The sequence below is a fragment of the Primulina eburnea genome, chromosome 14 (assembly GCF_022965805.1).
Source record: "Primulina eburnea isolate SZY01 chromosome 14, ASM2296580v1, whole genome shotgun sequence".
Classification (NCBI taxonomy): Eukaryota; Viridiplantae; Streptophyta; class Magnoliopsida; order Lamiales; family Gesneriaceae; genus Primulina; species Primulina eburnea.
Genome location: NC_133114.1, coordinates 6610391 through 6682479, shown reverse-complemented (window position 1 = coordinate 6682479; position 72089 = coordinate 6610391). Strand labels below are relative to the sequence as shown.

The window sequence follows — 72089 nt, the reverse complement described above, 5'->3', positions numbered from 1 at the left end:
ATTATTTTCTTCATTTAGTTAGATCAAAGCTTTAGTTGACCTGATTTAAAAAATGCTTGCTTCGAATAAGCTGGGTTCTAGTTTTCGTTATCTGTCGACCCAGAATCAATTTAGTCGACCCAAAATCTACTCTTGAGAAAAAGCAAGATCCACTTAGAAGAATTAGTCAACCAAAATTAAGTTAGTCTACTAAGTATTATGGATCGACCAAGAAGACCAAATTTTTTTGGTCGACCCATATGGTGTGACCACGCTTATTTATGTTTTTTCCTTATTAATTTTGTCTGATTCTAATTATCTTATTCTCTTAGTTGTTGGTGAATTTTGTAGGATATGCTTTTAGTTATCTTTGTTCATTTCGATGGTAAATGAGAAGTGAGTGAAGCGATGATATATAAATGAAATACAGGGTCCAATGCAAAATTTGTTGCTATTCCAGTAGATGATGATATTTTTTATTTTGAAAATTTAAAAAATGAACTATATAGAGCTATGAAAGTAGACGATACTGCCAACTTGAGGTTGAGTTATCTTCTAGAGTTGTCGTGCAATATTCAACCGATTTATATAGAGCATGACTACGATTTGAAAGCATATTTGTATTTTGGTTGTTCGAAAAGTAGGCCAGTGCTTCAAGTTGAAATTGAACATGTTGTTGATGCTTCTTTTGATGTTTCCAATCATGTGCATGGAGTTGGTATTGATGAATACAATATTAATTTTAACGAATAGAGAGATCTTTTGATGATTATTTTGACTTGAATATTGTTTATTTGGATCGTAATAATACCAGTGAGTTTTTCGACGAAGCACATAATGTGGATGTCATCCATGTGGATCGTAATAACACAGTTGAGTTATATGATGAAGCACGTGATGTGAATGTTATCCATGACATTAAGGTTGAGGCAAATGTGATTGAAAGTAATGAGGCAAATGTGGTTGCAGGTGTGAATATTAATAATGACATCTTTTCATTCACAGATAGTTCAAACTTGCTTGTTAGTCAAGAATTTCCAAACAAATAAGCGGTAAAAAAGTAGTTAAGTAGAATTAGTTTGGAAGCTTACTTTGAATTTGAGACTGTAAAAAGTAGCCAAAAAGTGTACGCCATAAAATGTATAGTATCTGATTGTAAGTGGAGAATCTAGACCTCAATGATTAAGAATGATTCACTGAATTATCCGTTCGTACATATTGCAATACACACACTTGTAGTTTGATACGGAGACGCAAGAGAATCCGCGGAGCTAGTTCAGTTGTTGTTCGTGATATATTGGTGGATAATTTCCAAGGACATCCAATGTCAATTGTACCGAAAGTGGTGACGACGATGATGCACAATAGTATGTATGCTGATAAACCATATTTCAAGGTTTGGAGAGAGAAAGAACTAGCAGGTAATATTTTGAAATGTGATCCTACAAAGAGTTTTACTCTATTGCCTTGTTGTTTAGGCATGGTTGAGAAGATGAATCGAGGAAGCATAACAGACACATGTGTCGACGAGGAAAATCGATTCAAGTATATGTTTCTTGCCTTTGGTGCATGCGTAAGGAGATATCGAAGTATGCGAAAAGTTGTATCAATTGATGGTACATGGTTGAAGGGCAAATATAGTGGTGTTTTACTCGTGACATCGACACAAGATGAAAATTATCACCAATATCCTTTGGCGTGGGGAATCGTCAGTGTCGAGTGTACTTCTTCGTGGAGTTGGTTTTTAACGAAGTTGTTAGAAGTAGTACCAGGCGAGGATCAACTGATGATAATTTCAGATAGACATCAGGGAATCATTAATGTGGCTTCTAATGTCTATAAAAATGTGCACTATGGTCATTGCATGTGACATTTATCCCAAAAATTGAAAACTAGGTGCAAAAAGAAGGGTGCAACCGAAATGTTTCTACACATTGCAAAATTTATAAGCATGCCGAGTTTAATATTGCATATAACGATTTTATAAAGAGATATCTTGAGGCCACACAGTTTTTGGACGATAGAGATTCACTTTATCAATGGACTCGAGCATATTATCCAAAGACATGTTACAACATTATGACGATAAACGGGGTTTATTCGCTCAATTTTAGACTACTTGAAGAGAGGAAGCTTCCAATCATTTTATTTTTAGATTCTTTGCATAATCTAACCTCATATTGTTTGCTCGATATCGCCACACATCAATTGCAGCTAACACTATTATGACCCCTACCATCGAGAGGATTCTTCATAGCAGGTTCACTCATGCCCATGGAATGCAAGTTTTTGAATTAGTACGTCTTGAGTTTGATGTTAGGAGCCGTCGACATTCGGCCATAGTGGACTTGGAATCAAAAAGATGCAAATGCCGAGTTTTTGATATTGATAGAATCTCATGCGCTCATGCCATTGCAGCCAGTTGGTTAGCCAAGATTGATTTATATGATTTGTGTTCAGAGTACTATTCTACGATGACATTGTGCATGGCTTACTCAGATATTGTGTATCTCGTTCCCAAAGAAAGTGAATGGCCACGTAACATTAATTTTCTGGTGGTCTTGCCTCTTTTTTTAGAGAAGAGACTTGGTAGAAAAAAATAGAACAGAATTCCTTTGATTGGTGAATTCAGCAGAAGATATAAGCAGATTCAGCATTTGGGTCGACCCAAAGTTACAGCCTTTGTGTCGACCTAAAAGCAAGCAACAAGGGTCGACTCAAAGTTCCAGCCTTTGGGTCCACCCAAAATCAACAAGGTCGACCCAAAGGCGGGAACCTTGGTCGACCCTTGTTTGCTACATAAATGTTGTTTTTGGGTCGACCCAAAAGGTTGGAACTTTGGATCGACCCAAGTTGCTACATAAATGATATTTTGTCTCGACCCAAGCTACATATCTGATTCATATGTTAAAACATATAATATTATATAACATACTTGTGAAATTGCGATTCATATGTTGAAACATGCAATATAGTTGTGAAATTTTGATTCATGTGTTAAAACATGTAATTGTGATTTATATGTTAAAACATGTAGCATGGTTGTGAAATAATGATTTATATGTTAAAACATGTAAAATAGTTATGAAATTGTGATTCATATGTCAAAACATGTAACATAGTTGTGAAATTATGTTATTCATATGTTAAAACATATAACATTATAGAACATACTTATGAAATTATGTGATTCATATGTTAAAAACATGTAACATTATAGAACATATGTGATTCATGTGTTAAAACATGTGACATTATAGAACATACTTGCGTGATTCATACTTTGCAAAATTATGTGAACCAATTAATGGATTAAAACATCTATGATTGTCGAGCAACATTGGTCAAAATTGTGTAATTATCCATTAAAATTAAGTAATTATCAGTCATATTTGTGAAATCTATGGATTCATGCGTTAGAAAAAGGTTCGACCCAAAATCAACATGGGTCGACCCAAAGATCAACATGGATCGACCCAGAGGTCGTCTCACAAATAACAGGGTCGACCCAGAAGCAACATTGTCGACCAAAAATCACCATGGTCGATTCAGAAATCACAAGGGTCGACCAAAAATCAACAGTGTCGACCCAAAAGACAAGCAGTGTCGACCAAGAAATCAGCAGGGTCGATCCAAAAACTGACCAAAAACAAAATTCGAACCATGTACCTTAAATTGAAATTAAAATATCAATACAATGTCCAATAATTAAAATATCAATACAATGTCCCATGATTATCAAATATATTACAGGCTAAAACATATCTGAACTCAGATACAAGTCTATCATCTAAATTTAATAATATGTGCTCATTGTCCCTTGATAAGGCATATCCAGCAGCAACTAAGACAAATGCTCCTGAATCCTCACTGTACAAGTAAAAAAAGTACTGAAGTTATTATTATTTTTGATAGAAAGAGTAATAAAATTATTAGTCATCTGTTAATGTTAAACATATTACACATTAGAGATACGAGAACATACTGTTTAATATTGGCTCTGAATTCATCATATAGATTTATATACCACGACCTTTAGGGTGTGAGTTGTTCCCAACAAGGAATAGCAAACGAGCAGCGTTGATAAGTATATGCGCTATATCCTCATTCAGAGCTTTGTAGTTAGGGTCATGCCTTCATTGAAAGTCAATGCACTTATTGACCCCTGTCACGAGTTTTAGCAAAAACCAGTGCCCATCTGTGTGGACATGGATGAGAATTCTTAATGCCTTTTTTTCCACAAAGGCAGGGCCGTTCTGGATCAATCCCTTTAACTTTACCCACCAGATTTGTGTTGAGAACTTTTTTTTTTATCTTCACCCACTACTGACATCGAATTGTAGAATTTTCTATCCATCAATGACACGTTTGGTGACATCACTTCAGGATGTTGAAGATGCATCTCAAGCAATCCCCAGAGAGCTTCACCCATGTGCTGAATTCGACATAATAATAGGTTTTCAAAGTTTTAAAATAGGTACTCTACAAATATACACAAGTTGTAAATATTTACACAGATAGTGATAGGAGAGTTCGTGATTTCCATGGGCTCGTAGAACGACTTGACATTTTCGTCATAAAACCCTTTAATCCTACTTGGCGATCGGACGAGGATCGATACCCTAACTCGCGCCAACGAGTTGTTTACCTTGAAAGTCATGCTCTCTGCAAATAGCCTCACACTGTCATCTATAATTGCCCCAAACTGTCGATTCTCTACGTAAAATGATAAATTATTAAAAAAATTTAATGCAAATAAGAATATATAAAACGTGGTGTACTAACCTCTCCACGTGATAAACTCGCCACCTGACATAACTGCATCAGGAGTCACTTGAATATCTAAAAACATAAAGTTTATCATTTATTATATTATACATAAATATATAATCAAAACTGCATTAACTCACCTTCGGAGGATTCCTCTATTATGGTAGGAAGGCTAGGCTCAAATTTGGTTGTGGGTGTGATTGGCTACTACTGGGAAACAATTCCCTGGCCATATTATCATCCACACCTAACAACATACATCAAACAAATTAAAATTATAATGACAATTCTAATAAATCAATCAATTACGTAAACATAAATATAATTAATAAAATTAACTCGCCAACATCTGCCTCAAGTACGGATGATTTCCTCTTCCGCCCTCTGCTATAGGATATGCTATAATCTCTCTGCTCATGCACTGGCGTCGGAGTCCTTGATCTCAAAAAAATCTGGCATATGAGACCTGATCTCAGCAAAACCCGCTCTAATCTATTCGGCCAAACTCGATCTCAGCTCATCGAAACCCAAATTCATATACCTGATACACGCTCTGGTCTCAATAAATCTTGCTCTCATCTCAAGACGCAATGATCTAACGGTATCCTCCAATGCAGTCAACCACCTCTCGAAACGATGATCCATGGGTGATGGGCGGCGGGAAAGATTGTGTCCAAAGTGGACTCTAGGACCCGTACGTAGGGGAGAACGGTTCTGGAGCTGGATCTAGTGCCATCAGCAGAATGAGTGCTGGAACCATCCGAAGATGAATGTGTAGAAGGGGTGCTGGAACCATCCGGAGATAAGGGCGTGTGCTGGACTGGGGGAGACTCCATGTAATGCCCGAGATTTAATTACTTTAATCAGATGTTGATTAATTGACAAGATTGTGATGAATTGAGGTTATAGGAACTCAAATGACGAAGCCGGGCGTTGGTTTATTTTAAGCCAAGATGTTGAACCGAACATCTCAAAAGAAGTGACCGGTGCACATGCGCGAAGAAACACGCGCATATGCGCGAGGGGTCCAGAAGCCCTCGCGCATATGCGCGAGAAAAGGCGCGCATATGCGCGACATCTCCAGAATCTTTGGCGCATATGCGCGAGATGAAGCGCGCATATGCGCGAGTGGGTTTTTGGCAATTTCTGGAGAAGCCACGTGTGATTTACATGCAAAGTATATATATAGGTATATACAAGCGTTAATCAGCAAGGAAAAAGAAAGAAACGAAGGAACTTTGGAAAAATGTGTCCGTGAAGCTTAGGATCGTGATTGTGCAAAATCCGTCCATCTGTTTTTGAATCCGGGTACAGTACTATGTTCATATCAACGCAGGCTACAACTGGACGTAAGTTTTGCTACGTTTAGACATGTTTTGAATTTATGATATTGTCAGAATTGAATATGATTCTGATATGGCGTTTCTGCTACCGTAGACATTATAGAATGGAAGTCAGATTAAAGAACAGACCGTTTCTGTAATTGTTATGATTTTTGAAGTCGATTTGACTGAGATTTCATATCAGAATTGTATTGTTATTGAGATTATGACCGGTATTGTTATGGATTACGAAGTCTGATATTATATTTGTGATATTCAGATTAACGGGGTTATTCAGATTGTATTGTTATGCCGTCGAAACATCACTTGATTTAGATTAATCAGATTCAGATATGATTCAGATTGTATTGTGATATCGATGACATGAATTGAATTGTATCTTGTTCAGATATTGATCAGATTATGTACTGAGTTGAGTATTGATCAGAAAAGATTGTGCATTGAGTTATTTACTGATACAGTGTATTCACTATTGTCATTTCAGATTGATATGGACAGATTTGAATACAAGACTTCGTTTTCGTCAGACAGGGACGACAAAGGTATAATTCATGTGATATTCGGGAAGCATAACTCAAATTAGATTATTTTGAGTTTCCCAATAAAATCACATACTAGATTATTGTTTATATTGTTACCTGATTATGCTTTGATTATAGAATTGTATTCAAGCATGTAAGATAATTGTGATATTCAGTTATGAATATGATTATGCTTTGTTTACAGATTGTTATTCATTGCATTTAAGATAGGAAAGTCTTGACAGCCATTGTCAGACTTCTAGACGTTCGGTGTATCTCAACTTGGGAGTAGCCATTACTCCTATTGCCAGCCATCAATACAGCTCGGACCGAAGTCTAGGAATAAGACGTACAGTCGCCCCGAGTGGTTGGGTAGGTGACAGCCAGTGACGTCTTATTCACCCCGGGATCCCTAGAGTTATAGTTGAGTCAAGTCTAGACATTATTTGATTAGAACTACATGCGTATATGAACTGGTTTCATAGACTATGGAACCGATTGTTATTGCTTTTAGTCATGACAGCATGTTTCATGATTTAGATTGTATATGCATGCTTATCTGATTTGAGTTGCATGCTCAGTTAGATTAGATTTCATAGATGATGAACTCTATTACTATTGTTATTGCTTTTATTCATGACAGCATGTCTCATGAATTATTATGTGTATATGCATGTTTACCATGTTTTATACTGGGATTTATTCTCACCGGAGTTATCCGGCTGTTGTCTTGTATTGTATGTGTGCATGACAACAGATGGGGCAGGATCAGGGTCGAGAAGACGACGAGAGAAGACGAGTTTAGCGTGGTGATTCCGGACTTGGATAGATTGGGTTTTATTACTTGAACTTTAGTAGTTAACCTTAGATTAATTGAAAAGACTGTTGTACATTGTTGTACCTTTATACTGAAATGTAGTATTATACAGAGATGTATAATATGTAGATGCCATTACCTTCCGCACTTACATTTTAAAAAAAAAAATTTAGACCCTGTTTATCAGAACTGATAATTAAATCCCAACGATGATTAAGAAGATGATTAGCGTCCGGGTCCCCACAACAGGTGGTATCAGAGCTGATAGTTCCTTTAGCGATAGATCTTTTAGAGATAGATCCTTTAGATTGAGATAGTAAGAACTGATAAATCTTTTAGACTGACCTAGATTGAGATAGAAGAGATGAGCGGGGTAGATTGAATTTTCTTTCCTTGCATGTGTGTGCTAGCATGAGATTGATTATAATGTTGATGTACATTGTGTGTGCTAGCATGATTTATTGCTTTCCCTATTACATGTTGTTTGTATCTGAGTTGATTGCAGCATGTAATTACTAAGCCTGAATCAGAACCGAGTCTGGATCAGAGGTATATGATCAGAGGAGGGCTGAGGCAGAATATATAGATTGTATATTAATTTGTTTGATATTCAGATATACCGCCTCGGAGAATTCCAGAAAAGGATAGTACTTCGTCTGAACAGATAGATGCATCAGAAACTCCGATGGAAGTAAAGTTGGCAGAATTGCAGTTATTCCAGCCGCCGATTCTGAGTGGTACCGAGACATCTGAAGATTGTCAGAACTGGGTTGATGATATAGAAGTACTATTTGATTTACTTGAGTGTACAGATGAACAGAGAGTTAAATTGGTATCCCACCAGTTACGAGAGGCTGCCAGAAGTTGGTGGATTACAATCAAAGGAGTATTATCACAACGTGGTATTGTGATCACGTGGGAAGTCTTCAGAACTGAATTCTATCGAAGATTTTTCTCAGTTTCTTACCGGGAGGACAAAACAGCAGAATTTGAGAATTTGAGACAAGGTCAATTGAATATTGACGATTATGCTGCTAAATTCTCTACTTCATTGTGTTTCGCTCCTCATTTAGCTGGAAATGATGAAGCTGTAGTGAATCAGTTCATCAAAGGGTTGAACTCGGAGGTAGTTGCATTAATGAATCTGCAGCGACCTTACCATTTTGCTGATATCTTGAGTAGAGCAAAGAGTGCTGAGGCGAGTCTGATTAGACAATTGACAAGGTTGTGTGTGAAGCAACCCCAGACACAGCAATCCCCTCTTCGATATGATCACGGCAGTACGAGTGGGAAGCAAGATTTGCTGAAAGCTCGAAAGAAGCCATTCAAGAAGTTGGAAAGTGGTTCCTCTAGCTCCAGTGGTTCTAGCCCGAGTTATACTGGAGTGTATTGCAGGAGTTGCGGAGGGAGACATCCCACCGAGCAATGCCAGGGAGTGACTGGTAGATGCAATATTTGTGGACAGCCGGGACACTTTGCTAAAGTTTGTCCCCAGAAGCGTTCCCGAAGATTGTAGGGAACAGAGTTCAATTGAAAACACAGATCCAGAATTCACAACAGGTACTATTTCTATATGATTCTATTGCATATGTATTGATATATACTAATGCATTTGTTAAGAATATCTTTAACTGAGTTACATGGAAATATGCTGTATCTGTTGGGTTTGTATGTACTGTAGTATTGATGTCCTTACTTGTTGAGAAAATGTGGATATCAGAGATTTCTGTATATATCGTATACTACAGTAAGATGAGAATGAAATATAAATAGATTATGATGTACTTGTGTTTTCTGATTTGATCACATCACTGAGATGTATATGCTGAACAAGTACAGACATATTATAGAAATTTTCCAGAAATGGTAAGAGTCAGACCAGAGATAACTGATCAGTGGAGATACCACAATAAGGATTCTAGATATAGAATTCCTTTGATACTGATTTATATGACTCGATTAATACAGAAAGGAACAGATGGTATCCTTATGTATTCAGTAGATGTACTGAAATCGAGCCTAGCATTGGCAGATCTGCCAATGATGTATGAGTTGGCTGATGTTTGCCTAGATAAGATTTCAGATTTGTTTTATATCAAACAGATAGATTTCAGAATTGAATTCAGGTCAGATATTGATTGTTATTTTAGAATTCAGTACAGAATGACATTGAATGTACAGAATGATACAGAATGAATTGAAAGATCAGTAGAAGAGTATCGACCATGAGTACATCTGATTTAGTGATACTCTTTGGCATGTGTCAGTATATTCAGAGATGTTCTGATGATTCTATACTTGTTATATCTATGAGATTCTGATATAATTGCAGCATTTGATTGATTGAATAGAATATCTACAGATTGTATTGAATATTTTAAGAACGGTAATGAATGTATACAGAAGTTATTCAGATAAGAATTCTGCTTGAAACGGATTGTATTCGGAGTATGCGTTATCTGAAGTTAGTATACAGATTGATTTTGATACCGTTGAGATTTCGATCAGTGACTGATAAGATACCGATATCAGAAAGACCAGAAAGTTCAGAAATGTCAGAATTGTCAGAGATATATTTTGTCTGATTTGGTAGATTATTTTATGCGACTGTTGCTTTATATCTGCTGAGTATTGTTATTGCTCTAAATCAGTATTTGAGACATCTTATATTGTTTTGGGGAGCATATTTTATTTGCAGATAAGATATACCAGTTGATCAGAATGACATGAAGATATTTATCAGAAATCCTTGTTTTATAAGTTCACTGAACTCACTAGATCTGTATAGGTTACTGATATTTCGTATCTGATTGGATATTACTGTTGTTCTGAATCCGTTTGTGATACAGATTGTTATGAACCGTTGAGATTATATACAGTTCAATTGTATCAGAATTAATTTCGAGAGTTACAGCAGTTCAGAGATGAAATCAGAATGTGTCAGAATGTTTCAGAATTGTATAACAGAATTGATATTGAGAATCAGAGCCGAATACCAGGTAGGTATTTATTCCTTAATTTCTTGTATTAACTGATTGGTTGGTACCGAATAGTTCGAATCAGATATCACTGATAGTGTCAGAAGTGCACAGTAGTGGATTCAGTTTTCATTCGGATAACAGATGGTTTTGGTATAGACAGATTAGATCAGTTATGGCAGAGTTTGTGCTGAAATGTTGGCAGAAATCATACTGATAGGTCTGAATCGCTAACAGAATAAGCAGAAAGATAGAAATCAGAAGATTTATTACAGAATTGTATATTTCTGAATAGAAATGGGAGTGCATTTCTATGGCTTTCGTAATGACATTACTGCCATTTTCTCCAGATTGGGATATGATATGATATGATTAAGATTGACAGATTGTTCAATCTATATCTATTAGTTTGTACCAGATAACGTACAAACAGAACCAGATGACACAGATTGATGTCAGAGGAATGATCAGAATCAACAGAATGTTGAGATAGAATATATCAGAATGTGATTTTCTGGTTGACTTTGTACTTGTGACAGAGTATATCATGAGTTGCTCCTTAGATTTATCGCAGATTGACAGACAGTCAGGGTATATGTTATCCAGATGTTGGAAGATCTTGGTAGAATTATAGAGTGATGGATGTTAGCACTAATGGATATGAATTATTATCACTGCATGATAATACCTATCAGCCTATCAGATTGGTAATGAGATAGTTTCAGTCAGGACAGTATACAGTGATTCTAGTTCTTGTGAAGAGAAATCGAAAGAAAATGAAGATAGTTCAGAATGAACAGATGTTATAACCCAACATCGGATGATGATGATTGGTATTTGAAGTCGAGGATTGAATATGTCCTAGATCGAGAGCAACAGATTTGATGATAGTTGGCTGTATTGAAGTATTATAGATTATGGAGTGGTTTATACGGATGTTGTATAACCAACATGGCCAGATTGACTTTGTCAGATTTAATTTGAGAAGTATTATGATAATATACTTCATGAAGTCTTATTCCAGATTTGAAATCAGAAGTTGAAACAAGAACGAGATTTCAGAATGGATTCAGTGAGACGAGAGTTGACCTAAACTCTGTTATACATTTCTTCTAAATAGCTGAATTGATTGTTTGCGAGTTCGAGGACGAACTCAGATCTAAGAGGGGGAGAAATGTAATGCCCGAGATTTAATTACTTTAATCAGATGTTGATTAATTGACAAGATTGTGATGAATTGAGGTTATAGGAACTCAAATGACGAAGCCGGGCGTTGGTTTATTTTAAGCCAAGATGTTGAACCGAACATCTCAAAAGAAGTGACCGGCGCACATGCGCGAAGAAACACGCGCATATGCGCGAGGGGTCCAGAAGCCCTCGCGCATATGCGCGAGAAAAGGCGCGCATATGCGCGACATCCAGAATCTTTGGCGCATATGCGCGAGATGAAGCGCGCATATGCGCGAGTGGGTTTTTGGCAAATTCTGGAGAAGCCACGTGTGATTTACATGCAAAGTATATATATAGGTATATACAAGCATTAATCAGCAAGGAAAAAGAAAGAAACGAAGGAACTTTGGAAAAATGTGTCCGTGAAGCTTAGGATCGTGATTGTGCAAAATCCGTCCATCTGTTTTTGAATCCGGGTACAGTACTGTGTTCATATCAATGCAGGCTACAACTGGACGTAAGTTTTGTTACGTTTAGACATGTTTTGAATTTATGATATTGTCAGAATTGAATATGATTCAGATATGGCGTTTCTGCTACCGTAGACATTATAGAATGGAAGTCAGATTAAAGAACAGACCGTTTCTGTAATTGTTATGATTTTTGAAGTCGATTTGACTGAGATTTCATATCAGAATTGTATTGTTATTGAGATTATGACCGGTATTGTTATGGATTACGAAGTCTGATATTATATTTGTGATATTCAGATTAACGGGGTTATTCAGATTGTATTCTTATGCCGTCGAAACATCACTTGATTTAGATTAATCAGATTCAGATATGATTCAGATTGTATTGTGATATCGATGACATGAATTGAATTGTATCTTGTTCAGATATTGATCAGATTATGTACTGAGTTGAGTATTGATCAGAACAGATTGTGCATTGAGTTATTTACTGATACAGTGTATTCACTATTGTCATTTCAGATTGATATGGACAGATTTGAATACAAGACTTCGTTTTCGTCAGACAGGGACGACAAAGGTATAATTCATGTGATATTCGGGAAGCATAACTCAAATTAGATTATTTTGAATTTCCCAATAAAATCACATACTAGATTATTGTTTATATTGTTACCTGATTATGCTTTGATTATAGAATTGTATTCAAGCATGTAAGATAATTGTGATATTCAGTTATGAATATGATTATGCTTTGTTTACAGATTGTTATTCATTGCATTTAAGATAGGAAAGTCTTGACAGCCATTGTCAGACTTCTAGACGTTCGGTGTATCTCAACTTGGGAGTAGCCATTACTCCTATTGCCAGCCGTCGATACAGCTCGGACCGAAGTCTAGGAATAAGACGTACAGTCGCCCCGAGTGGTTGGGTAGGTGACAGCCAGTGGCGTCTTATTCACCCCGGGATCCCTAGAGTTATAGTTGAGTCAAGTCTAGACATGATTTGATTAGAACTACATGCGTATATGAACTGGTTTCATAGACTATGGAACCGATTGTTATTGCTTTTAGTCATGACAGCATGTTTCATGATTTAGATTGTATATGCATGCTTATCTGATTTGAGTTGCATGTTCAGTTAGATTAGATTTCATAGATGATGAACTCTATTACTATTGTTATTGCTTTTATTCATGACAGCATGTCTCATGAATTATTATGTGTATATGCATGTTTACCATGTTTTATACTGGGATTTATTCTCACCGGAGTTATCCGGCTGTTGTCTTGTTTTGTATGTGTGCATGACAACAGGTGGGGCAGGATCAGGGTCGAGAAGACGACGAGAGAAGACGAGTTTAGCGTGGTGATTCCGGACTTGGATAGATTGGGTTTTATTACTTGAACTTTAGTAGTTAACCTTAGATTAATTGAAAAGACTGTTGTACATTGTTGTACCTTTATACTGAAATGTAGTATTATACAGAGATGTATAATATGTAGATGTCATTACCTTCCGCACTTACATTTAAAAAAAAAAAAAATTTAGACCCTGTTTATCAGAACTGATAATTAAATCCCAACGATGATTAAGAAGATGATTAGCGTCCGGGTCCCCACACTCCAGAGGGTGCTGGCTACATATGATAGTTTGCCCTGCCTCCACAGCTCGAGTACCTGAGTGATGACTGCATGGGTCGCAGAATCAACAAAAACACCGGTCATATAATACGATGAAACGAGCTCCTCGGGAGTAGGAGTCAAACATCCAAGACAATCCTACATTTATTTAATAACATATTAGATAAATTGAAAATTTATGTCCACAATTATTATATCAAATCAATTCATATTACTCACAGCTATATCACAATCACCAAAGGCTGCATTGACATCAACAACAGATGGGGCATGGTTTGAGGGCCACGTGTTAGTCACCCACTGAAATATCATAGGCAACATCAAACCGTCCACCACATCCTTTTTCTTTGCAAACTTTTGTGCCACATTCGCATAATATTCATAAGAGAGGATCTGTAACATAAATTCCAAACAATGTTATTAGTAGAAATAAAGATAATAAATCCACTTTAACATTCAAAAAATGATATATCTGCAGCGGCAGCACAAAACCATCGAGAAGAAAGTTGCCATCAACTTCTTTTAGACCTTGTGCCTCGGTGATGTAAGTATATCTCCCTAAAAGGTCATTTTTCAAAGCTTAGACTGCATCACGATAGGCTACTCTACCCTAGGGATAAGTGTTAAATCTATCCAAATCATCTACAAGCCTTAGATATTTAGGATCGATCTTCACGATCTTTTTCCTAGTCCCCTCACCGAAGACGGCACAACAGAAGTAAAGACTAGCCATCTTTAACTTCTCCACATCTATCCCAGTGTCATTATGCCATTGGACAGTGATCTTGACCTCCAAATCACTCGAAAGAATCTCAGACTTACCAACGAAGTGTCTGGAGCCAAAGAAACCTCCATCTGGTAGATCTGCAGGCTCTATAGCGCAATCGAGACTGGTTATTAAACAATACTCTAACAAAGACAATCTAACCGGCCTGTTGTGCACAACCATCCACAACTCATCACCATCGTTATCAACTATCTGATTAGTCAATAAATACCAGATAATTTGACTAGAAACGTTAAAATATCCGTGATACCTAACAAAATTACCAAAAGGAGACTGCTCAAAAAACATTTCTCTTTCCTCGTTATTCAGGCAGTGATGAATATTCTTGCCAATATCTTTATATCTCGATTCATGTGTCAATTTGTAGCGAAAATTGCATCACTGCCTAGTTTTCTTGGCAAATAGACATGTTAAAAATACAAATAAATGCATTAGAAAAATCACAGAAGCAAGCATTCTTACTTAACATTTGGGTCGACCCAATGTTGGGTCAACAAGCAGCTTGGATGGGTCGACCCAATGTTCACGCTTGGGTGACGCAAGCGTGGGTCGACCTTTTTCTTCTTCAAGCCAGTCGATCGATGAAAAGAAGCAATAAGTTGAAATAAACATTAATATTACCAGATTTTTGTTACTCATTTATTCGATTGAGTTTGCGTCGATGCTTAGATTGAAAGTAATCTACATCAAGAATTGCCGAGAAGGAAAATACGATTTGCGTTGAGAATCATCGCAGGAAAGGAAATGAAAGGGGGTCGACGAAAGAGAGATTTAGGTTTGAAGTCGATTGAAATGAGAATGGATGAATTTAATGTTAATAGTTCAAGTAAGTGTATATATTTAATCAAACTTAATGGTTTATTTACACTTAAACAAAAAGACATTTAATCATTTATCCCTACTATTTTATTAAACGTGAGAGGCTCATAAAAACTGCTCCTGCAGACGCCAATTTTTTTTGACTCTTTTGCCCTTTTGTTTCACCTCAATAATATTTTTCTCTCTCAAAATTACTCCACATATCCCCCAAAACCGTTACACACCTATTCTGCAGGATTATCTCTGATATGGTTGGTTTACCTTCATAAATTTTACTTCCCTCTTTCAAATTGCGTTTCTTCTATATAAGTTGTTCCAGTGAATGAAGACACTGGGAGTATTTGAAGAAGATGATCGAGTATGCTTTCTCTGTAAATAAGGCTTGACCATTTTTTTCTATTTACTCTTAAATAGAGGATCTAATTTTAGTGAAAACCAAGACGAATTTAGTATGCTTTTCTTTCATATTTTTAATTTTTGGAGGAGAGTTGACTGTCTTTATTGTGTTCTAGGGATTAGTCTTATTTTGATATCGTGTATTTGATTGAATCTATACACAACAGTGTGCCTTCTCAATAATTACTTATTCAAAATGTGTTTTTATTTTTATTGGACAACTGAAGCCGATCTCTTGATTATTTGTGTACAAATATTCTGATTATTGCTACGTTAAATTCTACCTTCAACGAGGATAGGCTTATAAATCAACTTCTTCCCAAAACAGATTCCGTCCTCGAGGATCGCAATATTTGGCTAGATGGGCATTGCCTCACCTTTATGATATAGATGCATTGTCAAGGATAGTCGAGCCTTCTCTAAAGGGTTCTTATTCATCTAAATCTCTCTCTCTTCTCGCTGATATAATCACGTTATGTATTCAGGTACATCTCCCATTTCCTTTTCTTATATTCCATGGATTGTTTTTGAGTGGTATTACTTTATAATGGGGACTCAAGAAAGAAAATTATTGGTCAAAATATACTTCTTCTCGTGTCATCGAATTCATTATTAGGACCTGATGTAAATTAAGCAGCCTTTTAAAATCGTAGATGCCAGGATCCTCATCCAAATGACCTAGCAAACTCGAGATTGTATTGATTGACGTTTGATAATCACTGAAAATTTAGGGTTAGATTCCAGCATGTGATACCAGTCCAAATGCAAACCTCAAATTACTCCAGGCCTGAATTAACAAAAGATACATCGAATTTACTCTAGACCTGAAGTAACGAATTTGCACACTGGGCTCTAGATTCCAAATCTTTCACAAAAGATAAGGACTCAAAATTTTTACTCTCAAAATATTTGTTTTTTATTTACATCGTTATTAATATTTGCTTTGGTTTTTCTAATATCTATATATTAATTTTTTTTTGAGACTATGAAGGAAACATACCCTTTCTCTACGAAAGAGAGATGGGAAAAACCACTGTTATTGTTTAATTTTAACAAAGTTGTACTACATGTATTCATTGTGTTTGTTGGTATACATTTTCTGTATGCTTACTTGCTATAGTGGAGAAAATGTGAAAATGCATATGGGATATGTATTTATATTCATATTTATTTGTCCAATTATTTAGCAAAATGAAATTTCAGAAAAGTTTGAATTTCTTCTATTGAGGAAGCTACTTTTATGTTTTTTTTGTTTTTTTTTAAATAAAGAATTGTTATCTATTTGTCGTATTTATCCCCAGGAAAGTACTAAGGGGTTGATACAATTTGTTTCTCTATTATAGCTGGAGTTTGATCGTATATCGTACGATTGTTTATTCAATATTTGTTCAAAAAAATCTTTTCACTCAACTCTATATCAAAAGGCAAGGCTTCGATATATGTTTCCTTTATTGAGCCCTCGAATCGGAATCGTCACATTATAGATCTAAATTACTTTGTGGTCCAATTTTTTCAATTGAGGAAGCTGCTTTTGTGGTGTTTTTTTATTAATAATTATTCTCATTTTCAATTAAATACTGAATTGGTTTATTGCATTAATATATTAATCACAAAAAAATGTTATTGTAAATATTTTGGGAAAACAAAAAAAAATGTGAAGAACCACGAGGATGCCTAACTTTTTGCATACGAACATAATGATTATGCTGTAAGTTTTTATTAAATCACGGATCTAAAACTCATATTAACATGATAACATAGAATTGATGTGGTAAACGTAGAATGTTGAACTTCATTTAGTTCATCTTCCATCTTCGAACATCAGCTTTTATTCAATGACAAAACAAAGTCAATTTTATTTTGAAGCATCTAAGAATTTTATTCATTACAGTAATGTGTGCTAAGAACCAAGAAGAATATAGTTGCATCAACTCCCAGAAGAATATTTAGCTACAATATTTTTTTAAAATTGATGGAATATGTTATTATCCTTATTTTTAAATTCAGACAAATTCATGTACAAAAAAATTTAGATCGAGTCTTTTAAAATTCATTATACAAAATACTTACATATAGGTGCATTTTGATGATTTCAAATACATTTTTTTTACTATTTCAAATAATTAACATAAAATCAATGCATGTGATATACAATACATAAAATCATGTTGAATTTGATTGAGGTACTGTTACATATGCATGCATGTTATTAATTGTATTTTTTTTTCCAGTTTTTTTTCTGAGATTTTCTATGAATAGCTTGATGTATGTTATTTTAAAAAAATTAGATGTGAGAAAAATTTATGGTTAAATCCTGGAAATGTGCTTAAGCAGCAGCGGATGTCCAAGAGACAGTAGAAAAAAGAGAGCTTTTTATCCAAACTTTCACTGCATCTTTCCATTTGTTCCTTCGACAGTACATGCAAGTCACATTTAGTGTAAATAAAAATTCTTACATAATATATATCGTACATTATTGTGCATTTCCTCATAATATCTTAAGCACATTTTCAGGAGTACTCGCCATTTCTCTTGTGCATAGGTGATGGATTGCAACATATTGTGCATTTATGGTTATTAATAACTTTTCGGTGTTTTAAATTTTATTTTGTGTGCAAAGCTTTAGATCATGGAGTTTAGCATATAATTCGTGTAATTTTCTGTCCTTTTACTTTTTCGGTTTTTTTATGGCTTGAAATCTTTGGATGTGATTCGGGGTGGTTTTGCGAATAAGTTTCAATAAATTTATTACTATGATTTTAGCATGGTTTCATGAGTTCACCGTATAATTCGTACAATTTTATATCCTTTTATTTTTATGGGTCTTTTATGGCTTGAAGGCTTTCGATGTAACATGTTTTTGGTAATCTTGATGACATTGATTTGCTAATGCATATTTCAAATGTACTAATTTTTTTATTTAGACTAATCATTTAAAATTTTGAAATATATGTGACGTAAAAGTATAATATTATGTTCAACAATATAATGTGTTGGAACTTTTCAAATTCGCAATCTTGATTTTGATGTTAACAAAACTTGTTATTGTGTTTCTAATATATTTACTCAAGTGTGAAGTTGTTAACACAAGAAGCAAACTGAAACCGAATTCTGCACAAACTGAATTTCAGGCGAGCTTTGGTGTTTTGATGATATCTCCCTGCTGGATGATTCAAATGACAATCTGCTAATTGAACTGATCAGAAAACCCAATTTGGAACAAGTCGTACCTCACGTCAGTTGGGCAAAATCGGATGTTATCATGGTCTAACTGATCGCTCAATCACCAAACTGATCACACAAAAACAGCAATCAGTTGGGTTTGAGCAGCTGCGGTATTTTGGTCATATCTCTCAGCTCGGTTATCGAAATGAAGAGATTCAGTATGCGTTGAAAAGATAAGACAAAGATCTACAAATCATCTTCAGAAGTCAAAGTCTGAATCGAAGCTTACGATGCTGATAAATGACGATGAAGCTACTAGTTCTGCACAAACTGAAATCAGCTAGGCTGATTTCAGCACACCAGCTGAAACTGAACCAACTTAACCAGCTGCTGACCAGCTGACCAACCAACTGAACTGAACCAGTTGCTGACCAACCGAACTGAACTGAACCAACTGCTGACCAGTTGAACTGAACGACCATTTGAGTTGACCAGAGTTGAACAGTTAACCAGAGTTGACCAGTCGGGAAAATGCCCAGCAAGCTGAATTTGACCGTTGCAATTTCAGAAACAGTACAGAAACTTCCCAAACGGTCATATTCTTGTGTCTAATGTATATATCATTGTTGGTGCTTATAAACAAAACATATTGAAGATCAAACAAGAGCTTTTGAAGATGATTCAAAGCATGTGCAGTTAGCATGAAGAAATCAGCTAGTTGAGAGCACAAGCCCTTGTGTGACGATACATTTGAGATGTACACTATAACTGATAAATTCCTCACACACGATCACTCACACATATACAAGAGAGTTGAAGTTCAAAGATTAGTTGAGTGAGTCTTGCACAAAGATGTAAAACTTGTGTATGTAGTCTTTGTTAGAGTAGATGCACGTCGAGCCAAATGTTGGCCGACTGTTCACAATGAAACTCTTTGTATAAACGATCTTTATTTTAATAATATTTAAATTTATTAATTTGGCGCATCTTTATCTTTATACCCATGCTAGCTGCATAGATAAAGCCCTTGAATATACAAATAGTAGAAAGAATATGAGATGCTCATATGATGAGTATCATGAAACTCATATTTGGAATACTGTATATTCTAAACCGTTCCTAGTCGATTCAGCCGCCACTAAGAAGGATAAAGGCCGCTCGAGTTAGAGACTAGTATCTGCGATGTGAGTACCATGTTTCATTGGTAGGGGACATTGTGATGTCCGAGCATGCAGATAGGTGCTCCTGGTAGAGTGCACTGAACAACCCTCTATAAAGGACTTTCCAAGTGGTTCTCACTTATCGAGTGGAAACGTCCTAGTTTATGGTTGTACACCATTAGTCCTTATGACCCGGGACAACATTGAGACTCTATGTGCTAGCGTTTCACTTTGACTTGTTTACCGACTCTTTTGGGGTCATTAGGTGGCAAGATTGGGTGTTACGGCGAAACATATAGGAGTCGATGCATTGTAGTCGGGGATTCACCGCTTACCTACGGGTATGGATATCCTATGTGTTTTTCATGTATGTGTGGGTTGAAATCTCTGATCAGAGTATGGTGGTAATTATGAAAGGGGTTTCATAGATTACACCATCGATGCAACCACGACATGACACATAGTATCGATTCATTGACAACTCTCGATATACCAATAGTTGTCGAATCGGTCGGGATATATGAGCTGAAGGGACCGTACTGTACGCTAACCATAATTGAATGGTTCTTGCAGGCACTATCATGTGATACCTAGGGAATCACGTAAGCGATGCTGCTAGGCGTTTAACGTGATTGGTTGGGTACTATCAGACTTGAGTTCTGACGTTCTTACTATCAAGGAGTTGATAAGTAAGAATGGAGCAATTGGGGTATGCTCGTATAAGGACATGTTTAGTCCGAATCACATTGAGATGTGAACCCACGGCTAGTTGTATCAATGAACCATTGAGGGCCACACAAGTACTTGCTTAGTAAATCCCGAAGAGAAGTAAAATAGTTCAATGTGTTGAACGGCTTATAAATGTGTTTATAAGCGTAAAGAAAATTAGAAGTATGACTTCTATGAGAGAAATATAAATTTTAATTTATGGAAGTGTTCCTAAGATTAAAATTTGGCCAAGTAAATAATGTAGTTGAAAATTGTGATTTTCATAAACATTGTTGTGGACTAAATTAAATTAATTCAAGTGTTGAATTAATTAAACACTAGTAGACCTAGTAGAGTCTAAATAATTAAATTAATTCAAGTGTTGAATTAATTAAATAATATTGAGTCTTGTAGAGCTCAATTTAAATAATTATTTAACTAGTGAGACTTGAGTAAAATCAAGTAATATTTAATTTATCTCAAATGTGTTTGAGATAATAAAATTTAGTCTATGGTTTTTTAATGTGTTAAAAACCATATAATATACAAGTGAGACATGTAGGGATTGCATGCTTGGGAGGTGAAGAGCCTTGATTACTTTTTAATAAAATATTCAAAAGGCATGCAACTTTTGAGAGACAACTTTTCACAATACCTAGGCTATTCTCCCACACTCCCATATATCATCACTTGGCCGAAATTTCTTGGAAGATTTTCTCTCCATTTTTCTTTCTCTTTTGTTCTTCATTTTCTTGGAAGAAAATCATTCTCTTTGAAAAATCCTCAAGTTTTTCTAGTGCAAAACTTGAGGGGATTTACCTTGTTGAGTGGTGGGCCTAATTCTTTGGGAGAAGAAGGTGAGCTTGTAGATTTGTCCACCAAACAAGAGCTTTGTTATTTAAAACAAAGTTGGAGCCATTTCATCAACTCTAAGGAGTTGATAGGTATATTTCTTAAAACATCCTATGCATGTTTTTAGTTTTTGTAAATGTTGCACAAAAAAATATATGGGGGCCGAAATTTATGCTCAAAATTTTTGTTTTTCGCTTCCGTTGCGTTTCCGGCCTCCGTAACCGGTCCGCTTTCAGTCTTTGCATATGAGACATTAAACAATATGCTGATTGTGAGGTGCTGCCTACAATCTTGAGTGCTAGGAGTTCGGTTTAGGCAGTGGATAAGTCCTAGCTAAATGAGTTTGTACAAAATGTTGTATAAATCAAAGTCTTCTAGTGAATCCTTCCCAAGGGGAAAAAGGGGTGACGTAGGAGTATTTAAATCTCCGAACATCCATAAACAAATTCATGTCTATTTGTTTATTGCATTTACTTATCATTTTTCATAGTTTTAAAGATGCATTGTTGAAGCACTTTTTGTGTTCTTCAAATACCAAAATATTACATACCAAGTGTTTGATAAAATGCTTCAACTAAAATATTTTTTCTCATTCAACTTGTATATATTTTAAATGGTTTACAAAATATTTAATCGGTTTCTACGAAGGATTATTTCGAGTATCTTCCGCTTGGTTTTTAACCAAACTCGATTTAATTCATATGTGTTCAATATTTCAAGAAGTGAACTATTGTAGATCAACGGTGATCCCCGTAACCGATCTCATCATAATGTATAGTATTATGATCATATAATATTTGAGAATTATTGTATTTTGGAATGTAAAATCACGAAATTATATTTTCAATGAAAAAAAATATGTTTTCATTTTTTTTGTTATGTTGTAATTATTCTATTCATTTTTAAATTTCGTTTTCATGTTTATAAATTGTTTATGTTTTTAATATTTTCATATATTTTAAAATTTCAATATATGATGTATGGATTATTATGGTTAGCTAATTTATTACTGCGGAAATTCTTATGATCCTTTAACACTCAAATATATTTACGTGTTTTATACTATTGTTTTGCACATATCCAATTTGTGGTTGTTGATCATGTGATATATAACAGGCTTCTGAATAGAGAGTTAATCAAAGAGTTGTGAAGTTCAAGTTTAAAGTTTGAAATGTAACTGGTTAGCATTTATACGTAATTCTAATTTAGATTTTGGAATATGTTTATACAATGATTTATTTTTTACTCTTTGCTCAGTGGTATATCGATGTAAGGATGACATATATGTTTTTGGTGAATTTATTATTTTATTTCTATAATTATTGAAACTTATACATGTCGAGATCTATATTTAATAGTTGCATGTCTTCTCCTCCTACATGGGTTACTACTCATACCAATCGCAATGACAATGAAATGCGTCAATTAAACATAGCGCGACGACGAGCACAAAGACAATTAATCACACAAGATCAACGACAAGCAAACTAGGCCAACGTCGGTCAAACTACCAAAGACATATATTAGAAGTGCACATGCTACATATTCTAATGAATCCAACTTTGAAATGTCAGATGTTACTACACATTTGAATGATATGTTATATAAAATATGCACTACTTCCTTTTTATCATTCAATATTTTCCATTTTTTTAACATTTATATTATTATTTCTGATTTTTATTTATTTATTCTACTACACACGTATAAGCTCTTATACATTTTTTTGTTGTTGCCGGAATCCGGCGACGGAGCTCCGGCGACGGCGATGACGGCTAGGGTTTCCAAAAGTGTTTTGGACAATCTTAGTGTCATGGGCCTTGAGATGTTGGGCCATTGGATGGCCAACATAATTTGTGAAATTTAAATGGGCCTAAATATTTTTGGTGAAAAATGGTTTTTGGGCCCTTAAGTTTAAATTTACAATTGTTGCACATATTTTCTCATAAAATAAATAATTGAAGTTGGACTTTAATTATTTATAGTAAATTGTGATTTACAAGAAATTCGATTATAAATAAATTAATTTGAAAGTAGACAAAGGTGTTTGTATACTTTGTTAATTTAATTTATAATTGTGGCGGTTAGTGATTGGATCAAGATATATAATATTGGATCAATTAATTATAGTGATAATTAATTGATGGTGTATGATATGTGATATTATGCATGAAGGATGATCAAAAGCCCAAGCCCAATTTGCTAGGTGTATGCTAGGATATTTGTGTTGTATGATTGTAATAATTATCAATTTATAAAGTGGGCTTGGTTTATGGCCCGTTCCCACCCCCCATGAGATGTATCCCTATGTGCCATGGATATTTAATTGTAAATATTAGAATAGTGGAAGATCAAGATTGGAAGATGGTGGCCTTGGTGATTATGAAGATCGAAGACATGTAATATTGGATGCTAATGTAATAATTTAGTTGCATTGCATCCCTGCATTTACCCTAGGATTGGACCTAGGCCCGTGTTTGGCTCACACGGGCCATTAGTTTTGGGGCAATTGATCATCTTTGTACTGTTTTCTATTTATAATATATGCATGATATGTTATAAATAATGAGTATGTGCGTTATTATTATTATAATAACAAAGTTGCATGAATCCGGCAAACATACGATCAAACATGGCGAGCTTTTAAAATAAAATTAATGATGAGACCTTTCAAAATTAAAAACCCTCATTTTGAATAAGATTCAAAATTAATATCAAGTCCGAAAAGGGGAATTATAAATTTGTTTATAATTTCCTTGTCTTCCATCGACAATGGATGCATGATGAACGCTACCCGTACTCGGGGCTCGGCTCATATTATTGAGGGGGCCCTGGGTGCCGGAAAGCTGTGACATCCATTGACATGGTGATGTGAACTACGTGGAACTCCCATGATTTCGGCTCATATTATTGAGGGAACTCATGGCGACCGTCCATTAAGGTTCAATATCGATGGGTTAGGCTTGACACGTAAAGATGAACGACGTCATATTATTGGGTCCTAATCAAACGTGAGACAAAAGTATACGTAGAGGGTTGCATGGCGATGCAATTGGAAACTACCTTTTAGGAATTGTGATGGCCGATATTATTCGGGATCACAATTCGCTAATTGGACCTTACGTACCTTCTGAGGAAAGTGTTTCCCGTTTTCACTAGAGGGTAGTGAAAATGTCAAAACAGTGGGAGCGATTATTTATAAAGTAAAAGTCCAAACTTTATATCTTATTAAATATTTTAAAATAGTCATTAACATTTATCTGTTTTACTTTTCAGTACAATCTTTGACATGTCATCAATTCGCAACCCGTTTTCGGTCATTCTCGAAAAACACATTCTAACCGGACCAAACTATATCACTTGGCTAAGAAATTTAAAGATTGTCCTAAACTCGGAGAAGATCGCATATACACTTACTGAGGCGCCCCCTGCTGAGGCTCCTATAGGCTGCACTCCTGAGGAATTGCAGACCTACAAGGATTGGTGCGACCATGACTTGAAGGCGAAGTGTTATATGCAGGCTTCGATGAACGATGAGCTGCAAAGGCGATTCGAGGATGCTAAGAATGCTGCTGACATTCATATGCACCTCAAGGAGCTCTTCGGTGAGCAGACTCGGCCTTTGAGGCATGCCACAGTGAAGGAGCTCATCACTTTACGCATGCGAGATGGGACTTCGGTCCATGAGCATGGCCTAAAGTTGATTGGGCTCGTGGACAAGCTCGTAGGCATGGATTTGATCTTGCCATCGGAGTTGACCACGGATGTGTTGCTGTTGTCACTGCCCAGCTCTTTCGATCCTTTTGTCGTGAACTTCAACATGAACAAGCTTGAGCCCAGCCTTGAAGAGTTGGTGAACATGCTTGTGACCTTTGAGTCCACGATCAAGAAGGAGAAGCAGGTTCTTTTTGTGGGCTCTTCATCTGGCACGAAGACCGGTCCACCTGGGAAGGGAAAGAAGCGTTCTTTCCAGCGTACCAAGAAGAGCGAGCCCTTGAAGAGGCAGACTTCGAGTCCCGTAGTGGCAGCCGCGCCAGTGAAGGCTGAAAAGACTGTTGACATCTGTCACCACTGCAAGAAGCCTGGACATTGGAGGCGTAACTGCAGGGAATATCTTGCGCAGAAGGGTTCTGCCAAAGGTATGTTCTTTATTGAAGTAAATATCTCGATTAACTCTACTTCTTGGGTATTGGATACCGGCTGTGGCTCACATCTCTGTAACGATTTGCAGGTGATGGGAAGAAGTAGAAGGCTCCGAGAGGGTGAGACCTTCTTAAGGATGGGCAATGGAGCAAGAGTTGCTGCCAAGGCCATAGGAGATGTTTGTTTAATTTTGAACAATGATTTTAAGTTTGTATTAAGAGATGTTTTATTTGTACCAGACTTGATTAAAAACATTATTTCCATTCCTATGCTTGATATTGATGGATATTCTTGTTTATTTGGCAAAGGTGTTTGCAATATTTACAAGAATGAATGTTTAGTTGGTACCGGTGAACTTGAAAACAATCTCTACACCTTAAAATTAAAAGATATTCCACTTAACAATGTCCAAACGATAACAACAACAAATAAGTGCAAACAAGATACTCTTAATTCGGCACAATTATGGCATGCTCGATTAGGTCATATATCCCTAAGAAGGATGAACAAGTTAGTGGGAGTTGGCATGTTTGATATGTCCGATATTAATGCTCTCACGACTTGTGAATCCTGTCTAAAAGGAAAGATGACCAAAATTCCCTTTAAGGGCCATGCGGAGCGAGCCAAAGGGTTATTGGATTTGATCCATATCGATGTGTGCGGTCCGCTTAGCATCACCACTAAGCATGGACATGCCTACTTCATCACCTTTACCGATGACCATTCGAGGTATGGGTATGTGTATTTAATGAAATACAAGTCTGAAGCCTTTGAAAGGTTCAAAGAATTCAGAAGTGAAGTAGAGAAGCAATTGGGACGAAGCATCAAGACACTTCGATCGGATCGAGGTGGTGAGTACTTGAGTGCCGAGTTCCAAGAGTATCTTAGAGAGAATGGGATTCTCTCGCAGTGGACTCCGCCCGCTACACCGCAGTTGAATGGTGTTTCGGAGCGTCGTAACCGGACTTTGATGGACATGGTTCGGTCTATGATGGGGTTCACAGAGTTGCCGCCATCCTTTTGGGGATATGCGCTTGAAACAGCGGCAATGTTGTTGAACAATGTCCATACAAAGGCAGTTGACAAGACTCCATATGAGATATGGATGGGTAAGCCTCCCAAGTATTCTTATCTAAGAATATGGGGGTGTCCTGCTTATGTGAAGCAGACAATGGGAGATAAATTGGATAGTCGATCCATTTTATGCTACTTTGTGGGATATCCAAAGAATTCAATTGGATATTACTTCTATCATCCCCAAGAAACAAAGGTGTTTGTTTCTAGGAACGCAACCTTTTTGGAAAAGGAATTTCTATTGGATAGAAAAGGCGAGATGATAGAACTCGAAGAGGTTCGAGAGACACCCACAGTTGTAGAACCCACACCCGAGAAGCCAAGTGAGGAGATACAAGCTCCTAGAAGAACCGAGAGAGTCTCGAGACCACCTGTGAGGTATGGTCTGCTTCTTGAAGAGGGCCATGATGAGCCTAATCTTGGATGTGATCCAAGGACCTTCAAGGAAGCGTTATCTGATGCCGATTCATCCAAATGGCTTGAAGCAATGGAATCTGAGATGAATTCCATGCATTCGAACCAAGTGTGGAATCTCGTGGATCCACCTGAGGGAATTGTTCCCATAGGGTGTAAATGGATTTACAAGAGGAAACTTGGGGCGGATGGGAAGGTATTGACCTTCAAGGCGCGACTGGTAGCAAAAGGGTATACTCAAAGGCAAGGTGTTGACTATGAGGAAACATTTTCTCCAGTTGCGATGTTCAAGTCCATTAGGATTTTGCTAGCCATAGCTGCATGGTATGACTATGAGATATGGCAGATGGATGTCAAGACTGCCTTCCTTAATGGGGATATTAAGGAAGAGATTTACATGTCTCAACCTGAAGGGTTTACATCTATCGGAAGTGAGCATATGGTATGCAAACTTCAAAGATCTATTTATGGTCTTAAGCAGGCATCTAGGAGCTGGAACCTCAGATTCGATAGTACAATCAAAGAGTTTGGTTTTACTAAGAATCCTGAGGAACCCTGTGTGTATAAGAAGGTCAGTGGGAGTGCTGTGACATTCCTAGTTCTTTATGTTGATGACATTCTACTCATTGGGAATGATGTAGGAATGTTGCAATCAACAAAGATATGGTTAGCAAGTAAGTTCTCAATGCAGGACTTGGGTGAAGCATCTTTTGTATTGGGAATACAGATCTATAGAGATAGATCAAAAAGATTGCTTGGTCTCACCCAGTCCACATACATTGATACCATCGTGAAGCGGTTCTCGATGGATGAGTCCAAGAGAGGACATCTACCAATGTGTCATGGCGTGTCCCTATCCAAGTCTATGTCTCCCAAGACTGATGCAGAGATAGCGGCGATGACACGAATTCCGTATGCTTCGGCTATTGGTAGTATCATGTATGGGATGATATCTACACGTCCTGACGTGGCATTTGCACTAAGTGTAGTGAGTAGATATCAATCCAACCCCGGTCTTCCACACTGGAAAGCTGTGAAAGACATCCTCAAGTATTTGAGAAGGACCAATAAGCTGTTCTTGGTCTATGGGGGTGGAGAACTGAAATTGGAAGGCTATACCGACTCTAGCTTCCAAAGCGATGTTGATGACTCGAAGTCAACCTCCGGATTCATATTCATGCTCAATGGTGGTGCTGTCTCTTGGAAGAGTTCCAAGCAAGACAGTACTGCGGATTCCACCACTGAGGCAGAATACATTGCTGCATCGGCTGCAGCAAAGGAGGCTGTTTGGATTAGGAATTTCGTCCAAGAGTTGGGCGTCATTCCAAATGGAGTTGCTCCTATCCCGGTGATGTGCGACAACAAGGGAGCCATAGCTCAGGCGAAGGAGCCAAGGTCTCATCAGAAGTCCAAACACGTATTGAGAAAGTACCACATCCTCAGAGAGATCGTGGAAAGAGGAGATGTCGTGATTGACAAAGTCGGCTCCGCAGATAATGTTGCTGATCCACTAACTAAGCCTTTACCAGGACCATCATTCGAGAAGCATCGCGAATCAATGGGTCTAAAGAATATAGGTAGTTGGCTCTAGTGCAAGTGGGAGATTGTTAGAGTAGATGCACGTCGAGCCAAGTGTTGGCCGACTGTTCACAATGAAACTCTTTGTATAAACGATCTTTATTTTAATAATATTTGAATTTATTAATTTGGTGCATCTTTATCTTTATACCCATGCTAGCTGCATAGATAAAGCCCTTGAATATACAAATAGTAGAAAGAATATGAGATGCTCATATGATGAGTATCATGAAACTCATATTTGGAATACTGTATATTCTAAACCGTTCCTAGTCGATTCAGCCGCCACTAAGAAGGATAAAGGCCGCTCGAGTTAGAGACTAGTATCTGCGATGTGAGTACCATGTTTCATTGGTAGGGGACATTGTGATGTCCGAGCATGCAGATAGGTGCTCCTGGTAGAGTGCACTGAACAACCCTCTATAAAGGACTTTCCAAGTGGTTCTCACTTATCGAGTGGAAACGTCCTAGTTTATGGTTGTACACCATTAGTCCTTATGACCCGGGACAACATTGAGACTCTATGTGCTAGCGTTTCACTTTGACTTGTTTACCGACTCTTTTGGGGTCATTAGGTGGCAAGATTGGGTGTTACGGCGAAACATATAGGAGTCGATGCATTGTAGTCGGGGATTCACCGCTTACCTACGGGTATGGATATCCTATGTGTTTTTCATGTATGTGTGGGTTGAAATCTCTGATCAGAGTATGGTGGTAATTATGAAAGGGGTTTCATAGATTACACCATCGATGCAACCACGACATGACACATAGTATCGATTCATTGACAACTCTCGATATACCAATAGTTGTCGAATCGGTCGGGATATATGAGCTGAAGGGACCGTACTGTACGCTAACCATAATTGAATGGTTCTTGCAGGCACTATCATGTGATACCTAGGGAATTACGTAAGCGATGCTGCTAGGCGTTTAACGTGATTGGTTGGGTACTATCAGACTTGAGTTCTGACGTTCTTACTATCAAGGAGTTGATAAGTAAGAATGGAGCAATTGGGGTATGCTCGTATAAGGACATGTTTAGTCCGAATCACATTGAGATGTGAACCCACGGCTAGTTGTATCAATGAACCATTGAGGGCCACACAAGTACTTGCTTAGTAAATCCCGAAGAGAAGTAAAATAGTTCAATGTGTTGAACGGCTTATAAATGTGTTTATAAGCGTAAAGAAAATTAGAAGTATGACTTCTATGAGAGAAATATAAATTTTAATTTATGGAAGTGTTCCTAAGATTAAAATTTGGCCAAGTAAATAATGTAGTTGAAAATTGTGATTTTCATAAACATTGTTGTGGACTAAATTAAATTAATTCAAGTGTTGAATTAATTAAACACTAGTAGACCTAGTAGAGTCTAAATAATTAAATTAATTCAAGTGTTGAATTAATTAAATAATATTGAGTCTTGTAGAGCTCAATTTAAATAATTATTTAACTAGTGGGACTTGAGTAAAATCAAGTAATATTTAATTTATCTCAAATGTGTTTGAGATAATAAAATTTAGTCTATGGTTTTTTAATGTGTTAAAAACCATATAATATACAAGTGAGACATGTAGGGATTGCATGCTTGGGAGGTGAAGAGCCTTGATTACTTTTTAATAAAATATTCAAAAGGCATGCAACTTTTGAGAGACAACTTTTCACAATACCTAGGCTATTCTCCCACACTCCCATATATCATCACTTGGCCGAAATTTCTTGGAAGATTTTCTCTCCATTTTTCTTTCTCTTTTGTTCTTCATTTTCTTGGAAGAAAATCATTCTCTTTGAAAAATCCTCAAGTTTTTCTAGTGCAAAACTTGAGGGGATTTACCTTGTTGAGTGGTGGGCCTAATTCTTTGGGAGAAGAAGGTGAGCTTGTAGATTTGTCCACCAAACAAGAGCTTTGTTATTTAAAACAAAGTTGGAGCCATTTCATCAACTCTAAGGAGTTGATAGGTATATTTCTTAAAACATCCTATGCATGTTTTTAGTTTTTGTAAATGTTGCACAAAAAAATATATGGGGGCCGAAATTTATGCTCAAAATTTTTGTTTTTCGCTTCCGTTGCGTTTCCGGCCTCCGTAACCGGTCCGCTTTCAGTCTTTGCATATGAGACATTAAACAATATGCTGATTGTGAGGTGCTGCCTACAATCTTGAGTGCTAGGAGTTCGGTTTAGGCAGTGGATAAGTCCTAGCTAAATGAGTTTGTACAAAATGTTGTATAAATCAAAGTCTTCTAGTGAATCCTTCCCAAGGGGAAAAAGGGGTGACGTAGGAGTATTTAAATCTCCGAACATCCATAAACAAATTCATGTCTATTTGTTTATTGCATTTACTTATCATTTTTCATAGTTTTAAAGATGCATTGTTGAAGCACTTTTTGTGTTCTTCAAATACCAAAATATTACATACCAAGTGTTTGATAAAATGCTTCAACTAAAATATTTTTTCTCATTCAACTTGTATATATTTTAAATGGTTTACAAAATATTTAATCGGTTTCTACGAAGGATTATTTCGAGTATCTTCCGCTTGGTTTTTAACCAAACTCGATTTAATTCATATGTGTTCAATATTTCAAGAAGTGAACTATTGTAGATCAACGGTGATCCCCGTAACCGATCTCATCATAATGTATAGTATTATGATCATATAATATTTGAGAATTATTGTATTTTGGAATGTAAAATCACGAAATTATATTTTCAATGAAAAAAAATATGTTTTCATTTTTTTTGTTATGTTGTAATTATTCTATTCATTTTTAAATTTCGTTTTCATGTTTATAAATTGTTTATGTTTTTAATATTTTCATATATTTTAAAATTTCAATATATGATGTATGGATTATTATGGTTAGCTAATTTATTACTGCGGAAATTCTTATGATCCTTTAACACTCAAATATATTTACGTGTTTTATACTATTGTTTTGCACATATCCAATTTGTGGTTGTTGATCATGTGATATATAACAGGCTTCTGAATAGAGAGTTAATCAAAGAGTTGTGAAGTTCAAGTTTAAAGTTTGAAATGTAACTGGTTAGCATTTATACGTAATTCTAATTTAGATTTTGGAATATGTTTATACAATGATTTATTTTTTACTCTTTGCTCAGTGGTATATCGATGTAAGGATGACATATATGTTTTTGGTGAATTTATTATTTTATTTCTATAATTATTGAAACTTATACATGTCGAGATCTATATTTAATAGTTGCATGTCTTCTCCTCCTACATGGGTTACTACTCATACCAATCGCAATGACAATGAAATGCGTCAATTAAACATAGCGCGACGACGAGCACAAAGACAATTAATCACACAAGATCAACGACAAGCAAACTAGGCCAACGTCGGTCAAACTACCAAAGACATATATTAGAAGTGCACATGCTACATATTCTAATGAATCCAACTTTGAAATGTCAGATGTTACTACACATTTGAATGATATGTTATATAAAATATGCACTACTTCCTTTTTATCATTCAATATTTTCCATTTTTTTAACATTTATATTATTATTTCTGATTTTTATTTATTTATTCTACTACACACGTATAAGCTCTTATACATTTTTCAGTTCCCACCGACAACAATATGGCTATGACTACCACAACAAATACAATAATGGAAACTTCTTCAAATGAAGGTGGTAGATTTCATTTTCATTGTTTGAAGTTGAACGATTTTAAACATTTCTTTTACATGATATGCAAGCCAATATTTGAAACTAAATCCACATGTAATAATTAAATATTTGACATTCACTTTTAATGCCAGGTATTACCGCAGCTACGGTTGGACAAATGTGTCATATCCCGACATTATCTTATCAAACAATGACATCAAATTTTGAGCAAAGAAATACTAGCACATGTCAACGTCTAATTGTTTTAAATCATCAAGATAATTTACTAAATTCAAATACACCATTGATATAATATGTATCATTTATTTTCTTGAATATATTATGATACAAAATATTTCAGTGTCATAATGTTGTAATATCATGATTGTTTAATATATTATACTCATATATTCGTTGGCCAGTATAAATTAAGTTTGTGGATTTTTTTTAAAAAATAAACTGAGTTCTTTTTCCCTAAATTTCCCAATTTGGCATTTCCTCTAGGACACGGAATTTTTGCCATCGAATGTGTTCTTGCTAGAAAAGATTAGGGTCCAGGAATACTTCAATTAGGTTTTCTTTATTTTTTTAAACTGGGAGGGCTTGATATAAACGGCAGACGAGGGATGGAGGATAACGAAGAAGCTGTTAGGGATGCACATGGAGGTGGGGCAGCCGCTGCTGCTCCTGATAATCTTCAGACATCGATCATTGAAAATGAAGAGTTTCAAGATTCCAAGGATACGGAAATTCAGAACGAATTAGAGGGTGAAAATGGAGAAAGTGATCTGAAAGATGCTCCCCGGGCCGCCGAACATGTGAATGGGAATTCTCAATTGCTGGAAGACGGGGCTGAGGGAAAAGTTCCTTCCACTGTAGATGATAATTCTAAAGATATAAGCGGCGACTCTGTTGTGTTGAACAGGGCATTGCCGGACGTAGAAGCAGAACGCGTAAAGCTGGAAGAAGAATCAACGGATCTGGTTCCGGGTATTTTGTCATCTGCAGAGAACGGATCCAGGGAGGAGGAATTGAGCGATGTTTTTACTCAAAAGAGAAATGTCCAGGAAGAGGAGGGAACGGTATACGGGGTGAAAGAGGAGGAGGTTGCGACCAAGAACGGAAATGAGGAACTAAATGGTGTATTTGCAGATACAAAGGTGCAGCGGAAAATGGAGACAAAGTTGCACGAACCCCAACTTAATGGAACACGCGAAACTGTACTTGGAACCCCTTCTAAACATTTCCTATTGGATGCGGATGATGGAACAGGGAATGAATCGGGAACAGAAGAGGAGCAGTCTGCGTTTATGAAGGAGCTCGAAACTTTCCATAGAGAAAGGTGCTTGGAGTTTAAGCCTCCAAAATTCTACCAAGAACCATTGAATTGCCTCAAGTAAGTCTAATGTAGTCGTTTTGCATCACATGAAGATTTTCAAAATCCAGTTTCTTATTACATTCTATTTGAAACAGGTTGTGGAGAGCCGTGATCAGACTCGGTGGCTATGAACAGGTGTGCCTGGGATTGCTCGTTCTTATTGTTTGTTCTATCATCTTTCACAAGGAATCGACTAAAATGAAGTTATTTCCTCAGCATGTTCCTTGATATATCCTCTGTTCCTTTATTGGTTGGGCACTTAACAACAAAAAGGTTTTAACGCAAGCTTGAACATGCCCCTACATTAATAGCTCATGACATCCTCTTAATTTTTTCTTGTCACTTGTCCAGCAGATTTTGTTTCCTTGATATAATGCTTAAGAATGCTAGTACTTTGTGGGAAAGCCTTAACACCCCTTCAGTCTAGTTAGTGTTGGCTATGAGACGAGCTATAGTTGAACGTCCTAAAAATATTCTAAAAAATAAAATTTCTCATGTATATGTGTGTGTGTATGTGTCTATATATACACACACATATATATACGTTTATATATTTAAAATATTCCACAACTCACACACCCATCAATCATTGATACCAAAACATCAAAAAACTTTAGATTTCATTTTAAAAGCAAAACCCCATACACTCAATTATTTGCTCAATTGTGGAACATGCTGTACGTACTCTCCTAAAAAGCTTCTGTCCAATTTTTAGGTCCTCGTGCATGAACTATATATATGTGTGCACATATTCATGTATATATACGTATATTTAAATTTTAAAACTATATCCACAGAACATAATTGGGGCAGAAGAGAATCTCCTATGACAGCGACATAACCGAGTTTGTCGTCGTCCATGTCTGATTTTTCTTTAGTCGTCATGATCTAAATTTTAATTCGCCACAAAAATATTTTACTAACACTTATATTGATATATCCTATAGTATCCATGATTATAAGTCATAATATCATTGTAACAAATTATTCCTAACTGATACCTCACTGGTACAACTTACATTAACTATAAATATTTTTCTTTGCACTAGCATAAACAATTTCTTAAATCCAAAGCTTAAATAAATTTAAAAAATTAAATGATTCACGTCTAAATATTCTAATTCAAGTTACAAACTACATATCATGATTTTATCATAAACTTCGTTGTGTCTAAATTTATAGACCATAGAAATTTGTGCTTTTAAAATGTACATAATTGAGTCAACTAAATATACTTGAAATTTCAATATGTACGTTTTTTTATGTACTATTACAATTTTTCTTATAATTATCTTTTACCTTAGTATAGTATTAAATTACAACTAAAACTCGTCAACCTTTTGTTAAGTTCATCATGTTGTTACCTAGCCACCAAAAGCTAATTTACCCGAACTTGTTCACATGGTTGAACTTTCTCTTATGCTAAATTATCATCGTTTCCTTGAAATTTTATTTACCAAAAAGAAATCATAATTTCATAATTGCTTGTAAAATCTCAATGTAGAACTGAACACCTACATGAAATCTTGGAGCTTAAGCTAATGCTCAATATACCTTAACTATATTCTTAAAATCTCAACTCAATAGTGAGTTAAAACTTTAATTCACCTTTCACGTTCAACGCAATTACTATCTCATATTCATTATGAGTCCAGATTTTATAAGATCTCTATTGACATATCAAAAATTGATTTCATAACTTTATCTCAAAGTCATGGCTAATTAAAAATATCTTTAAAATTTTTTTACCTATAAATTATAATTTAACTAGAAAATCATATTTTACATTTGAAATAGATTACATGGTGCATTTTAACTTAGACAAAAATGTAACAATTTGACCCTCCTTGCATAATATCAATTATTTTAATTTTTATAAACTTTCACCTCAAAAATCCTAAATAAAATTTACTGTGTTGAGGCATCTTCCTCTGGTAGCCATCTCAAAACCATTAAACCTGAAAAGTCATGGCTAAATAAAATATTTTTAAAATTCTATACTTTTAAATTATAATTTAACTAGATAAATCATACCTTGCAATTGAAATAGATTCATGCGGTCTAGGTGGATTTTTAAATTTTTGGAGCGTTACAGTAGTACTGGGTTAATGCATATTTTAACGCTTTGATGTACTCTACAGTCAAGAATACAAGGTTGGTATATGACCTTGTGTCTCCCATAGGGCTTAGAAGTTATATGGTTAAAGCCACTAGACAAAACAAAACAGACATTTTTTAAAGGCAAACCTTTTTTACTAGTTCATTTGGATCTTGATAAAGCTGGTAAACCAAGCTAAGTCATGAGTTTAACACATATATTGAAAATGTGAGAGTACTTTGTTTGTTCTCGCTGTGTATTTTTAACTATTACCACTCTTGTGGCCCTATCTAGTTTAAACTTATGCAAGGACATTTAGACCTCTTATTTGTTATTTCTCATTGGAATTTGGAATATGGAATAAGAGGAACTGTTTCTCTAAAGACTGATGTTTATATGTACTATATTAAAGAATAATGTTGACCACTTCAACAATTAACTGATATTGTTGAATATTAGTTAAAATTCTGCAAGGATGACCAAACCAATCTTGAGGATTCTCCCTATTTACATTTCTCTGATATTGATGAATCAACCTCTCCATTCCACTTCCTTAACTTATTGATCCTTCTTCCAAGGATGTTTATAGTCTTCATCTCAATGCACATGGCATTGCAAGTCTATTGACAAAGGAATGAATGTATTATGCCTCCGCGATCTTGACCAACACCAAGCCTTTAAAGTTTAAGCATAGATCCCGACCACCACCCACGTCCCTCAACGCATTCACATCGTTGGTCAGTCATAGATCTTTTCTGTCATACACGAGCCCAATCATATAATTGCTTGGTATCTAGGCAACTTAGTTGCTAAATGCTATAAACTTGAACGATGTAGATTATTTTGAGATTCTCTCCTGTTGATTGACCAAATACAGTTCGAGTCATTCTGTCCATTGTCATGAATAAGGAGTGGACCATGTTTCAACTAGATGCAAAGAATGTCTTCTCATTGGTTGACTTGTTAGAAGTGTATATGGATATACAAGAAGCAAACTGGGGATATATTGCTGAAGGTAACAAGATGTTGTACAGACTTAAGAAAGCTACACCTGTTTTGAAATAAAGTCAAGGTGATGATGTGTGCTTGATTTCACGACTACAATTAATGTGTTCTTTTTCATTTTCCCCAATTTGTATGGGGTGCTAATTACTGTAGTTTGATAAGTACATTTATGGTTATACTTAATTGTGTATGGAAAACAATCATATGAAGAATTAGAGGCTTTGATTAAGGGATCTTTAATTTATATCTGTTGATCTATACTACTTTTTGAATGCCATGTTGATCTTTTTACCTTTTAAAATTGTATTTTGGTTTAAAGATTTAATTGATTAGTATGATTGAAACCTGTATAACCTTAATCTCGATTCTCAATTTGTAGGTTACTTCATTGAAGTTGTGGCGTCAAGTAGGAGAATCCTTTAGGCCTCCCAAGTGAGTAAAACTTTATTTATATTCTATGAGTAAATCCGATATGTTTATTGTACTTAGGACCACTTATATGCTTATTAATGCACACTCTCATGGACTGTGTCATAATCTACACATTTCTTCAGTTTCTTAATTTCTTTGAAGTGGACATCTATGTGTCTAAATATTGTTTGCTACTTTAAACAGGACCTGCACCACTGTTTCTTGGACGTTTCGAGGTTTCTATGAGAAGGTTATAATCACAAGTTTCTTTCATGATTTATCATTGTAAAGCAGTTCTTTCATGTATTGGTGGTTTAGAAGCCAATCTTTCTTGTTTTTTTGTCTAGGTATCTTGTTTTTTGGCATTACATGTGTGTCTATGTGACTGTATAATGGTGCAAGCAATGAACCTTGGAATGGTGTAATAAAGTGTCATTTTGTTCTTTTGTTTGTGACGAAAGGAGCATATTCATCATTCATATATTCATGTTTGTCGCTGTTTGAGTTTTCCAAATTACTATGGCTGGATGTGGACAGAAGATTTGAACCTTCATTTTTGTCGTTTTTTTCCTATTCCAAATAACTGATTGAATTCCATGAAGTCAATGCACCATTTTATAATTTCTACTTGTAAGAAAATTCTCTCTTACCTATATATATGAGTGACTATGAAAAAGTGACCTGTATGATAAGTCTTGTCATCACTCTATTTGGGAAAACGAGCTTGACGTGATAGGAAGTGTTTAAAGACTGCTAAACACTAGTTGGGTGGTTACTAGGGATGTTTAGTATTATTTGTTAACATTTCCAGCAGCTTGAGCTATAAGACAAGGTAATAATTGGATACTGTAAAAGTCTAGGTAGTAGGTCATTACTGTCTTGTTTTGTTCGACCTTTTCTCCTGGATCAGGAATGCCATGTCATGTTCCTCCTCACGCTGCTTCTGGGAAAAATTTTGTTCATTAGAGTTATTTTTCTCTTCTTACAATGATAAGGAAATGGACTTGGAGTATTTTACGGCTGTTCTGCTGTCACATTTGGGATCGAATTACTGACATTTTAACAACTTGCTAAGCATGAAGTTGGCAATGTTTGACATGCCATGAAAAAGTCTCCTTGCTGTTTTCTTTTTACATTTCAATGCATACCATTTATTTCGTTTTTTCTTTAATCTTTGATTGTTTGGTGGTACAGTTAGCTTTTACTTGTTGATCTGTCTACATTATGGACATTCGTACACGACAGTCCGATGTCTATTGTGGGTTATACATGGTCATAGAAAATCTTTTTTTTTTCTTGCGCGTTCTAGAGCTGATGATTTGTCTTGCAGGCGCTGTTGGAGTATGAAAAGTACAAAATGCGTAACGGTGTGCTACCATTCACTGACGCCACTTTACCGGATCCTGTTTCTGGGAATCAGGTGATTCCTTATTTTTTCCCTTTTTGATTTCTGCTAAGTGTGATAGTACTCCTATTCATATGTTGTACTTGTGAGCTACTTTATCGGATCCTGTTTCTGGGAATCTGGTGATTCCTTTTTTTGACTTTTGCTAATTGTGATAGTAGTTCAGACTCCTTTTCATATGTTGTACTTGTGATGCAAGTTGAATTCCAGGCTATAACATCTCTTTTCAAAGCAATATTTAACAAGTTTTGTAATATTCCTGGATTGCAATATTTTGAATGTTGAACAGTTTCTGATGACAAGAAACTGTATATGTTATAAAATTTGGTGATCCAATTTCCAATACTTGCAGGTGGATCCTAACCATGCTCCAGGATCAGGTGGTAGGGCAAGAAGGGATGCTGCTGCTCGTGCCATGCAGGGATGGCATTCCCAGCGCCTTCTCGGCAATGGTGAGGTTGGAGATCCAATCATTAAGGTATAACTCACAATTAATTTCATTTTTGCATGTCCTCTCCGTCTGTGCTTGGTCTCTTAAACCATTAAGATCGTATTACTTAACCATAATTGAGATTTCCGTTAATAAAATTCTGTTTCCTATCAAAAAAAAAAAAAATAATTGAGATTTCCGTCTTTTGTTTCTTGAATATTGTTTTGACAGGATAAGAACCCAATTACATCGTTGAAGCGTGAAAAACACTTGAGAAATATTGGTAAGTCTTGCTACCGTAACTGGATTGGTCCTTTTATAACTTTATTTTCCATATTTTGGATTTTACATCATTGGTGTTTGTTATTGCCCAAGGTTTTCTGAAGCGTAAGGGATCATCTCCTGTTGAGCAAGCTGTCAAAGTTGCACGTTTGGCATCAAAACAACAGTTAAGATCTTGTAATTTGAAGCCTTATGAGGTTCTGGACATAACCTTTGACATCTTATTTCTTTCTGGCGACAATTGCCTTCCCAATGTTAAAGATTTCTATTTTGCTTCAGGATGATGTAGAACTTTATAAAATCCTTTTCATCCTGCATTCAGCTCTACTTTTGTCAGTGGGGATTGTTCGTCATTGTTTTCTTTTTCGTTTTGGAAGAATACTCATGTTCTTATCCCGAGGGGTTGTGGTTAGGAATTTTTTGATAAAGTACCACCAAACTTTAGTATAAAGAAGTTAAAATCTTCAATTTACTTCACTCATGTAATGTCTCCACCTGTGTCACCCCTCTATTTACCTCTACCACCCAGCTACTAGACCCTATCTCCCTCCACTGTCAACTACTTCAAAGTTTGCCCCTAGAACTGATGCTACCTTTCATCATTTGTACCACATACCAATAAACAAAAGCCCCTTCCCCTAGATTTCACCACCCACTCATATCCTTTGCAACTGCTAAAGCAGTCATATCCCCTCCCCAACCTTGTCGTGTATTGTTTCCATTTGTAATAACCAATGGTTGCGACAGTAATAGTCATTCCAATGAACAAAGATCAGTCTCTCCAAATATATAAGATATTGTGAACTCCCAATTTAACTAAATCCTTGTTTCCCTTCCCCTCAATTATTCCCCTACTTGGTAAGAAGCTTGTTTTGGGTGCATTGAATGGCGACGTCTGGAAATATGATGAGAAATTGAAGATGGTATTGACAAAAAATTACTGGCGTTTCTACTCCAATCTTTTATCTTCTAGAAACTAACTATAAGGTTGTTAGATGTATCATAATTCATAATCATACATAGACAATTGGTTTCTGGATTCTTCATTATGTATTATCCTCTCTCTCTGTGTCAAAGTAGGTCTTTACTAACATTGAAATGAGAACTAAAAGAAATATGGTTACCTCATCTTTGGACACGTCACACATGCCCTGTCCGACTGAGTTGCTGGTTTTGAATGTACTTGTTCTGCATGCCTTCTTTTCTGTCCACTTACGAAATTCAGTGTTATGGACAGACAGGAGATGATGGTTGTGGATGTTGGTGTCCCGGCTGATTGGGTGAAGGTCAACGTGCAAAGAACTGTGCGTTTTTCTTACCATTCCTTTTATATTTAATGGTGTATGTTTGCTATTTCATAGAGATTTTACACGTTAAAGTAACTATTTTCTGCAGAAAGATTGTTTTGAAGTCTATGCTTTAGTTCCCGGGTTTTTGCGTGAGGAGGCAAGTAACAGGCTTATGTACATTTCTTATTCTTTTGGGTGTCATCGGTCATTGTTAGGGGTGTTCATCATCGGTCGGTTCGGTTCTGTTTTATGCAAGTTATTTCGGTTTTCGTTTTACAAAATATATATTCCAATATCCAAATCATTTTCCGATTATTTCGGTTCGGTTTATGCTGTTTCGGAAATTATTTAAATTTATATTTAAACATTTTTTTAATATAATATGTTATCTTTTTAGTAAATCTTCTTTAAATATTACTTTAAATGAATTATATAAAATACCAAAGAACTAAAATTTAAAGTAATATTCTTAATTCACTTAAATATCATTTCATAAAAGATATAATCTAAATAAAAATAAAAATAAAATTATTAATCAAATTAAATTTTGGTTTTTTTTTTCTGCATTTCGGTTTTGACATATATGATCTGAAATTGAACCATAAAAACTTTAGTTTTAACATTTATATCCGAATTAAAAACTTCAGTTTTCGGTTCGGTTGTTTGCTTTTTCGATTTGGATCACTGTTTTTTCGGTTTAAAACCAAATTTTGAATGTCTTTATATGATCTAACTTGTTATTTCTGCCTCGTTCTTCTATGGCAGGTGCGTGTACAGTCGGATCCTGCAGGCCGTTTGGTGATATCTGGGCAACCAGAAGAGCAGGATAATCCATGGGGTGTCACTCCATTTAAAAAGGTTATGATATGTCATTCAAGGTTTATATTACTAAATCTATTTTGGTGTGAATGTGAGGACGACTGAGGAAAGTGGAATATTTGTCTTGTATCCATTTTTTTTAAAAAAAATAAGCGTGGGATTTATTTATTTTGATCTCTAAGCTCATCGATCTAAGTGACTGTCATACATTTTGGTTGTGGACGACCAGGTGGTCTTAGTACATAACATGGTTTGGTATCTGCTTGTCCTGTACATGATTTTAAGCTTGGGCCAGCGGTATTGAATTTACTCCTCAGTCAATACGTTTTAGATATTGAATTAACCTGTCCACATTTTCGCCTAAATTTAGCCAATCAAATTTAATTTAACTATCATCTGACCAAAATAATCGAACTAATTGAATCGAACATATAATTTGAAAATAGTACCTTTTGACTTGGCAAATTTTTTCTTAGAAAAGCATGGACACTGTACTGAATTAATTGTATTATGCAACGGATCAATTATTGAACAGTATCAAATTACTGAACTAATTATATTCCATCAGTTAGCTCAGGTAGATTGATATTTTACTCACCTCTAGCAACTAACCAGATCCAAGACCTTTGTATGTTCTTCCAATTTATCATTGTCTTGTTTTTTCATGGAAAATATACGAGTGGGTTTAATTTGTTTACATTGTTCATAACTTGTTTAATTTGTATTTGAATGAGGTTTCTTTTCCTCTTTGTGTTCCCAGGTAGTCACCTTGCCGTCTAGAATCGATCCTCATCTGACATCCGCTGTGGTGACCTTGCATGGGCAGCTATTTGTGCGAGTACCGTTCGAGCAATCAGATGTTTAGGAAACGATATAGTTGTCGTTAGAAGGATATATAGTTTTATTTCAAATTTAAAAATTTGCTAGGGATATGTTATTTTCCCAGTGGTGACTGACTGATGAGTGACTGCCTTTAGGTTTCAACATATATCGTTGAATCCCGTTGTTTACTTTTATTTTCTTTTGGTAGAATCACTTAAAGCTTGGGTCTTTGAGGCTTTTAGGACACTCCTCCACCGGCTCTACTCTTGTTCTTGAAACTGGAAAGATTTCTGTTAGGCGTCGTTGTTTTCCCCTTGTATCAAATGTTTCCCCCTTCTTGCGAAATTTGATGTAATTTCAGGATGTTGGTTATATTTGGACAACAATTTTAATGTGGTTATCACAAGAATAGGCTCTATGTGGGGACCCGGGCTCTAACTCTTTCTTTGGGATTTAAATGGATCATTAATATAAAAAGTGGGTCAAATTTTCGCTTTTACATTAACTCAAATGAAAGCTAACACAAGAAGATTCTATGCTATTCAACAACATAATATACAACCATAAGATACAAATATGTCTGGTTCCAAACCATATTCGACAACTAGTAATTAAATACAGTACATGTCAAGAGTACAACTACTAGTTCTTCTGCTATGCCCGAGATCCCCACGCTATGTCCATCTCTCATCCTCTGCGTGACCCAGATCCTGCCCCACCTGTTGTTATGCACACATATAGACATAACAACAGCCGGAAACTCCGGTGAGAACAAATCCCAGTATAAACATGTATACATGCATATAATCAATTAGACATGAAACATACTATCATGAATGACATCATATGCACATGCAATGCAATGCGAATCAAACCACGTCTGGACTCGACTCGACTAGACCTCTAGGGATCCCGGTGTGAATAAGACGTCAATGGCTGTCACCTACCCTCCCACTCGGGGTGACTGTACGTCTTATTCCTAGACTTCGGTCTGAGCTATATCAACGACTACAATAGGAGTCAGGGCTGCTCCTAAGCTGAGATACACCGAACATCTAGATAGTTGACAATGGCTGTCAACGACTCTCCTATCTTAAATGCAATGACTATCAACCTGTAACAAAGCATGCTCATATTCATATCTGAATATTACAATAATCTTACATGCTTGAATACAATTCTATAATCAAAGCATAATCATGTAACAAGATTTGAATATAATTCTATAAACAAGTCATAAACATGTTACCATATATACAACAATACTAGTATGTGATTTTGGTTGGGAAACTCAAATAATATCTTATTTGAGTTGTGGCTTCCCAAACAAACATTGCTTATACCTTTCTTGTACAATCCGTGTCGGAGTCGAAGTCTCGAAAGCGAATATGTCAATATCAAATCTGAAATGGAAATGTTGATACATAATCTATCAATCTCTAATCTCAATCAACACATATCCCATTCAATACTTGACCTCGGTATAATTTAACGGCATAACGACGCAATTTCTCGATACCGATCAATCTATATCTCAACCTATATCCACAATTCATAAATCTCAACTCATAATTATCATCCCAAATATGTAATTGTACTAAAATCTGCATATTTAGCTCTAAACATGCTATAAAAATCATAACAATTACATACAACATCCGTTCTTCGATCCGATTGCGTTTCTACAATGGCTATATTCTTAAGAACATCTAATAGCAATCACATCTTAATTTCTTCAACACATAAAATCTGAATCATGTTGGAATTCAAAGATACTTACATCCTCTTGTAGCTTGGAGTGAGAGGAGCTCAAAACCGCAATCGTATTTAAATTTGGACTGTATGAATCTCACAAACTCACAATTCTAAGTGATGGAGAAAACTTGAAGCCTCTCCCTGAATTCTTTTCGGTTATCAGCTAAGTGAGGGGAGGAAATGAAATTACAGTATATATATCTTGCATGTCTAAGTACACATGGCTTGTTCTTTGAAGTACACGTCTCGCGCATATGCGCGGCATTACTCGCGCATGTGCGCGAGACCTACGGTCTCAACCATTCAACACCTCGCGCATATGCGCCACTCGCATATGCGCCATTCTTTTCGCGCATATGCGCCCAAGCTTCTGGACGAACCGCGCATATGCGCGACTAAACTCGCGCATGTGCGCCACAGCTGCTGGAGGTGTCGCGCATATGCGCCACTTCATTCCGCGCATATGCGCCAAGGCCTCTGGACATGTCGCGCATGTGCGCCACTTTCTTCGCGCATATGCGCCGATGCTACTGTAATTCTCATGCATATGCGCGCATTTCTTCGCGCATATGCACCATAGCTTCGGCCCTTTTACATTTATTCTTAACCTTTCACATCCTTTCTCATGTATTTCCTACTCTCATTTTCCTGAGTGTTTCTCATGCAATGTCATGCACTCTCACATCTTCGAATATCGCATAAATGAAGACTAATAAATCTTGAGTCCTTACATTTCTCCCCCTCTAAGAAATGATTTCGCCCTCGAATCCATCATTCTATCAATGTAAGCATCAAAAGTAATAACATCAAGTTAGATCAATACTTACATCATTGAAATAACTCGGGGTGTTTCTGTCGCATGTCGGCTTCTGTCTCCCATGTCGCTTCTTCAGCGCCGTGACGATTCCATTGGACTTTCACTAGAGGAATAGTCTTCGTTCTGAGCTTCTTTTCCTTCCGATCAAGAATTTGTATCGGTTGTTCAACATAGCTCAAGGTCTGATCAAGCTCAGCTTCGTCAGGATGAATGACATGAGAAACATCAGGCATGTATTTCCGCAACATTGATACATGAAAGACGTCATGTATACCAGACAGAGAAGGAGGAAGAGCCAGTCGATATGCTCGATCGCCAATCTTCTCTAGGATCTCGTAAGGACCAACGTATCTAGGAGACAACTTTCCACGCTTGCCAAATCTGACAACGCCTCTGAATGGGGAAATCTTTAAAAATACCTTGTCTCCTTGTTCAAATACTAACGGTCTACGTCTGATGTTGGCGTATTTCGATTGCCTATCTTGTGCCGTCTTCATCCTCTTCTGAATGACTTTCACCTTCTCGGTCATGTTACGAATCATATCTGGTCCAAGTTCTGGTACCTCGGAAATGTCATCCCAGTATAGCGGAGATCTGCACTTCTTACCATATAACGCTTCAAACGGTGCCATCTCAATGCTCGTCTGGTAGCTATTATTGTAAGAGAATTCACAAAGAGGTAAGGAATCTTGCCAACTAGTGCCAAAATCTAGCACTACTGCTCTCAACATATCCTCTAGAGTCTGGATAGTCCGCTCTGACTGTCCGTCTGTCTGAGGATGGTAAGCAGTACTCAGGTGTAATGTCGTCCCTAAGGCCTGCTGTAAACTGTGCCAGAAGTGTGAAGTGAATCGGGGATCACGATCTGATACGATAGACTTCGGCACACCATGCAATCTGACTACCTCTCGAACATATATCTCCGCCATCTGATCATGCCGATACGTCATTCTATACGGGATGAAACAAGCTGATTTTGTTAATCTGTCGATAACTACCCAAATCGCATCACAGCCTCGGGAAGATCGGGGTAACTTCGTCACGAAATCCATGGAAATGTGATCCCATTTCCATTCAGGAATAGACAAACTCTGAAGTAACCCTCCAGGCTTCTTTCTCTCGGCCTTCACCTGTTGGCAATTTAAGCATTTAGACACATACTCTGCGAGGTCTGACTTCATCTGTTTCCACCAGAACTGTGTCTTCAGATCATTGTACATCTTCCTGCCACCAGGATGGATGCTGAACCGACTACAGTGTGCTTCAGACATAATCTGATGCTTCAAATCTGAAACATCTGGCACCACAAGGCGGTTATTGACGTACAAAACATGATCACGTACCTGATATTCTGACAAATGCCCTGCTCTGACCATCTGAATCGATCTTTGCACATTCTGATCGGTTCGTTGAGCTTCTTTAATCCTCATGATCAAGTTCGGCTCAACTTGAATAGCAGCAAGTCGTAGTGGCCTCCTATCTGTATCAAATTCTAGTCCAGAGAAACAGCAATTTTCAACGAGTTTTGTAACACCTATCGTCGATAAGGATAGGGAACAAACCTTTCGACTCAAGGCGTCCGCTGCTGCATTTGACTTCCCTGGATAATATTTGATTTCGCAATCAAAGTCTTTTAACAGATCAAGCCATCTACGCTGCCTCATGTTCAATTCCGACTGAGAGAACAAGTACTTTAGGCTTTTATGGTCTGAATAGATCTCGAATTTCTCGCCATAAAGATAATGACGCCAGATCTTGAGTGCAAATACAATAGCCGCCAGTTCAAGATCATGAATGGGGTATCGAGTCTCGTGAGTCTTCAACTGTCTTGAGGCATAAGCGACCACATGACCTCGCTGCATAAGAATACATCCCAAACCTCTGTGAGAGGCATCACAATATACAACAAAATCACCCGTACCTGAAGGAATCATCAAGACAGGTGCACTGGTCAGCCTCTTCTTCAACTCTAGAAAACTAGACTCACACTCCTCAGACCATAGGAATGGCGCATTCTTCTGTGTCAATTGTGTGATGGGCTTGGCAATACGGGAGAAATCTTGGATGAATCGTCTATAGTATCCTGCCAGACCCATGAAACTGCGTATCTCTGGCACGGAAGTCGGTCTCGGCCAATTGATCACAGCTTCCACTTTACTCGGATCTACCGAAATACCATATCCAGATATGATATGTCCCAAAAAGACAACTCGATTCAACCAAAACTCACACTTTGACAATTTGGCATACAATCTCTCATTTCTCAGTGTCTGCAACACAATTCTGAGATGTTCTGCATGCTCATTCCTATTCTTAGAATACACCAGAATATCATCGATAAAGACAATAACAAAATCATCCAAATACCTCTGAAAGATTTGATTCATCAAGCCCATAAATACCGCCGGAGCATTTGTTAACCCAAAAGAGCATGACAATAAATTCGTAATGCCCATACCTGGTTCGAAATGCTGTCTTCGGTATGTCTATATCTCGAACTCGATGCTGATGATATCCGGATCGCAAATCAATCTTAGAATAAACAGAGGATCCCTGCAACTGATCAAATAAATCATCAATTCTAGGCAAAGGATACTTATTCTTTATCGTTGCCTTATTCAGTTGCCGGTAATCGATACACAACCGCATCGATCCATATTTCTTTCGCACAAATAGCACCGGAGCGCCCCAAGAAGATACACTAGGTCTGATATATCCCTTGGCTAGAAGATCTTCCAACTGTGCCTTTAATTCTTTCAACTCTATCGGTGCCATCCTATACGGAGCTCTCGAAATAGGAGTGGTACCTGGAATCAAATCAATGCTAAAATCTACCTCTCGCACCGGAGGTAATCCTGGGATCTCATCTGGAAAGATATCTGCAAATTCTCGTACTACTTGGCAAATCTGCCAATGTCGGGCTAGATTTCTGTACATCTACAGCATACACAAGGAACCCATCTGCTCCTTTCTGTAACAACTTATTCATAGACAAAGCCGAAATCAAGGGAATCCGAGATCTGGAACCCTTTCCGTAGAATTTCCACTCCTCTGCCATTTCTGGTCTGAATCCGACAATCTTGTGGAAACAATCCACGGTGGCTCTGTACTTTGTTAACATGTCAATTCCAACAATACAATCAAAATCATCTAACCCGAGTACTATGCAATCTAGATCAATTTCATGACCCTCAAACCGTAAGATGCAATGTCTAACCGTAGTCACCGATATCAATCCACTTCCTAACGGAGAAGTAATAGACACGACATCTAGTAACGACTCAACAGACAGAGAATGCAATAATGCAAATCGTTCTGATATGAATGTATGCGATGCACCCGTATCTATCAATATATAAGCAGGATAACCGCAAAGGGAACAGTTACCTGCAATGACATCATCTGGGGCATCTTGTGCTTGCTCCTTTGTCAACGCAAACACCTGAGCCTGTTGTCTCTGAGGCTGACTCCCTGGCTGGCCACCTCTGGCTCGAGGCTGGTTCTGTGCTGGTGGCGGCTGAAAGGAATGGACCGATGAAGCTTGCCTCTCAGGCTGAGTCACAGAGGTAGACGATCCTGCAGCCTGGAATCTCGATGCACCACTTCTCTGAGGACAGACCTTGGCATAATGCCCCGATTGCTTGCATATGTTACACCTGCCCACTACACCTTGAAACTGTTCTGTGGCATGCTTACCTCCACAAGTACTGCAATATCCACTTGCCACCTCTAGACTCTGGCCAAAACCTCTCTGTCTTGACCCGCTGGAGCTCGAAGAACTGCTCCTTGCCCTCTTAAACTGTTTGCCCTTTGCTTTCAACTGATCATTGCGTCCACTACTGCTACCACCACTTTCGAATCGAGGAGGAGGTTGTACTGGAGGTAGTGGCGGTCTTGGACTCGGAGCAACATACGGAACACTCCGTTGTCTCAGCAACCCTGCTTCAGCTCCTTTGGCACGATTCAATGCATCCGAGAAGTTGTTGGGTCTCCCCGTATTTACCAACGTAAAGATATCTGGATTCAGGCCATTTATAAACTGATCTGCCATGGCCTCATCATTACCTGAAACGTGAGGTGCAAAGCGAAGCAAAGAAGAAAATTTAGCAACGTACTCTTCAATGTTTAATTGCCCTTGCCTCAGGTTTGCAAATTCAGCGCCTTTATCTTTACGGTAGGATACAGGAAAGAATCGCTGATAAAACTCCGTCTTGAATGCTTTCCATGTAACCTCGGTGCCACGCTGTTCTAGTGCTCTCCTTATATTCACCCACCAATACTTAGCCACATCTTGCAGTTGATGGCCAATGAGTTTCACTCGTTTCTCGTCACTATATTCCAGAGACTCGAATAACATCTCGATATCCTCCAACCAACTTTCACATTCAATTGCATTTTCTGTACCCTTTAAGGTCGGTGGTCGAAAAGACTGGAATCGCTTTAATAGAGTCTCCATAGGCGTAGCAGTGACATCCATCGTATCACCAGATGTGCTACCCTGTTCTGGTGCTGGTGGTCGTAAAGGAACGGCTGCTCTTCTAGGAGGCATGAATCTGATATTCAAATAATTTAGTATACAATCTATACTAACTGTCTCAGCCCTCCTCGGATCATTTACCTCTGATCCAGAATCGGTTCTGATTCAGTCTTAACCAATACATGCTGCAATCAAATCAGATAACACAACACGTAATAGGGAAAGCAATAAATCATGACATGCTAGCATGATATAAGCAAGGAAAATGACTCGATCTACCCCGCTCATTCTATTCTATCTCAGTCTACAGAACCTATGGCTCTGATACCACCTGTTGTGGGGACCCGGGCTCTAACTCTTTCTTTGGGATTTAAATGGATCATTAATATAAAAAGTGGGTCAAATTTTCGCTTTTACATTAATTCAAATGAAAGCTAACACAAGAAGATTCTATGCTATTCAACAACATAATATACAACCATAAGATACAAATATGTCTGGTTCCAAACCATATTCGACAACTAGTAATTAAATACAGTACATGCCAAGAGTACAACTACTAGTTCTTCTGCTATGCCCGAGATCACCACGCTATGTCCATCTCTCATCCTCTGCGTGACCCAGATCCTGCCCCACCTGTTGTTATGCACACATACAGACATAACAACAGCCGGAAACTCCGGTGAGAACAAATTCCAGTATAAACATGTATACATGCATATAATCAATTAGACATGAAACATACTATCATGAATGACATCATATGCACATGCAATGCAATGCGAATCAAACCACGTCTGGACTCGACTCGACTAGACCTCTAGGGATCCCGGTGTGAATAAGACGTCAATGGCTGTCACCTACCCTCCCACTCGGGGTGACTGTACGTCTTATTCCTAGACTTCGGTCTGAGCTGTATCAACGACTACAATAGGAGTCAGGGCTGCTCCTAAGCTGAGATACACCGAACATCTAGATAGTTGACAATGGCTGTCAACGACTCTCCTATCTTAAATGCAATGACTATCAACCGTTAACAAAGCATGCTCATATTCATATCTGAATATTACAATAATCTTACATGCTTGAATACAATTCTATAATCAAAGCATAATCATGTAACAAGATTTGAATATAATTCTATAAACAAGTCATAAACATGTTACCATATATACAACAATACTAGTATGTGATTTTGGTTGGGAAACTCAAATAATATCTTATTTGAGTTGTGGCTTCCCAAACAAACATTGCTTATACCTTTCTTGTACAATCCGTGTCGGAGTCGAAGTCTCGAAAGCGAATATGTCAATATCAAATCTGAAATGGAAATGTTGATACATAATCTATCAATCTCTAATCTCAATCAACACATATCCCATTCAATACTTGACCTCGGTATAATTTAACGGCATAACGACGCAATTTCTCGATACCGATCAATCTATATCTCAACCTATATCCACAATTCATAAATCTCAACTCATAATTATCATCCCAAATATGTAATTGTACTCAAAATCTGCATATTTAGCTCTAAACATGCTATAAAAATCATAACAATTACATACAACATCCGTTCTTCGATCCGATTGCGTTTCTACAATGGCTATATTCTTAAGAACATCTAATAGCAATCACATCTTAATTTCTTCAACACATAAAATCTGAATCATGTTGGAATTCAAAGATACTTACATCCTCTTGTAGCTTGGAGTGAGAGGAGCTCAAAACCGCAATCGTATTTAAATTTGGATGTATGAATCTCACAAACTCACAATTCTAAGTGATGGAGAAAACTTGAAGCCTCTCCCTGAATTCTTTTCGGTTATCAGCTAAGTGAGGGGAGGAAATGAAATTACAGTATATATATCTTGCATGTCTAAGTACACATGGCTTGTTCTTTGAAGTACACGTCTCGCGCATATGCGCGGCATTACTTGCGCATGTGCGCGAGACCTACGGTCTCAACCATTCAACACCTCGCGCATATGCGCCATTCTTTTCGCGCATATGCGCCCAAGCTTCTGGACGAACCGCGCATATGCGCGACTAAACTCGCGCATGTGCGCCACAGCTGCTGGAGGTGTCGCGCATATGCGCCACTTCATTCCGCGCATATGCGCCAAGGCCTCTGGACATGTCGCGCATGTGCGCCACTTTCTTCGCGCATATGCGCCGATGCTACTGTAATTCTCATGCATATGCGCGCATTTCTTCGCGCATATGCACCATAGCTTCGGCCCTTTTACATTTATTCTTAACCTTTCACATCTTTTCTCATGTATTTCCTACTCTCATTTTCTTGAGTGTTTCTCATGCAATGTCATGCACTCTCACATCTTCGAATATCGCATAAATGAAGACTAATAAATCTTGAGCCTTACACTCTACATTGTATTGATTTGTATAACTAGCATTTATTAGTTGGCTTCAATTTGGAAATATGAGTTAAATTACAATGCTTGTTTCCGTTTTGAGAAATATTAAAAGAGTGATATGACGTAAGAATAATCGAAAGAGAAACTACACATCGTATTAATGCTACAGAATTCTCGTAAGCGTGGGAAAAACTACAAATAATGGGGTAAATTCTGTTTATTAAAATGGAAAACAATCAAATAGCAATCTTTTGGAATTCTCTGTAAAATTGAAAATACTGGATACAGTGGACAGATAGAAACGATGATACTGATAGCCAGTAGAAATAGAAAAGCAGATGAAGCTTTGTTTTGCTAGGACTGACTAGTATTTCCCTGTATATACAAAATTTCAACCTTGGGCTTCTTGCAAGTATAACAAAATGCGAAAAAACGAAAAGGAGAGTAAAAATCCCGGTATGGGTTTAACGTCATTATTGTTTGAATTCATATGCGAGCCAGAAGTTACATCTTGGACACATCTTTACTTGATCTGTTGTATTTCATATGGCTCTTGACTAGTTGGCCGGCAGCGATAGCCGACATGAGAGACAGCTCGCCCGCAAGAACTGCACCAACAACAATGGTAGCTAGCAACCTGGAGTTTGATCCTGGTGCCTCCTTACTGGCTCCCTTTACTCCAAGAAGGTTCAGGCAGGCTGACTGAGACCCCAATTGAGTCCCACCTCCGACTGTGCCAACCTATATAGGAACATGGCAAAGATATTAATGCAAGAACAATGGTCCTCAATCAAACATAATATTTGGTTATGATGCCACTGGGAAATAGTGATGGAAGCCAGTTGTTTGGACTCTATTCAGATTTGATATCTTAATATTGATGCCGAGAAATATGATGGAGGAATATCAACAGACTAGTATATGTGATCCATATTTTATGGGCAAGATTTCTATAGAGGGGACCACTGTGGGTCCTATATATGAAATTATGAACGTCTGACATTCTGTAGGCCCTCCTATAATCGCTAGGTTTGGACAAATCTCTAGTCAACAACAATATCCAACATGAAATGGAAAGAAGTGATGCCTACCTCAATAGAAGGCATGGTAACAGATATATGAAGGTCCCTTCCATCATTGACTGCTTCCATCATGGTGATGCAGTGAGAACTCTCGATATTTTGGGCAGGATCTTGGCCCGTGGCGATGTAGATAGCGGACACAATATTGCTGGCATGAGCGTTGAAGCCACCCAGAGCTCCAGCAATGGCAGAACCAGCGAGGTTCTTTAGCATATTGAGCTCCACCAAGGAAGCAACGTCGGTCTTGAGAACCTTCTTCACTACCTCTTCCTTGATAATAGCTTCACAAACAACTGACTTGCCCCGGCCTTCGATCCAATTGACTGCAGCCGGTTTCTTGTCGGAACAGTAATTTCCTGTTCGGTTAAGGTAAATATGATGAGTTAGTTCGCGGTGGTTAGTAAAGAAAAATAAAGATGATTCTTTTGAAGAGAGAAAAATTACCAGAGATGCCAATAACATCCATGTCTGGGAAGTCGTTTCTGAGGAAGTCCATGACGTTCTGCACTCCCTTGGAGACCATGTTCATCCCCATGGCATCCCCAGTGCTGCAAGAGAACCTGATGTACAGATTCTTGCCAGCAATTGCACACTTGATGCTCTGAAGCCTAGCAAATCGGCTGGAACTATTGAAAACAAGGGACAAGTCCTCGAAATTGTTGGAATCCTCGAGGAAGAACTTCAACTCAGTAGCCCGTTTGGCGGTGCCGAATCTAACGACAGGAGCCCTGGTCATTGCATCCCTCAAAAGTACAGCGGTGGCACCACCAGAGGCATGGATGGCCTTGCATCCCCTATTGGTGCTGGCCACCAGGCAACCCTCCGTTGTGGCCATTGGAACCGAGTACTCTCTTCCGTCCAACAAAAGCGGCCCTGCGATGCCAACGGGAATCTGCACGTAACCCACAGGCATTTCGCAGCACTGGCCAAGTATGGCATCGTAATCAAAGCCCTCGAGAGGCAGCCCCACGAGGGATTTGCCAGTTGTGCGCTGCAGGGCTTCTCGGCGGATGGCAGCGGCTCGGCGGCAATCGCCCAGCTTGGATTCCAGAGAGTACGATGGGGTCTTGCCCTCTACCACAGATTTTATGATCTCCTCGTCCTCCACAGGCGTACAAGGAGACAACTGCGGATCGCTAATCTTGCAATGATCGGCCACCCCACAAGGAGCAGCACGAGAATCATCCTTAAGCACCCTGAGATCAAAATCGTCCTCATCCAAAATGTCGTCGTGGGAAGCGCGAGGAATGAGAAGGGACTGCACAAAGCCGATGCCGAAGAACCCGAGTAGATAAATGAAGGAGGCTATGAACGTGACAATGGCCGCGATCTCGGAGAGGGTTACCACATGGAGCGGCGTGGAGTTTCTGATCTTCTCTCTCCACCTCAGAAGCAGATAATAAACGACGGAGAAAAAGAGACCGAAGAAGACAATGTTGGTCAGATACATAGGAAGCGGAAGAGCATCGGTGGCCTTCACCGCCTCCGAATCTTTATCATTTCTATGAATCTGTGGCTGCTGAAGGCCACCCTTGATCATCCTCCGACGAGCCTCCATTTCCTTCAAAAAGAAAACCAAATCACAACCGAAATTCCACCTCAAAATGTAAACGTATGCAAGAAAAATGGGATAAAGCTTCCACCTTTTCACCCTTTCTCGGCAAATGGAGAAAAGGGTAAAGGATTGAGAGATGGACGAAGGCGGAGGAGGTGGTGATTTGCAGCGGTGGTGCTGAAGAATGAATTTATAGGGGTGGAAATGGAGGTGGGGAGGCGTGCGCGTCGCATTTGTGTTTGTACCTACCCTATGAGAGTAAATTCCGCTTTCTGGCCCTGCCACTCCACATCCACCACACCAGTCAAAAAACACACCTGATTTTATTAATATTAATATAAATAATAATATTGGTGACAGGCCTACATTGCTTAAAAAAGTAATTTTTTTTATATATATAAATAAATTCGAATAAATATTTTATTTTTGTTTCATTCAATAATTTGACTATTTGAGTGGGTATCTTTGAAGTTTTTTAAAAGAATAAAAATTGGTGACATTAATGGATGGATTCTTTACTTTGTTTTTGAACTGGATGTGGGGGACAAAAATTTATGTGAGACAGTCTTGCGAGTCGTATTTGTGAGACAGATCTCTTATTTGGGTCATTTATAAAAAATATTATTTTTTATGCTAAGAGTATTATTTTTTATTGTGAATATGAGTAGGGTTGACCCGTCTCATAAATTATGATCCGTGAGACAGTCTCAATGAGACCCACTTGCTTACTGGGCTACCATTGTTGAAAAATAAATCTCTCCTTTATCTTCTTAAAGATAGGTTTTTTTTGGTATAATATTTCGGCAAAAAAAAAATTGAAGAGAACTTGAAATACACCATGTTTGAAAAGGTAATTAGTTGAGGCAAAACAAATGGAAACGTGTGCCGACTCATATTCAGAGGAATGGAAACTAACATAGAACAATTACTTTGAACACGAACATCCAAAAAAGTTTGCCGACCGCCGGCCAGAGGGTTAGTATAGAAATCTGGTCAGGATCTCACGACATGAGTAAATAACCTTTTTTCCATGGGCTGATAGAAAATATAAATAAATAAGAAAAACACATGTATTGCTTTTATCATTCTCCCTGGTTGGAGTTTGAGGTCCACTGGGTTAATATGAGAAACAAGGCAAGCTAGCCTAGGTGCTGGTCCATGAGCAGGTTGTTTGTGACCCGGTCATATGGATTTTTATCCGTGAGACGAGTTGACTCGATCCATAAATATTATGAAAAATAATACTTTTGACATAAAAATGAATTTTTTTTAATAAATTGGATTGGGTGAAATATTCATTTTACAAAATGGACCCGCGAGATAGTCCCACAAAAAAAAATTTGTACCAGTAGCACTTTTGGCAGTGAAGTCATCGGTTATTTGTCAATGTATCGAGTGGAAACTTCGCTGCAATCCACATTTTCAACGTGGAAAACGATATCTATAATTTCATGGCAGTTTCAAAAATAATTACTTAATTAAATCGTAGGAATACAAAATCTATTATAAATTGTTTTGGTTTAATTGTTACGTGAGCAATTGCGTTTGGTATCATTATATATACTAGTTATTTTGTACACACCGGTGCTTGTGTGTACAGTCTTTTTTATAAAAGTGACTAAAGTGAAATTTGACAAATTATCGAGTAACTAAAGTGCTATTTGAATGGTTGAGATTTTAAAAAAATAAAAGCAAAAGTGTAATATTGATATTATATAAAAGCAAAGTTGGTATCCATTTTTTTTTAAATATTGGGCCTAACTTTTTTATATATATCAGTGACTGAGACACACGTGTTGTGTGTAACATAATATTGAATATTTGAAATATTGTTTAATCAATTTATAGAATGAATATTGGAAATTTGTAATTTGATATGAATATTATAATTAGTTTGTTCGTACACATTGTTGTGTATGACAAAAAAAATTATTTTTCTATTAAACTTAACTTTAATAAAAAAAATGTAATAATATTATCGTAGGAAGAAAAAGTTTTTTTGTGTTGAGGAGGAGGGTAAAAAAAAGAAAAATAACCCTCTCAACTATTATAATAAAGAATATATATGCTAGGTCGTATTTGCTATTTATATGAAAATCTATTATTATTATGAAAGTGAGTTTTTATTGTTTATTTAGTGAATGTCCTTGTGTTATATGTGTTAATTATTAGAGGTATGTATATTTTTGTCTTTTGGTAATAATTTTTGATATACAATTAATGTCGGGTGTTTGTCCATATATATTCCTCGTCTATTATTATTTATCATCTTTTATCTTTATTATTATTATTATAAAAGTGTGAGTAAATTGTCATTTTGTCATACATGTTGATTATTAGAGGTGTGTATATTATTGTCTTTTGGTAATCATTTATGTTATACAATTAATGTTGGTGTTTGTCCGTATATATTCCTCATCTACTATTATTTATCATCTTTTATCTTTAATTACAAATACAAGCAAATCAAACTATATTGGATAAGAGACAAATTCATGGGTTTAGTGATTGGAATTGATTTTTTAGAAATACAACAAATTAATTATCATTATATGAATTATTAGATTAATGTGTGATTTTGTAAAGTCCAAAATGCGATAACGTAATTCAACTGGATGCAAAATTAGGAAAAATAGAAAATACTTAATTAAATCATTTTAATTGCATTGATTGTATGTGGTAGGCATGTTTACATGTTGAAAATATGATTTTCTATTAGAATGCATAAAACATTATTTTCAAAGGATATTCAAAAAGCGATCGATGAATGGAGACCGGGGACTATAAAGGGAAAATATTTTTATTAAACGATTATTTTTTAATTATTTAATATATGACATATTTAATAGGTGATTTTCGAAAATGGTGTTTTTGAGGTGGTTTTACATGTCGGGTCGTATTTTAAACTGATAATAGATTTTGGAAGAAAACGAGGACTTTTTGGAGGCTCGATTATTATTTTCGAAAACTTTTCTAAACGATATATTTTCCTTATATTATAATGGCCTATTATAACAAGGTTATTGAGCCTAGTTTTCTACCTAATTATTTATATAAAAGGTTGGAGTTTCTAAAGCCTAAAACTCTTCATAACTCACGTTTAAAGCATTAGAATCCTAGGGTTTTCTCTTCCCACACCACCCGACACGAACACACACCACACGTTTTTCGCCAAATCCCATCGGTTTTGAAAGAAGAAAATACAGCAAGTATTCCCCGTCTTTCCGCCAACGTTCTTCGCGTTTAGAATTGATTTTTGTGTGTGAATCACGCAAAGGCACACCTTATTCCTTCCTTGATTATCGTTCATGCCATATTATGTGTGATTATACATGTCTGCATGAAAAATATGTTACCTCTTTATATTTTCTTTTATTTTTATGAAAAACACATGGAAAACCTTGATGTTCTTGCATGATTCTAGATGTTTATGGATGCACAAAGGGGCTGCCAGGGTAGGACTATTAGAAGGGTGGATTTTCAGAGAGTTTAAGGGCTCTTAGATGCATGATTAAAGGCTAGTAAGGAGGATGAAAGGGCTGTGCGAATATTGGGTTTCATAGGCTTAGGGTTTTGTTTATGAGCCCTTGGAAGGTGGATGCTGTGAGCCACATTTAAGTCGCATCCAGAGGTCCTAAGAGGCTCGGGTCATGGTCTTAGAGGGGTGGTGCTATACCTAATTCGAGGGTGAAGGCCAGAGTCGAGTTCTTTGGCCACGCGATGCATGAAGCGCACAAGTTTGGGGACTGCGTGTGCATGGCTCACTAAGTTCGGTCCAGTAGGTTTCTAAGGGTTTGGTCTAGGTCCTAGGATGGCTGGATAAGTGCTGGACACGTTGTTTAAGGGCTAGGTTCGAAGGACTTGTTGGTTTAGGGCTAGTTTTGTTTGAATGAGTGCAGAAAATTCAGTAGCCTACTAGGTAGGTTCCATTGGTTTTAAATGGCTTGTTTTTGCTTGAAAAAGGGTTGGTTAGGTGTTAGTAAGCTATGATTAAATTTTGGTAAGTTTTGGTTAGGATTTGGGTTGATTCAGGTTAAAACCGGGATTTCGGTTCAAGTTTTATAACGAATTATAAATTTAGTCGAGGAGCTTAAGTTTACATCTAAGAACTGTTTATGGTTGTATTTTAAGGTGTTATGGTTAGTTTGGATGAATTCGGGTCATCATTTTAAGGTCCAAGGGTAAATTGGGAAATTTTGGGTTTTAAGGGCAAAACAGTCATTTTACACCTGAAAAATGTTAGGAGTCATGACAGTGTCCTGGATGCAGTAAAGAATGTTAAAATATATATTTTGAAATGTTATGGAATTTTCCGATGAAAATTTTAAAATGTTAAAGAATAAGTTGCATGCTTGGATTCAAGAAAATGTCATATATACATGAATTTTTATATGTGATGGATATGATAAAATGTTTTGAAGGAGGTGATTTGATTGTGACTAATACGAAATCGAACACGAATACGAATACAAATACGAATACAAAATGATACGATGACATGTAAGGTCAATGCTTAGTTGACGGGTAAGAGTGTCGCTGATGTCACCGCCGCCTGGTACCATGGTAATACGTAAGATTGATCAATCGACAAACATCTGATACGAACGTTACAATTAATGATCTAAATTCATCTAAGGAAAAAACGGATATGTATATGTATATAATGGAAGGAAAAGTATATTATGAAATAAAAGGTTTAAGTTTATCCATATTCATGAAAAAACTATCTTTATTAAAAGTATTTTCACTGTTGCATGTGGATGTAAAGTACTACTTGTTACTATTGTTAAAGCTTGCTGAGTCAATAGACTCATTAGGTGTGAATTATGCATGTGATGATTTTGATGCTGAGACAGGAGGGTTGAATGACTGAACTAGCTGGGCGGATGGTGCACTAACTCGATGACCTATGCATTGCTAGTTCTTCCTCACTATGATGATTTTGCAGTACTTTCAATATTTTGATGACATTTATGCTTATGAGTTGTTTTGATAGAATTTAAGATGTTTATGCTTTTTTTGAAAAATGCTAGATTTAAGTTTGGTTTGATGTTTACGATTTTATGGCTTTTACTGCACTTTTGGATTTTGAATAAAATAAATGGTGAGTTTATTTTAAATGATACAAACACACACACACACACAAACACATACATATATATATATATATATATATATATATATATATATATATATATATATATATATATATATATATTATAAAGGGTTGTGCCTCCGCCGTTTCCATAAAGCTCTGTCATCAAGACTCAAGTCTGTAAGTTTAAATGCTTTAAATGATTTTAATGATGGCACCTGCATGTTTAAAAGATTTACATGCTTAAGTTACATGTTTAAATATTTTTTGAAAGTTGGCATTTTTGTTTAAGCTTATGGATAAATGGCTCTTATAAGCTTAATAGTCAGACGATAATTGTAACGACCATGAGCTATCCCGATCTTGGGCTCCCTCAGGGGCCTTGTCACATCTTGGGTTCCCATTGGGACCTTTTCCCTCACGGGCTTTCCCATGCGTCATTAGTCATAGAACTTCTCCAGCCCAGGCACTTGAGCTTTTACCTTCCTAGGATTCGAACCCAAAACCTCCTGGACATATAGGTCATGGCAAAGCAATCTTGGTACCAGTTGAGCTAACGTCCGAAAAACCAACATATGTAAACCACATGCATGCAAAATTATTTTAATTGCTTAATTGTTTTATTTAATTGATTTTAAATGCTAGCATGATATTTATTATATGATTAAATGTATGATTGCTTGATTAATGAGTATATGTACATGAAATTAAGGATTTTACCCGAATATTCGATAATAGGCAGGGGAAAGGAGACTGGGAATGACCAAGACAAGAATATTTATTTTTGATTTAATTTTCCTAAAAATGTCGGAGTTCAAATTATTGTACGAGACAAGCTCTATTTTGTCCGGGATAGCCATTGAATTATTTTTAAAAATACCAAATGCAATATTTTCGAAAACAAATTTTTATAGAACATTAGTTTACAATTAAATAAGGGCAAGTGAGCCTAATTAAGCTAAATTAAGTAGGCCCAATCACCCCTAAGCAAACAAGCCCAGACATAAGCCCAATTACATGTTAACTAAAATAAAAAAAAATAGTGTTTTAGATTTTCCTTTCACCATAATTCCTTCCATATAGCCGAAATACACCTCTAGCACACACACAATATTTTCGAAAAAAAAATAAGAGGAAGGAAGAAAGCTTGTGTTCTTCGTCGTCCGATCGTCCAACGTCGCACCTTCGCCAACGATCGAATAATCGAGCGTTTTAAACGCAAGGACACGTTTTATAAACCCTTTCAAACATCATACAAATAATAATAATATGTGTATTTTAATTGTTTATGCATGAAAAATATGATTGTTAAATTATTTTTACTGTAGATCGTATATTTTCAAAAAACGCGATGATTTTACGTTTATTCGAAAAACGTTATGAATCCAAGGGTTAAGCTGACAATACATGATAAAAATATGAATATATTAGGGACAAAACATGATAAAATAATCAAGAGAACATGCTGGAACCTTGGGACAAAATAAAAAAGGAGCCTGGGTCATGTTTATTTGTACAAAAGTCATGGAACTTGGTGGCTTTGCATGGGGCTTGGGGGCTTGGCCAGGTGTGGGGACCCGGACGCTAATCATCTTTTTAATCATGATTGGGACTAATTAATTAAGTATAATAAACAGGGTCTAAATTTTTTTTTTTTAAAATGCGGAAGGTAATGGAATCAAACTCCTATACATATCAGTATAAAAGTATAAATCTGATAAATATCCAATCATACCTACTCAGGTTCAACAACTACTATCAAGTGTTTAAACCCTAGCTCTAGTCCAAGTCCGGTATCACCACTCTAATCTCAGTCTGTCTTCATCTCTGTGACCCTGTACCTGTCCCACCTGTTGTCATGCACACATACAAACAAGACAACAGCCGGATAACTCCGGTGAGATATAAATATCCCAGTATAAACAATGTATTATATGCAATCATATAAAACATATATAAAAGCATAAACAAACATCAAAACATGTATCTAATCTGATTACATGAATTAATGACTCGTGATCTAATCTTATCTTATCTCAAATCTAGGGATCCAATCTAATTTAGACTTTGGTATTCTGTATCGAGTATCTGAGATAGAAGTCGATCTACATCTGAAGCTCGTCGATACACCGTAAGTCTAGAGTCTTATCGGTTCTGAGAAAGACTCGGCGGTTCTGCCCTAGCTAGGCTGTCAGCCCTAGACTCGGACTCTGACCCTGTTCTAAGTCAATACATGCACATATCAATCTGATAATCTGCAAATATCAATGCAATAAAGTAAAGTATGTGATTTAGGGAAACTCAAGTCAAACCTAACTCGAGTTGTGCAATCCCGAATCAACATTTATTTATACCTTTCTTGCTGTCTTTCTGAATCTGTCGAAGTCTCGAACACAAGGTCTGTCAATACTCAATCTGGCAATGACAATATCAATATATTTTGTATCAATAATCTAATCAAATCACAACATCTCTGTTTTATCAAATTCTGACGGTACAACCGTACAATCTTGCGATACTGATAATACTATACCAGTCTATATCAATTCCAAACATTTACAATCAACCACGGTACCAATCTGATATCAATTCTAGTCAATTTCATTCTGAAATTCATAACAATTTCATGTACAGTCCGTTTCTTAATCTGACTTCGATTCTACGTTGTCTAACATGTCAAGAATAACATATATGACGTGTATTCAATTCTAACAACATCATAATTTCACAACATGTTAAAACGTAGTAAAACTTACGTCCAGTTGTAGCCTACGTTGCTAGGAATACGGTATCGAAGTCGGATTTAAAATCTGACGGACGGATTGAAATATAAAGGCGTAAGGATTTTCAACACTATCACAGGAGCCTTTCTCGATTTATTTTTCTTTCCTTTGAAGAAATCTGAAGGAACAACGCTTATATATATATCCAATTGCATGAACAAGAAACGTGGCCTCTTCCTTTTCAAAACACGTCTCTCGCTCGGGCGGATATAAATTTCCGCCCGGGCGAGCAACTCTCGGCCCTTCTGCGCGATTCAGTCTCGCTCGGGCGAGCACAAACTTCCGCCCGGGCGAGTAACTCTCGGCCCTCTTGCATAATTCTGTCTCGCTCGAGCAGACAAAAACTTCCGCCCGGGCGAGACACTTTCGGCCCACATCTTGGCTCTTCCTATTTCTTGGTCCAATAAAATCTCGGACTGGCCCGGCTATAACCACATTAAGTCATAATCCATAATCTCATATTAATCTAATTAAAATCTCAGGCATTACATTTCTCCCCTCCTAAAATACGATTTCGCCCTCGAAATCACAGGTATTTTATTCGTATCACTAAGGGGTATATATACAAAACTGTATGCAAATTTACATCATCGAAATAACTCTGGAAATTCTTGTCTCATATCTGATTCAGTCTCCCAAGTTGCTTCTTCAACACCATGACGAGTCCATTGAACTTTTACAAGTGGAATAGTCTTCGTTCTGAGCTGTTTTTCTTTGCGATCAATAATCTGAATCGGTTTTTCAATATAGCTCAACGTCTCATCCAGTTCGGCCTCGTCTGGTTGAATAGCATGTGAAGCATCAGGAAGATACTTTCTTAGTAACGATACGTGAAAAACATCATGTATCCCGGATAATGAAGGCGGTAAGGCGAGTCGATAGGCACGATCTCCTATTTTCTCGAGAATCTCATAAGGCCCAATATATCGTGGAGACAATTTCCCTTTCTTGCCAAATCTGACAACTCCTCTGAAAGGTGAAATCTTCAAAAATACTCGGTCTCCTACGTCAAATACCAATGGTCTACGTCGAACATTGGCATATTTGGCCTGTCTGTCTTGTGCTGCCTTCATTTTCTTTCGAATTAGCTTCACTTTTTCTGTCATATCTCTGATCATATCTGGTCCAATTTCAGGCACTTCAGAGATATCATCCCAATAAAGAGGGGATCTACACTTTTTTCCGTACAACGCTTCAAATGGTGCCATCTCGATACTCGTCTGATAGCTGTTGTTGTACGAAAACTCGCAAAGAGGCAATGCATCTTGCCAATTAGTGCTAAAATCTAGCACTACTGCTCTCAGCATATCCTCCAGTGTCTGGATAGTCCGCTCTGACTGTCCGTCGGTCTGTGGATGATATGCAGTACTCAGATGTAACTTCGTACCGAGAGCTTGCTGCAAACTCTGCCAGAAGTGCGAAGTAAATCGAGGATCACGATCTGATACAATCGACTTCGGCACTCCATGCAATCTGACCACTTCTCTGACATAGATCTCTGCCATCTGGTCAAATCTGTACGTCATCTTGTACGGTATAAAACATGCAGATTTGGTCAATCTGTCAATTACGACCCAAATCGCATCACAACCTTTGGAGGAACGCGGCAATTGCGTCACAAAGTCCATGGAAATGTGATCCCATTTCCATTCAGGAATGGACAAGCTCTGTAATAAACCTCCTGGTTTCTTTCTTTCTGCTTTCACCTGTTGGCAATTCAGACATTTGGAAACAAATTCGGCAATGTCAGTCTTCATTTGTTTCCACCAGAACTGTCTTTTCAAGTCGTTATACATTTTTCTGCCACCAGGATGAATACTGAACCGACTGTTGTGCGTTTCTGACAATATCTGTCGTCTCAAATCTGAAACATTCGGCACAACCAGACGATTATTCACATACAAAACGTTATCACGTACCTGATACTCTGATCGATGTCCTGCTCTAACCATCGATACTGATTTCTGTACATTCTGATCATTTCGCTGAGCTGCCTTAATTCTCATAATCAGCTCTGGTTCTACTTGCACCGTATGAAGTCTCAACGGTCTATAATCGGTTTCAAATTCTAATCCAGACAAACAGCAGTCTTTGATCAAATTTGAAACACCAATCGTCGATAAGGATAAAGAACATACCTTTCGACTTAGTGCATCAGCTGCTGCATTAGACTTTCCTGGATAGTATTTGATTTCACAATCAAAATCTTTAAGCAAATCAAACCATCTTCGCTGTCTCATATTCAGTTCAGATTGTGAAAACAGATATTTCAAACTCTTATGATCAGAATATATCTCAAACTTCTCACCGTAAAGGTAATGTCGCCATATCTTTAATGCAAAGACAATGGCTGCCAATTCTAGATCGTGAATTGGATAACGAGTCTCATGTGGTTTAAGCTGTCTTGAGGCATAAGCGATAACATGCCCTCGTTGCATCAGCACACATCCCAACCCTCTGTGAGAAGCGTCGCAATAAACCACACAATCACCAGTACCGGATGGAATAGTCAACACCGGTGCACTGGTCAACCTCTTCTTCAACTTCAGAAAACTGGTCTCACATTCTTCAGACCAAACAAATGGAGCATTCTTTTGAGTCAGCTGAGTAATTGGTTTAGCTATACTCGAGAAATCTTTAATAAAACGACGGTAATATCCGGCTAAACCCATAAAACTGCGAATTTCAGGTACTGATGTCGGTCTTGGCCAAGAAATCACGGCTTCCACTTTACTGGGATCAACTGATATACCATCTCCTGATATAATATGACCCAGAAATACTACTTGTTTTAGCCAAAACTCACATTTCGACAGTTTAGCATATAACTTCTCAGCCCTTAGAATTCGCAACACAGTTCTTAGATGCTCAGCATGCTCACTCATATTCTTTGAATAAATCAAAATATCATCGATGAAAATAATCACAAATTCATCGAGATATTTCTGGAATACCCGGTTCATCAATCCCATGAATACAGCTGGAGCATTCGTCAGACCAAACGGCATGACAATAAATTCATAATGTCCATACCTGGTTCTGAATGCCGTCTTTGAGATATCAGAATCTCTAACTCTCAGCTGATGATATCCCGATCTTAAATCAATCTTGGAATATACTGAAGAACCCTGCAACTGATCGAATAAGTCATCTATACGAGGCAAAGGATATTTATTCTTTATCGTTGCCTTATTCAGTTGCCGATAGTCGATGCAGAGTCTCATCGAACCATCTTTCTTTCTTACGAACAGTATTGGAGCACCCCAAGGAGAAACACTCGGTCTGATGTACCCCTTGGCCAGTAAATCTTCCAATTGTTCCTTCAGTTCTTTCAATTCAACTGGTGCCATTCTGTACGGAGCTCTAGAAATCGGTACTGTACCTGGCATCAGTTCAATGCTGAAGTCTATCTCTCTAACTGGAGGTAATCCCGGGATCTCATCTGGGAAGACGTCAGCAAACTCACGTACCACTGACAGATCTGCCAATGCTGGACTCGACTTTAGTACATCTACTGAATATACAAGGAATCCTTCTGCTCCTTTCTGTAATAATCGAGCCATAGATAATACGGATACTAAAGGAATTCTCGATCTAGAACCCTTACCGTAAAATTTCCACTCCTCAGCCATGTCTGGTCTGAATCTTACTATCTTGTGGAAACAATCAACTATCGCTCTGTACTTGGTTAGCATATCAACACCGATAATACAATCAAAATCTGACAACCCAAGTACGATGCAATCTAACTCAATCTCATGCCCGTCATACTGTAGTACACAATGGTTAACCGAATTCACGGATATCAAACCCATCCCCAACGGAGAAGAAACAGACACTACAGTAGCTAAAGACTCTACAGGCAATGCATGACTCAATGCAAATCGCTCAGAAATAAATGTGTGTGAAGCACCGGTATCAATTAATACGTAAGCAGGATAACCACATAAAGAATAGTTACCTGCCACAACGTCATCTGGTGCTTCCTGGGCCTGCTCCTCTGTCAAAGCGAAGACTCTGGCCTGCTGTCTCGGAGGCTGGCCAACTGTCTGGCTTCCTCCTGGCCTCTGCTGTGACTGAGCTGGCGCTGGCTGGAATGTATGAACAGCAGCTGATCGTCTCTCAGTCTGTGCTGCTGATCCCGATGACTCGGCCCCCTGAGCTCTTTGGGAACCTCTCTGGGGACACACTTTAGCAAAGTGTTCCGGCTGTTTACAGACATTGCAACTACCAGTCACTCCCTGGCATTGCTCAGTAGCATGTCTTCCTCCGCAAGTCTTGCAATAAACTCCAGTGTAACTCTGGCTCAGTCTGGAACCACCGGAGCTGGAAGAACTACTCCCCGATTTCTTGAATTGCTTTCCCCTGGCTTTCAGAAATTCTTTCTTTCCTCCACTACTGCTGCCACTCTCAAATCTGGGAGGTGGTTGCTGTGGTATCGGTGCTGGAGGCACAAATGAAGCTCCTTTCTGTCTCATCAGACCGGCTTCTGCTCCCTTGGCTCTGTTCAGGGCATCAGTAAAATTATCCGGTCGCCCGGTGTTCACCAATGTGAAAATGTCGGGGTTCAGGCCATTGATGAACTGGTCAGCAGTAGCTTCTTCGCTATCAGCCACATGTGGAGCAAATTTCAACAAGGAGGAGAACTTTGACACGTACTCCTCTATGTTCATTTGTCCCTGCTTGAGGTTAGCAAACTCCGCCCCCTTGTCCTTCCGGTACGACACTGGAAAGAAACGTTGGTAGAATCCAGTTCTAAATATATTCCAGGTAATCATCGTACCTCTATGCTCCATGGCTCTCTTCCTCGTAATCCACCAGTCCTTGGCAATGTCGTGCAGCTGGTGTCCGATCAATTTCACTCTCTTCTCATCTGTATACTCCAAGGATTCGAACAACATCTCTATATCATCGAGCCAACTCTCGCATTCCACAGCGTTCTCTGTGCCTTTCAAGGTCGGCGGATGAAATGACTGAAATCGTTTCAGTAACGTTTCCATTGGAGTCGGTGTGACATCCATTGGAGTATTTGATGTACTTCCCTGTTCTGGTACTCGTCTCGGAGGCATATCTAATAATCAAATAGATTAGTAACAAGTACAACAATTCTGTTTCAATCCTTCTCTGATCATCTTACTGCTGATCTAGAATCAGTACTGATCCAATCTCAATAAAACATATTACTATATCAATCAGATAAACAAGTAACATGTAATAAAGCAGTAAGACATGCTAGCATTCAAAAGCAGGAAAGAAAACCTCAATCTACCCCGCTCACTAGCCTCTTCTATCTCAATCTAAAGGATCTATCGCTCTGATACCACCTGTTGTGGGGACCCGGACGCTAATCATCTTTTTAATCATGATTGGGACTAATTAATTAAGTATAATAAACAGGGTCTAAATTTTTTTTTTTTAAAATGCGGAAGGTAATGGAATCAAACTCCTATACATATCAGTATAAAGTATAAATCTGATAAATATCCAATCATACCTACTCAGGTTCAACAACTACTATCAAGTGTTTAAACCCTAGCTCTAGTCCAAGTCCGGTATCACCACTCTAATCTCAGTCTGTCTTCATCTCTGTGACCCTGTACCTGTCCCACCTGTTGTCATGCACACATACAAACAAGACAACAGCCGGATAACTCCGGTGAGATATAAATATCCCAGTATAAACAATGTATTATATGCAATCATATAAAACATATATAAAAGCATAAACAAACATCAAAACATGTATCTAATCTGATTACATGAATTAATGACTCGTGATCTAATCTTATCTTATCTCAAATCTAGGGATCCAATCTAATTTAGACTTTGGTATTCTGTATCGAGTATCTGAGATAGAAGTCGATCTACATCTGAAGCTCGTCGATACACCGTAAGTCTAGAGTCTTATCGGTTCTGAGAAAGACTCGGCGGTTCTGCCCTAGCTAGGCTGTCAGCCCTAGACTCGGACTCTGACCCTGTTCTAAGTCAATACATGCACATATCAATCTGATAATCTGCAAATATCAATGCAATAAAGTAAAGTATGTGATTTAGGGAAACTCAAGTCAAACCTAACTCGAGTTGTGCAATCCCGAATCAACATTTATTTATACCTTTCTTGCTGTCTTTCTGAATCTGTCGAAGTCTCGAACACAAGGTCTGTCAATACTCAATCTGGCAATGACAATATCAATATATTTTGTATCAATAATCTAATCAAATCACAACATCTCTGTTTTATCAAATTCTGACGGTACAACCGTACAATCTTGCGATACTGATAATACTATACCAGTCTATATCAATTCCAAACATTTACAATCAACCACGGTACCAATCTGATATCAATTCTAGTCAATTTCATTCTGAAATTCATAACAATTTCATGTACAGTCCGTTTCTTAATCTGACTTCGATTCTACGTTGTCTAACATGTCAAGAATAACATATATGACGTGTATTCAATTCTAACAACATCATAATTTCACAACATGTTAAAACGTAGTAAAACTTACGTCCAGTTGTAGCCTACGTTGCTAGGAATACGGTATCGAAGTCGGATTTAAAATCTGACGGACGGATTGAAATATAAAGGCGTAAGGATTTTCAACACTATCACAGGAGCCTTTCTCGATTTATTTTTCTTTCCTTTGAAGAAATCTGAAGGAACAACGCTTATATATATATCCAATTGCATGAACAAGAAACGTGGCCTCTTCCTTTTCAAAACACGTCTCTCGCTCGGGCGGATATAAATTTCCGCCCGGGCGAGCAACTCTCGGCCCTTCTGCGCGATTCAGTCTCGCTCGGGCGAGCACAAACTTCCGCCCGGGCGAGTAACTCTCGGCCCTCTTGCATAATTCTGTCTCGCTCGAGCGGACAAAAACTTCCGCCCGGGCGAGACACTTTCGGCCCACATCTTGGCTCTTCCTATTTCTTGGTCCAATAAAATCTCGGACTGGCCCGACTATAACCACATTAAGTCATAATCCATAATCTCATATTAATCTAATTAAAATATCGGGCATTACACCAGGGCTAGCTGAGACTCGATTAGGGTCAGTTGTGAGGGCCTGGTAGAGTCCTAGGGGGCTAGGACTCACGCAACAGGGCAGGGGAGGAGTCCACGCTGGTTGGGGCTCTTCTCGAGGGGTTTTCTGGTGGCCGAGATTCCAGGGGCTGTGGCTCGGTTTTGGGATGGGCTAGGTGGTCCATCAGGGTCCTAGAGTGATGGGCAAGGGTCGGTCCAGGGGCTGGAACATCTGGGTGCGCTGCTGGCTCGACTGGAGCGTGGAAACGTGAGGGATGTTTCTTGTGTGCGCAGGCTGCTGTTCTATTTCAGGCGGCTCGTGCTTGGGTTCCAGGGCTTGGGCTGGTCTGGGTAGGGTCTGGGCGTGGTCTAGGGATGGTTAGGGTCAGGTTGGCTCGGTGGTGGCTCAGGTGGAAGTGTCCTGGTTTGGCTAGGAGTCCTTGAGCGTGAATCACTATGTGTGTAGTTTCGAGTCTTCAGGTTGCAGGCGAGTTTGAGCGAGCTAGGTCTAGGTTCTATGGGCTGGGCTTGGTCAGAAGGGTGCATAGGTGGGTTGGCTCGGGCTTGGCTTGAGGTGGCTCGACCGTGGCCCGATAAATAAGGAGATGGCTCGGGTGGTTCGATCAAGGGTCAAATTCGAGATTTAAAGGAAGAAAATTGGAACCATGGGTCCACGGGCGTGGTTCATGGTTCACAAGGGTAGAATAAATAATAAAAATGTCATGTTTAAAATTTGATATCAAAATAATGAGTTTTTGATTAATGTAGGATTTAATCACCGCACGAAACGCTAATTAAAGAATTAATTGAAAAACCTAGTTTTAAGCTTTATAATATTATGTAAAATTATATTTAAACTTAGATAACGAGGGATTGATGAAATATCAAATAATAAATTATATTTCTCTAACCTAAACGTTTTTCAGATGCCGCTATAATCAATGAATGTCAAATGTTTTTTCTTGTTTGGATCCTATTTCAATGGTATTATGATGAGTCGATCCACTTACATGTATTGCTTTTACTTTTACTGTTATATCGTATTTTTGTAATTTTTCTATCTGTCAGATATTAAAATTTGAATTTTCTTCTTTCTTCATTTTGGTTGGACGATTTAATTCCATAATTACATCTCGAATATTGAGGTTCAATCTCTTTATTATATATGTTGCTTTGGAGACTTGGAAGTTTTCTGAGTTCATTCATGTTTTAAAAAAAAACTCTCACATTTAAATAATGTATAGTTTCAATTTACAACAGTTTTAACTTAAATAATTTTTGTGAACAATAATCATTATTTTCATTTTCATGCGAAGGTGTTGAGTTTTTTTTTTTTTTGTTTTGAGCTGGGTGTTTGTCCATATATATTATCATCTTTTATCTTCAATTACAAATACAAGAAAATCAAACTATATTAGATAAGAGGCAGATTCATGGCAGATTCATAGATTTAAGGATCCGAATTATATTTTTTAGAAATACAACAAATTATTTATCATTATATGAATTATTAGATTAAAGTGTTATATATACACGTGTAAACACGCTTAGAATACTGTGTATCCATTCTATTTGATTTTTTTTTTTGCAAGTTAGACATACTTAAATTATTGAAAAAACGTAATAAAAAATAAAAAAAAATTATGAAAGGCAAGGAGGGATTGATGGAATACTAAAGAATAATTTATATTTCTATAACCCAAACGTTTTTTGGATACCGCTAATATCAACGAATGTCAAAAGTTTTTTCTTGTTTGGATCCTATTTTCAATGGAACTATGATGATTCGATCCACTTACATGTATTACTTTTACTTTTACTGTTATATCCTATTTTTGTAATTTTTCTATTCGTCGGATATTAAAATTAGAATTTTGTTCTTTATTCATTTTGGTTGGACGAATTAGTTTCACAATACATTTCGAATCTTGAGGTTCAATCTCTTTATTATATTTGTTATTTTGGAGACTTGGAAGTTTTCCGACTTTAGTCATGTTTAAACAAACTATCACATTTAAATAATAAATAGTTTCAATTTACGGTTTTAACTTAAATAAATTTTTGTAGACAATATGATATTTTCATTCTCATGTGAAGGTGTTGAGATTTTTTTTGAGCCAAATGACTTAATATACTTCGATTTCACAAAACAATCAAAATAAAAAAAAAATTATATTAGTGTTAATCTAATGTGTATTGCTTAGATTGATTTATGTATAATTAATATGTGTTCTTCACTTTTTATTAATATAATTTTTATTTGTTGGATACATGGATTTTTATCTTAATAAAGATAAATTTAAATTTTTCGTACACAAATTGAATCAGAAAGTTGCATTCATATGCATTAGATTTTGTTATATTTCTCATCAATAATTAATTTATCCATAAATATGTCTTCTTGTTATTTTTAGTTTGTGTATTTTTTTTTAAAAATATTCAGGAATTCAATATCTAATGTTGTCCTTTAGATTCGAGTCAATTGAAATACAATGTCATTTAAACTAAAACATATTCAAAGTAAATTATTTATCACAAAAAATTCAATTTCGTAGTTATCTGATTATAAAGATTTATATTATTTCATTTCACAACAATGTTAGTTAACACATTAGCAATAAATTTTTTTAAAATCATATTTAATTTCATTTGGATATGTGATATTTTATCGATAAAATTTTTTTGGTTTTTTTTTTCAACTACAATGCATGTTTTCTTCTTATTATTCTTATAGCGTA

At 37.1% G+C, this 72089-nt stretch overlaps 2 protein-coding genes across 3 annotated transcripts; one reads left to right on the top strand and one right to left on the bottom strand.

Moving 5' to 3' along the window:
* The first annotated feature begins 32911 nt into the window (after positions 1-32911).
* Positions 32912-42776, top strand: LOC140811565 (AT-rich interactive domain-containing protein 6-like). Of its 2 annotated transcripts, XM_073169521.1 has the most exons (12): positions 32912-33833; positions 33911-33950; positions 37298-37350; positions 37534-37579; positions 38660-38749; positions 39087-39212; positions 39396-39447; positions 39540-39612; positions 40684-40750; positions 40842-40892; positions 41501-41593; positions 42315-42776. In XM_073169521.1, exons 1-12 carry the CDS (start codon positions 33064-33066, stop codon positions 42417-42419), a joined length of 1566 nt encoding a protein of 521 aa, XP_073025622.1. In that variant the 5' UTR covers positions 32912-33063; the 3' UTR covers positions 42420-42776. The 2 variants fall into 2 exon arrangements, with proteins under 2 accessions (XP_073025622.1, XP_073025621.1); XM_073169520.1 differs by lacking the exons at positions 41501-41593; positions 42315-42776 and adding an exon at positions 40992-41202 and having other exon boundaries at positions 40842-40945.
* A 9268-nt stretch (positions 42777-52044) lies between these two features.
* On the bottom strand, positions 52045-54718 carry LOC140811614 (3-hydroxy-3-methylglutaryl-coenzyme A reductase-like). Its single transcript, XM_073169610.1, has 4 exons — positions 54532-54718; positions 53333-54449; positions 52898-53244; positions 52045-52547 (listed from the first exon to the last, which is right to left on the bottom strand). Exons 2-4 carry the CDS (start codon positions 54444-54446, stop codon positions 52311-52313), a joined length of 1698 nt encoding a protein of 565 aa, XP_073025711.1. The 5' UTR covers positions 54447-54449; positions 54532-54718; the 3' UTR covers positions 52045-52310.
* Positions 54719-72089: the final 17371 nt, after the last annotated feature.

Coding starts and splice junctions, on each gene's coding strand:
- LOC140811614 (XM_073169610.1), bottom strand. CDS start 54,446: ATGGAGGCTCGTCGGAGGATGATCAAGGGTGGCCTTCAGCAGCCACAG. Junction 53,245..53,332: donor GGATGTTATTGGCATCTCTG/GTAATTTTTCTC, acceptor TTAACCGAACAG/GAAATTACTGTTCCGACAAG. Junction 52,548..52,897: donor TTACCATGCCTTCTATTGAG/GTAGGCATCACT, acceptor GTTCCTATATAG/GTTGGCACAGTCGGAGGTGG.
- LOC140811565 (XM_073169520.1), top strand. CDS start 33,064: ATGGAGGATAACGAAGAAGCTGTTAGGGATGCACATGGAGGTGGGGCA. Junction 33,834..33,910: donor GAACCATTGAATTGCCTCAA/GTAAGTCTAATG, acceptor TATTTGAAACAG/GTTGTGGAGAGCCGTGATCA. Junction 39,213..39,395: donor TTGGAGATCCAATCATTAAG/GTATAACTCACA, acceptor TTGTTTTGACAG/GATAAGAACCCAATTACATC.